At 46.3% G+C, this 71,566-nt stretch overlaps 2 protein-coding genes and 1 non-coding gene across 3 annotated transcripts; 2 read left to right on the top strand and 1 right to left on the bottom strand.

The window, feature by feature from the left end:
* Window positions 1-2,803: 2,803 nt before the first annotated feature.
* APCDD1L (APC down-regulated 1 like) lies at window positions 2,804-12,229 on the top strand. The gene is made up of 4 exons (XM_021677843.2): window positions 2,804-2,849; window positions 3,198-3,336; window positions 6,192-6,744; window positions 11,462-12,229. Exons 1-4 carry the CDS (start codon window positions 2,804-2,806, stop codon window positions 12,227-12,229), a joined length of 1,506 nt encoding a protein of 501 aa, XP_021533518.2.
* A 9,872-nt stretch (window positions 12,230-22,101) lies between these two features.
* VAPB (VAMP associated protein B and C) lies at window positions 22,102-56,068 on the bottom strand. The gene is made up of 6 exons (XM_021677844.2): window positions 56,002-56,068; window positions 53,792-53,944; window positions 37,612-37,715; window positions 34,148-34,228; window positions 32,027-32,203; window positions 22,102-29,275 (listed from the first exon to the last, which is right to left on the bottom strand). The coding sequence occupies exons 1-6, from the start codon at window positions 56,066-56,068 to the stop codon at window positions 29,117-29,119; spliced, it is 741 nt and encodes a 246-aa protein (XP_021533519.1). The 3' UTR covers window positions 22,102-29,116.
* A 10,789-nt stretch (window positions 56,069-66,857) lies between these two features.
* On the top strand, window positions 66,858-66,995 carry LOC123326156. The gene has a single exon (XR_006540920.1). It is a non-coding gene; the product is annotated as a U4 spliceosomal RNA (small nuclear RNA).
* The last annotated feature ends 4,571 nt before the right edge of the window (window positions 66,996-71,566 follow it).

Here is a 71,566-nt window from a genome sequence, read left to right as displayed (position 1 = left end):
TGTGGGCCTGTGTAGGCTGTTTCTGGCATTCTGACTCACGGTAACATGTAAAGGTTGGAGCAGATCATATTTTAAACCCCAGAAGCTTGGTCTGAGCAATTGGGCACTCTGGATGTAATTCTGCAGGTAATTTGAACGATGCTATCTAATTTCAAATGTCCCTGCTCTTATGAGTGCAAAAGCAGCATAATTTTTAATTAGTGGGTAAACAGTAAATAATGGATGGCGGTAAGTGGACACCGCTGTTAATTAAAAATCCATGGTTGATAAAAATCAATTTGGCCCATGCATTGAACTCAGTCTAACAGGTCCCTGTGAAAAGTTGTGCAATTGGCCCACAGCACCATCTGCTTTCAGATGTTCCTTTAGCTAAGACTTTTCAGGGGCGGGGCGGGGGAGGGGGGGCAGGAAGAGGGGAGAGAAAGAAAAAAATCAAAAAGCTACCTCAAAAGCTGCAACAGAACAACTTGCCCGGATTCATTTGTAACTGGTTGATTTAATTTTTGCAACCTTTACATCGAAGCTCTGCAAACGGCCAAGAGGCGATGGTAGGCTCTGCTCTGGTATTTCCACAAACAAGGTCTCCAGTTGTGTTTTGTGTTTGGTGTGGGTCTTGTTCTGAATACAGAGAGACTTCGCGTAGTCTCCTGACTTCATTAAATCATCGAAAAACAAGACAAACTAAAACACACTCAGCAGGAACATGCTGTCCGAGGATTCACAACCAAATGTAACATCTAGGCACCATCTCTTCTCCGTGCCTTCAGAGAGTACGGGGGGGGAAAGGCCTGTTTTCTTTTCAACAGAAAACATTTCCTCAAGAAACAGAGCTTCGTGGAGACAATGTCAATACAATTTTCAGGGCCCGTTTGCTATTTTGCTCTGAGACACAAGCTCGATTTTCAAGCGACACTGACTCCTTTGGTCCTTTGCTTCCCCCTGCTTCTCCAAATCAACATTCTCCAAATCAACACGTCCAGGTAGGTTTCCTTGACTCTGGTAATGTTCACATTAACCCCCAGAACTGAGTCCAGGGGACCCTGTGTCTCCTGACGAGCGTGCTTGCTGGAGCACGAGAAGGTTCCAGATGCTGACTCGGAGGCGTGCCCTGGCTCCGGATCCCTGATAGGGCCATGCTAGCCATTTGGCCCAATTTCAGTGCCCGCCCACACGCCATAACATCCTGCTTCTGGTCCTCCAGAAATGAGATGTGCCCAAGTTACTACAGAACTACCCATAAGCTTCTTTTTCCAGACTCCCCTTGCTGTGCACCACCCTGAAGGGTGGCACTGAGAGCCCTCGGGCGGCCCGAGTGGCCACGTGTCCGTGTGGGGCCAGGTCAGCCCCAGCTGGCTGGGAGGGGGTTTTCATTTCTCCTATTTGGCTGGTTAAAACCAGGTAGGACACACCAGGAATATAGCAAGGACCCATTTTCACATGCTTGCTCATTCATTCATTCCTTCATTCATTCAGCAAATTCATTCCCCCAAGTCTTGGAAACAGCACCTACCCCTTGCTGTGATGGAAGGAGGCCAACGGTGGAAACATGGGGCCAGTCTGACCACCTGGGCTTTGTCCTTTGTCACATCTGGGCAGCATGTGCCTGCCTGCGAGCAAAGCCCAGCTCACCCAGCCTGTCTCTCTGGCCCTGAGAGGAAGTTAATGCTCACGCCTGTCTCCAAGGGTTGTCGCAAAGATCATCAGGCAGCCACTAAAACCCGTGGGACACGGTTAACAGAAACCATGCCTGCCATCATGGCTGTAGTAGGCCGCACCTGCGCTTTTTCTGCGGGTCTCGGAGACCCCAAGAGTCTCCACATGAGACCCCAGGCCTCCAGGAAGTGAGGGATCTACCTGCCTCATTTTCCTGAGATGCTGCTGGGGCGCGGTGCATTTGGGGGCCACACGCCCCATTAGACAGCTGCCAAGGGACAGTGTGGGGACCTCAGGCTTCCCCAGGCCTTCTCCAGTGGCACCAGGAAGGTGTGGTGTGCGGTGGAGAAGGGGGCAGAGTGTGCCTTTCATTTGCTTCTCCACGCGGCCCACAAGCCTTCCTGGGCCCCTGCCCCCGCCCCTCAGGGCCTGTGTCCCCAGGCCAGCCCCCAAACACTTGGCCCACAGGTTCGGTGGGAGGAAGTGCCTTTGGAAAGCCTGCTGCGGGGGCCAGCCAGCGGGTCAAGGCCGGCCACCCCTGAACACAGCCCGTTGCTGTAATATTTGGACCTTGCTCGCCGCCAAGCTTCCCACACATCCCGCCATCTGGGTTATGTCAAGCCCAAGCCTCTGAGTGGAAATGACAGTTTCTGGGGAAATCGCTGCCCTTTAGCAGCTGAAGACCCTGGTGCTCTCGCCTTGGGATAGCAAGTAGAAGAGATTGAGCACAGTCCCAAGGCCAAGCCTGGCTTGTCTCCATAAGATGAGCACATGTGGGGGTCACTCAGGAGGGCCTGAGGCCCCTGCTGCTCACAGCCATCCTCTGCGAGCCTCCGATTCCCCCCCCCCCCCCCCACCGTCAGCTGTGTGCATCAGCCTCAGTACCCACCACACATTTCCTGGGCACCACTATGTGGCGGGTGATGGCCTGGGGCCCGTGGTGTGCAGACGGACAGCACGCGGGCCTGGTACCAAGGAGGGACCATTATGTGAGTGGCCTCCAGAAGCAGGTAGCAGTTCTGGCCTGGTCCATAGGGCAGAAGTCAAGGAGGACCTGGGCTCTTCGGTGCATGGTGGGGGGGGGGGGGGGGCGGGGAAGTCCCACTGCCCCCGCACCTCATTCTGAGTCTAGAGGGCTCCTTGTCGTGGAATGCAGTCCTTCAGCCACCACGTGAGGCAGTGCCTGGTCACGGCAGGTGAGTCTTTGGAAGGTCTGACCCTCTGGGAGTCTGGCGTGGCCCAGTAATTCTCGGAGGCTTTCTAGCTCAGGAGCCCGGGGCCGCTCCCTCCAGGAGGCTAGTATTCCATGGGGGTCATGTCTGAGATCCAGGAGATGAAGAGTCCAGATGCTGATCGAGGCACCCTGACTTGGGTGTGGCTAAGGTAGAGCTGGGCGCCCCAGGGAGGGGCCAAGGTGGAGGTAGAGGCAGACCCTGGCTGGCTCCCTGACCCTGCCGTGGCCCAGGATGGGCTGGGAGGGCAGGGCCGGCAGGCAGTTTCTGGAGTGCGTCAGGATCACTCACTCATGTCTGTCTGCTTTGCAGCCCGCACTGCAGAGGTGACTGGGACTGCCGGGGGTAGCCGCGTACACTGGGAACCCCACTGCCAACAGCCCCTGCCCAACAGAGCACCCATCGCTGCGCTGCTGCCCCCACGCCTCGACGGGCCCTGGGTCTCCACCAGGTAAGACCCTGATCACAGGCCCCCGGGCAGGGAGACTTCACCCTCTCCGAGCCTCAGCGTCCACACGGCACAATTCATCCAGTTGTCCAGGAGGCCCGCTACCTGCCCAACACGTGGCTTTGCCGGCCCCCCTCCACAGCCTGGCAGGCAGGACATGCCCCAGCCGCACGCGGCCATGGATGAAATCCGTGTGTGCAACATGCTGAGCACCCAGGATACAATAATTACTGAGTGCCCACTAGGCATGGGCGAACCACTGTGGGGACAGGAACCAGACATGCGAACACAGAAGTAAGTGTTGTAAATTGAGATGGTGCTAAGCTCTGCCATGAAGGACACAGAACCAAGGATGTGATAGTCAGTGACCGGGGTGGGGGCTTCTCAGAGGTGGTAACATTCAGTTGAGAGCTGAAAGAAGAGTCAGCCAGGGGAAGAGCTCCTCTGGAGAGGCTGGTGCAAAGGTCCTGAGGCAGGACGTGGCAGGCCAAAGAGGACCCAGGTGTCTTGCTTGTCCATCGAATTCTCTTCCTAACCAGACAGGCTTGCCTGACATTTCAGAGGTCCTGTTTGCTGCTCTGTGGTAATGGGCTTTGTGCTCTAACCCTCATCCATGGGGCATAAAATCTACAAGAGCTGTCTGAGTCCTCCCTCCTGGGTGAGGGAGAAGGGAGGCAGTGGCCTCCTCCACACCTAGTACATCCTTTCCTCCCCCGCCATCCCCTTGGGGCCAGTCCTGTTCTGGGGTCAGGGACTGGCCTCCCCACGTCCTCCGTGCACCTCCTGGGGTCAGGGAGAAACTCAACTGCCAAACATCTGTTAGCACTCTGGGTGGAGGGAGGGGACATGAGCTCTGTAAAGCCACTTTGGATGTGTTCCCAGGCTCTGCCCCCACCCTGACTGCACAGTCCAGGTAAGATCCAGGTGCCACTGGTATGGGTCACCCCAAGACAGAACTGGGCTGTGGGGAAGGTCAGAACTGGGTGCAGTCTGCTTCTGCCCTGAGACAACAGCATTCCGGGACAGTTCTTCTAGAAACTTCTAGAACTTTCTTCCTAGAAAGTTCCTCTTCATGCTCTCCAGACAGGATTTGCTGCTTCCTGGAAGCAATGCAGGGAACGATCCAGAGTCTGGGAACCACTGAGGTTGTCCACTGTGGCCTGCTGCATCCCATTAGCCAAATCTCTCTCCCCCAGCCCTGTCCAAGATGCAGGTGAGGACAGGACTTTAGCCCACCCTAAGGTGTATGAGTCACCCCTCTCCGTCTTCAACGACCTCCTGTACTGGCATTTCCTTACCATTTTTCTTTAAACCAGCTTGCTTTTGTTTACCTAAATATATTCATTTATTTTTCCAGCTTTATTGAGGTATAATTGGTATACAGTAAACTGCACACATTTACAGCGTACTATAATTATTTTTAAAGGAAGCGTAATATCACCCTGGATAGGGAGAGCAGAGCCACCTGCCATAAATAGGAGGTAACTGTAAAAAGAAAGTCAATGAAAACAAAACAACATAATTAAATTCTCACTAGATTCTTTGCCTGCCTCAGGTCCTGAGTCTGTTTTCTCTGGGAGAAAAGGGAGGTTGGCGTTAAAGACACGTTAGCTCCAACAGAGACTTTCTCCTTAACATAATCAGAAAGATTGAAAGAAAAGAAAAGGGAACTGTTTTCGTGCTGGGTAAGAACACGTTTCCTCTGCTCCATCAGCCTTGCTATGAAAACTACTGAGAAGGTAACAGAAACGGTGGTGCGTGTTCACAGCGGCGAGTGAAGTGGGCCCCACCTGCTCTGTTTCCCCCTGGAACTCACCCAACATCCACCCCGTCTGCACCCTCGATGCAGTCTCAGAGGCTCCCCTGCCCCCAATCCAGGCTGCGGCCGTGGGTCTAGGAGTCATTCAGGTTCCGTTTGTGCTCAACCCCAGGCTGTGCTTTCTCCACCACCAGCAGAAGCCATCCTGGGGGCCAGGTCCAGCCCACCACCTGTTTTTTTTTAAATAAAGTCTTATTGGCACACAACCATGCCCCACCCCACCGCATTTACTTATTGTCTCTGGCTGCTTTAGCTCTAGAGACCACCTGGCCCACCAAAATAAAAATACTTATTATCTGACCCTTTACAGAAAAAGTTTGGTGACCCCTGGCTTAGATCAACAAGCTGTCACAGGCACGAATGAAACTTGGTCAGGGAAGTCGACCTAGCGAAGGGGAGACTGGATGTAACTGCCCATCAACCATGATTCCCTCAGTGAGGCCTCGGGGAGGGTCCGCTGGGTGCCAGGCTCTGGGCCAGGTGCCAGGGATCCATGGGGGAGAGAACGGGGAGGCCATTGCCTCCTCGAGCTCATGGCATGGAGCTCCCCAAATGGTGCAAAGGAGCCTCTGTTTCCTAAGCACCTCCTGGACACTGTGCCTCGCGCTTCCGGGAAACCCTGACTGTGGGTCTGATGTCCCCGTGTCACAGAGGAAGGAGCTGGGCAGTATCCACAGCTGCTGAGGGACAGGAATGGGATCTGAACCCAGGTCCTCTGCTACACAGTCTGTGTATTTCCTGGGCCAATAGGTACTCACAGGTATGAGGACCTGCGCCACGAGGGAGGATGTTGGCTGAAGAAGCAATTAGGATTGCAGGAAGTAGAAGAAGGCTTTTGTGGAGGCCACGAAGCAAGTGGGTGGCCCTTGGCCTCAAGGGTGGGGCTGAAACCACTCAGGGAAACTGAGGCTGTAGGGGCCGAGGTCTAAAATAGAGGCTATGGGAGCAGGAGCCCAGGACAGAGGGAGAGGGGCTCACCGTGCAGGTTCTCCCTGCTCTGCCCAACCCCCATCTCTCTCTGTCTCTCTGTCTCTGACAGCTGTGAGGTGCGCCCAGGACCCGAGTTCCTCGCCCGCTCCTACACCTTCTACCCCAACCGCCTCTTCCGAGCCTATCAGTTCTACTACAGGGACCCCTTCTGCCGGGAGCCTGCCCACTCCCTGCTCATCAAGGGCAAGGTCCGCCTGCGCCGGGCCTCCTGGGTCACCCGAGGTGCCACTGAGGCCGACTACCACCTGCACAAGGTGGGCATCGTCTTTCACAGCCGCCACGCCCTGCTCGATGTCACCAGGAGCCTCAACCAGACCTGGGCAGGCCGGGACTGTGCCCAGCGGCTGCCCCCAGCCCGGGCCTGGTTGCCCGGGGCACTGTATGAGCTGCTGAGCGCCCGGGCCAGGCAGGACTGCACAGAAGCCCTGGGCTTCACCATGCATGAGCTCAGCCTGGTCCGCATGCAGCGCCACCTGCAGCTGCAGCCCCGGGCGGGGCCCCGGCTAGTGGAGGAGCTATACCTGGGGGACATCCACACCGACCAAGTGGAAAGGCGGCACTACCGGCCCACGGGCTACCAGCGCCCGCTGCAGAGTGCCCTGGTGAGTCTGGGGCCCTGGGAGGGCGAGCTCTGAGCCCCAGCCCAGTGGGCCCTCTATGGTCTGGTCCCTGCCTAGGACCCTCTCTGCATCCCCAGGCTGGCCTGCTTACCTCAGGACATTTGCACATGCAGTTCCCTCTGCTTGAGACATCTTTTCTCAGGTCTTTACAGGGCTGGCTTTTTCCAAAGGAACCACTGCTCAGCTTGTCTGTGTCTGGTCCTCCTGACATCCTTCTTGTGGGCCCCACAGGGTTCCTCCCTTCTGCCCCTGCTAGGCACCTGGGCATGGGCAGGTCTCTCTCAGTTCTCAGATCTCTCAGATTGTTCCCTCCAATCCCCACTCTGCACATTTTCCAGCACTCAGCTTCCCTGGGCTGCATGGTTCGTTTGTTAGTTGCTACCTTCTCCCCTAGAAGAAGACTCTCTGCAAGGGCAGGGACCCGTTCTCTCCTGGGTTCCCACTCACGGCCCAGGGTCTGGCAGAGTCGGGGCAAATAAATGTTAGTGAATGAACAAGGGAGAGGTCAGCCCTCCTCCAGGGCTCTGCTGGACGGCCACAGAGCCTGTGGAAGTTTCCCCCAAAAGCTCCATGTGGCCCTCTCTATTGTCTGGAGCCAGAGATGTTGAGTGTACCCCTTCACACGAATGCTGGGGAGAGCAGCACTCCTCAGACTCTGCTCTCAAGATGCCATCACCTGGGCATCTTCTGAGAATGCGGGGGCAGGTCCTGTGGGTCTGGGGTGGGACCTGGGACTCTGCATTTCCAACAGGCTCCCAGATGACCCATGGACTGCCCTCGGGGCAGGAGGCTGCCCTATAAAGGGAGATTTACTTCCTCCACCCCAACTCCAATGTGAATTTCACTTGAGGTGCTTAACCTCGATTTTAAATTAAGCGGTCACAAACACACCGCCCCCCACTCGGGGGAGATCTGGTAGCCCTTCCCTGCCTGATGAGCACACAGGCAGAAAGATCTGCGATTCATCTGTGTGATGTACTCTTGGCAAGTAGTGCAGCGCCTGGCCCACATGGCGGGGAGGCTCGGGACTTCTCCGGGGCGGCTGGTGAAGCCTCGGGACCACGCCCCACCCCCAGAAAAATGTCTGTAGGAGCATAAAATAAAACACATAGAATTTAAACAGAAACCAATTCAATTAAAACTGCTTACCCAAGTCTTAAAGCATTAATTTGTGACCCAGGAACACTAGGACTATGAAGCCTTTATTCTCCCTAATGGAGTGCAAACATGTTCCCAGTATCTGCAACACTGTTACTAGGAGACAGGCAACAAAGTCAGAGGTTCCAGAAGTTACAGAGGTTTGTTGCCTACACTGGCAATTACAAGAAAAGTTAACTTTTATCAGTTAGGGTTTATTGAAACTGAAGTCAAGGTAGGATGCCATGTGAAGAATGTCTCTACTAAGTACCCAAGGAATATTTTTCAAAAGTGAGAACGAACAGACTGGATGCATGAGTTCAGGAGCCCGTCAAGTGAGCCCTTAGGCGACCCTCACGTCATCAGCACGTACTGAGTGCCTACTGGGTACTCAGCATTCACTAAACCAGATGGGCAGCTTCTCACATCTGGGAGCAGCTGCTCGTTAGGACCCCAAAGAAGGGCACTAGGGATGAACCCCGCTGCCCTCTTCTCCTCTCCCACCCCCTCCTCCCAACCCAGGATCTGGGGAGCAGAGAAGAAGCACAAGAAGTTCTCATAATCAGAAAATCAGCCCGAGTTCTTTTCATGACCTCAAAATCATTCCCTTTTTGGCAGGCAATGTTCTAGGCTGGTCTGACGTTAATCCTACTTAGGAGAAGGCACCGGCAGCGGGGTGATTACCGGCGCCCACCACCTCATTAGGAGGGCAAACTCCTCTGAACACAGAAAGGACAGACCCCCGGGGCGCCGCGGATAACAATTTTCATGTCTCCCCAGGGCTCTGGGGCCGCAGACCCCTGCCCTCCTGCTGCCTGACCAGCCAGCGCGGCCAAAGCAACCTGCCCCGTGATCGAGAAGCAGAGCGGGAATGTGTGCATAGGTGAACAGTGCCAGATGCACAGACATTAAATTAAATATCTGCTCAGCAACTGCCCCCTCCCCGGGAAAAAAAAAAGAAAGAGACAGACAGAATTTCAAAGAAGAAAATGCTGCAGATAAACCCCCCAAGTAACGAATTAGTCGTTACCTTATGCTCTCTGGGGTCCAAGCCTTGCCCATGACCCAAACCAGATGGTAAACACGAACATTTTTAGAAGTTAATTTAAAACCAATTTGATCCCCAAATTCATTGCCTGGATGTAGAATCCTAATCAATCAGCCAACACTCGACCAAAATCATCTAAGCCTGGTGTCACCTCTGGGGGTTAATTAGAAACTGTTATGTGCTGTTTGAGAAATAACTTTATGTAACAGGTTTGAACCAGTAAGAGTTTGGCTCCTGCACAAGTGTGAATTCTGCTGGCTGGGGCCTTGTTTATTAACCCGTGCATCTCCAGACCTCTGCAGAATGATGCCAGAAAGGGTTTTCATCTTCCATCCCCTTCGAACACATTGGAGGAAGAGATGCCTGTTCTCTCTCATCTCTCACCTGAAAGGCTCACTAGCTCTCAATTTGTTTCTGTTACGCAGAAATGCACTTGCCCCGAATTACCAACCAGTATCTCAAATGTCCTGCCTGCAGAAGATCTCTCTTTTGCGGGGGGATGGGGGGGGTGGAGTCGGGGAGGACAGCCCTGGTGTTATTTTGATGTAATGCGTTCTGCTCTACCAATAGGCATCAGTACGACACCAGTCGGAATGTGCGTTAAAATGCCTAAATTAGACTCTTATCAGCCAGCCTTCCAATTACCGGCACTCCAGCTAACTACCCAGCCTGCTCATTTCTTCCCATCACACTTCTGCAGCCATTTACTAGCATTTCAAAGTGCCTTCGAGGCCTCTGTCCTCGCGTCAAAAATCCCCCCAAACCAAAAATAATATAATCTTCCATATTATGGAAATCAAGTCAAGTTTAGGTTCATCACAGACACAAATAACAAGAGCTGAAAATGTGGCAATCTGAAAAAGAAAAAAGCCAAACTGTTTCTTAATCATCCAATAGTTTCTTTCTAGACAAAAACTCCCGAAAGCCACTTGTTTGGCATAAAACTCACCCAACAGCAATCTGTGGGAATCTTTTGTTTTTTGCAGGAAAAAAAAAAAAAATGGAACTGATTTCCCAGCCAGGCTCTCCAAATACCCTTCTTTTCCCTTGTCCGTCCTGCCTGCGCCCCCGGCCTGAGGTTTCCTTCTGAAATGGCCCACATCAACCTTGCTTTGACAAGTGATTGTTCCCAGGACATTTACCTTTCAGAGTGATGCTCTGGACTAAATTCTGGGCAACAGCTCCCTTTCAAAACACAACACAAAACAAAACAAACACAAAAAAACACAAAAAAACAAAAAACCCACACCAAGATGTCTCTATCTGGTTCCTGTTTGGCCTCCGCTGAGCTTTTTCCCTCCAAAATGCAGACTGACTTCTCCCACACACTGTGGTTTGGTCCCTGTGCCCCGTTGATGTGTTTTACTGAGAGCCCAGCTCTGTGCCTCTGGAAAGCAGGGCCAACTGTAATAAGGCCAACGAGAGAGCAAAGCCAATGCACAGCCTGGGACAACTGAGGGCCGAGGCCGTAGCTGACCACTGGAGGGTGGCTGGTTTCCCCTCTTATAAATAACCCTACAATGAACATCTTTGTGCTACATCTCTTTCCCACCATCTCCTCAGCGCAGGCTCTAAGTGGTGGGGTTCCACAGGCAGGAGTATTTTAATGGGCCTCCGTCCCTGTCAACACATGCACTTTCCAAGGCAGTGGGGGAACGAGGCTCACCCTCCCTTGCAGAGGTTCTTGAAGCTACAAGAGCCTCTCTTCTCCACCCCAAGGTGGGGATGGCACCGCTGTGAGGACAGTGAAGCTTTCAGTATGGTAGGGATGGGGAAGAGGCTCCAGATGGCACGTTCTAGCCTGTCTCTACCACTTCCAGGCTGGAGACCGTGGCAGGCCGCCAGGCTCACTGAGGTCCAGCATCTTCTGCCAGGACATGTAACACTTGCCAGAGCAGGGCTGAGCACAACGCCCGGCGCTTAGGAGGCTCCTAAACGTGAGGGCTGGAGGGCGGGGGGAGTCCCAGTGGGCCAGCAGAAGGGCAATAAACTTGAATGGTCAAATCTCAGGACCAAGCAGGACGGGTGTAGGGAAGGCCCCTTCCAAACCCCAGGGCATTTCTCCTACATCCATCCAACCATTCACTCCATCAGTGTGTGGCTGCTGTGCCAGGCACCGTGCCAGGCCCTGGGGATGGATGGAGTAGCTACCGGGGCCTCCCGGCTTCAGGAGCCTACCATCCAGCGACGGGGAGGCGGGGAGAGAAGAGGACATAGGAAGTGGCAGGTCTATGATCTGGAGAGTTCTCGCTAAGGCCTCGCTGAGCTGAGACTCAGACTAGAAGGAGCCTGTCAGGCCACATGTGGGGGGATTTCCAGGTAGAGGGACAGCAGGTGCAGAGGCCCAGAAGAGGGAGGAGCTTACTGAGATCCGACAAGAGCAAAGTGGCCGTTGGGGCAGGAGGCAGGGAGTGACCCACGGGCGGGACCCCACATAGCCCCATTCCCGGCCGCACCCTGACTCCTCCTCCCCCTCGGACAATCGCTGTTCTGTTTCTGTTTGTCCTCTGCCAGCACCATGCCCACCCCTGCCCAGCGTGCAGCCTCATTGCTCGCTCCGACGAGCACCACCCGCCCGTGCTGCCCCCCCAGGTGGCCCTGCCCCTGCGCCTGGGTGGCCGGTGGGTCAGCCCCGGGTGCGAGGTGCGCCCCGCCGTGCTGTTCCTCACCAGGCTCTTCACCTTCTACGGGCACAACCGCTCCTGGGAAGGATATTACCACCACTTCTCAGACCCCGCCTGCCGCCAACCCACCTTCACGGTCTATGCAGCCGGCCGCTACACCAGGGGCACGCCCTCTAGCAAGGTCCTCGGCGGCACCGAACTGGTGTTTCAGGTCACGCAGGCCCGAGTGACTCCCATGGACCAGGTCACCACGGCCATGCTCAACTTCTCCGAACCCAGCAGCTGCGGGGGCCCGGGGGCCTGGTCCCTGGGAACCGAGCGGGACGTCACAGCCACCAATGGGTGCCTGCCACTGGGCATCAGGCTCCCCCACGTGGAGTACGAGCTTTTCAAGATGGAGCTAGACCCCCTCGGGCAAAGCCTGCTCTTCATTGGACAAAGGCCCACGGACGGGTCAAGTCCCGACACCCCGGAGAAGCGTCCCACATCCTACCAAGCACCCCTGGTGCTCTGTGGCGGAGCGGCTGAGGGAGTCTCTGGGCCCCCGCTGCACAAGCCTCCGCGGAAGCCCCTCAGTGGTGGGGGGCCATGTCCTCCAGCGGCCCCTCTCCCCGTGCTGCCCCTAGCTCTAGGGCTGGCCTTCCTCAAGCGGTTATGAAATTGGTCTCTGAGCTCTAGGCCGCCCCTCGGGGACCCTCCCCCGGGGGCCTCCCTCTGGGCACAGACTGGAGGTTTGTGAGGCATCTGCGAGAAGGGCCCCTTCTTCCCTCTGCTCTGCTGTGGATTGTTCCTCGGCCCTGCTGACATCCGCCAGCCTGGGTCCCGGGGGCTCAGTGCCCAAGTCTGACAGCACCCACCAGGCCTGCACCACGGCCAGCAGTCCAACCCGAGTGTTGACCGTGAACCTGGGCGCGGCAATGTCAAGGGCTGCACGGCTCTAAATGCTCGCTCCCGGTTTTCCTGGGCAGTGGCCCCTTCTCCCGCCCCGTCCTTGGCGTTTTGTGGCGCGGGAGCGAGGTTCTGCACGGGGATGCCGCCGCCGCCGCTCTGCCAAGCCTGTGGAGTGTTGTTTAAAGATTATTAATTTGCATTTAGCAATACAAACTCAAACCAGGGCCATGAATTAAAGATGCTGCTTGGGGCCTTCGGTACTTGGCAGCTTTCTGGAGGAGGTCTCGTCTCGTCTCTTCGGGGGCAGCTCAGCTTTCTTGAGTTTTCACTGCTGGCATTTGTCTGCACTTGCCGGTGCGTCTGCGAGTCAGGCCTCGAGCTGTCAACACCGCACGCGGACGAATCCGGCCCTCCCGGGCCAGGATGCGAAGGAAGCCGCTCCGCCAGAGCCCACAAGAGTGCCCCGCTCGCCCACACCCGGCTGGCTGCTGGGGGCAGGTCTGTGGAGGAGCACTGCATTTCCAGCCTTTGGAAAGTAATTAGTACTAATGATAGCAGTGACACTAAGATGCTCTGTAATTAGCCCTGTGCAGGCATCCTCTGTTTTCAAGATTCTCTGCACTTAACTGACAAGGAGGGAGAGAGACCTCCGAATGTGTCTTTGGGGCCATCCTAGGGAGAGGTCGGGGTCACCAGGCTACTCGGCAACATCTCGAGGGGGAGGTGGCCTGCTTGCCCGGATGCTAATGTGCCGATGTCCTCCCCTGCTCAGAGGGGGCGGTCATCTGGTGGGGACAGGCTGTGCCTCTGCAGGGACCCTGCCCGTGTTCCCGAGGCCTCGTCTGTACACTGCGAAATTGACTGGCATCCTGGTGGGCTCAAGGGTTTCCAGGACTCTGTGCCTATGATTCGTCCCGTCCTTCCTCCGCCTGATCCCTATCTCTGGCTCTTATCACTGATCTTGAACCATTGTCTGTAAGGCTAATGAGGCTTTCAGAGGGAAGCCCTTGTCCTCTGTTAGATTGTGTGGGGTTCCATCAGCCCGCCGAGATTGTTCTAAGTTATCTACCCATTGTTCTTAAAAAGAAAAAAGACCCACCAAGTTAATATTCTCTGTAGGTCTGAGAGCTATGAGTGTTCCTGGCATAGTTACCAAAGTACAAAAAATAATTAGATTATTTACGGTCTCAGACTGCATCGGGGTGGGGGGTGCGCTGCCTGGTGGGGATGAGGGTGGGTGGCGATAATGTGTCCATGGCTGAGCAAGACTTGTATCCGAAGCTCGAGGCAACCATGACACCATTTGTCATCAAATTTGAATCTTTTAATAAAATTAAACAGCCTGAAAAATGTTCTTGCTGGTTATTAAAGTCAACCAAGGGGATTACGGTTCTAAAGAAAGGAAGTGAAGTGTCTTCCAGGGAATGTGCGAAAGAGAATAAAACCAGTGGAGGTTAACCCCGGCTCTCTGCGATGCCCCTTCGGTTCAGGTGACTGCCCTGCCCTGTTACAAATTCTCTAGGAGCTTCCAATGCACTCAGAATAAAATCCCCACTCCTGGGTCAGTGACGTCTGCAATGTCCAGCAATGCCTCCCCACACCCGGCCGCACCGCCCTTCCTTCTGGCTCTTGATCGCAACAAACTGGTTCCTACCTCAGGACCTTTGCATGCGTCACTGCTGCTTCTATTCCCCGTGATCCTCAGATGCGTGGCCTTTTCAAGTCTCAGACCAGATGTTACCTGCTTAGGGAGGCCGACCATCAGCAACCCCAAAAGGCAGCCTCCCTTCCCCTTCTGTCCTTCTGTCTATCCCCACCCGTTCCGTCATGCAGTCTCTACCTTGTAGTGCTTACTGCTCACCGTCAGAGATGACCTCATTCGTTCATGTTTATTCTCTGCCTCCTCTACCATAACCGTAAGCTCCGTGGAACAGGGAAGGACTGAGTCAGTCTCCGCCATCTCATCCAGCGCTGCCTGCACGCACTCAGTAAATACAGTCGAGGAAACCTATGTTTACGATCCCAGCTAATCCTCACACCAAGACCTGTGACGAGGCCACAGGCACATACAGGCACAGCATCCCTTCCAGGGTGGCGGTGGGGGGGGGATACAACACGGGAGGTGAGGGGTGTGACTCTGCTCGTGAGGATGCTAACGGCTCAGAGAGGAGAACGGGCTTTGCCCAAGGTCACCAGCAGCTGGGCCCCAGACCCCGAGAGCTGAGCATCTGGCTTGCGGTGTCCTTCCGGGATTCCAGTGCCCTCCTAAGGGTGGGATTCCTTGACTGTGTTTGGGGAAAGCAAGTCAGAGCTCCTTCGTGGGGCCCAGCATGAGCCACTTCTAACTAAAGGCTCCCCTGACTGGACCGAGGTGCCCTCCCTCCCAGGGCCTCTTGGTTCTGGAGCAGTGGATGCTGACAGAAAGAACCATGGCTGGAGAAAGGACAACAAGCCCTTCTCTCCTGAGCTGAAATAAGAAGGCGTCATCTGGGGGCCTGGGGGGCCAAGGGGGCTGGGTGAGAAGCTCACAGACACCAGCCTTCTGGCCCCTTTCTCTGCTCCTTGTAGAACCCTCCACATAAAACCCAAGATAGCTTTAATCAACAGAGGGGAAAGTAAAACCCATAGTTCTAGTTCAAAACAAAACAAAACAAAATTAATGTTCTCCATTCTATGTTCAGTCACGTTTAAAAGGGAAGGAAAAAAAACCCCGTGCAGTTTATAATTTCATAGTGCAAGCTCCCAGGAGAGTAAATGAGGCTTTTTTTTTTTTTTTAATAAAAAGTTTAAATTGTATACAGCTCTCAGAGGCCCATTAACTAACAGATGCTGGTTATCAAAAGAAGCTATTTCTTTGCTTTTTCTAAGCGAATGTGTTTAATCTCCCAGCGGTGCTACCGGCCTGAGAAAGAGCAGCTCACAGTGACGCGGGCTCTGCCGCACTCAGGCCGGTCTCATGGGGCCTCGGTGACTCAGGCGTGAGGGAGACTGGAGGGGACAGGGCAGGAACAGCAGCTCCTGACGCAGAGGAGGGGGGGAAGCGCATCAGGGCCATCAGTGGGGCCCTGGGAGGGGTGGGGGGGCCGTTTCTGCTCCCTGGGGGTGAGCTTGGCCCTAAGTGTCTAGAAGCCGGTCCTCCTCACACACCCCCCCCTAGAGGGGTGGGGCGCCCGGGGCCCGCCCGGCCCCCCCCCCCCCCCGCCCGCATCAGGGTCTTCTCTTCGCCCCTCCCTCTGCCTGGAATGCTCCAGCACCTTAGCTTTCACCAATCACAATTAAGGACCCTGTGCTTCATTTCCCTATTGTCGGCCTCTCTCCTCCAGGAGTCCCCTGACGGCTCACTCTTGTTTGTCTTGTCCCCTACCATGCCCCCAGCGTGTGGAAAGCGCCTGACACATAGTAGGAGCTCAGTAAACACTGGTTGAATGAGTAAACCCACTGAGTACTGATTTGGAGGCTCCAAACTCAAGCAGCCAGAGGACAGCCACATACTCTAAATCCGGCTTGGAATTTTGATGTTGCCTTATTATTATTATTATTATTATTATTATTATTATTATTATTTTAATAAAATGGGCAGAGCAGAGCCCAGAACTGTGAACTTGAGGAAATCTGTTTTCTCCTACCCAGGATCTTCCTAGGAAGGGCATTGGGGGCCAGCTCTGTCCCAGAACAAGGGGCCACACAGCCTGACTTGGGCAGGATCCCCTGAGAGACCCCCTCAGGTTTCACATGTACAGAGGTCACGGAGATGGGGAGACCCTCAGCATCATCCAGGCACCTAAACTCTCCATCCTTAGCTGTGGAGCCCCCGGCTTCAGTTTCCTCCCCAGGAAAATGAGCTGAAACACCTGGAAAGACCATGCCTGCCTGGTAAGAGATTCAAGAAGCAGCAATGTCGTGTTCAAAGAGGAATGGCTTTAAACAAAAATCTCAGTGAGGATGGTCTTCTCCCAGTGATGTATTTATTTCCTAAGGGTTATTAATAACCTACTACTCTTGCTCCTACATTTGGTACTTTTTTAATCCCTCAGGAGAAAAATAATTAGCAAAAAACCTTATTTTTCTTGGTCATCACTGCTGTTAAAATCAACGGTCAGTTTATTAAGAACTACATGTAGGTACTGAGTACCCGACATGGGCCAGGTGGGACACCGGCTTTCACATCTACTTCCTTCTGAAGCCCCCTGTAAATTATGGGAAAGGAACGAAGAGGCACAAGTTCACATGGATACACAGGAAAGGAGAAGAGTCAAGTAGAGATGGCAGCAAACCTCTGGAGTCTGGAGGGCTGATGGGTAACATGTTGAGAGCAGGTGACAGAGAGTGGAGAGAAAGGTGCTGCCTGGCCGGTTTAGGGGTAGGGGTCAGAAGCAAGTCCACTCATGCCCCCAAAGGCTTAGGAAGCAGTGGTCTAAGGAACCCTAGGGGCGGGAGAGCACTGGGGCTGAAAACAGGACTATGTGAAAGTCTTCAAAGAAGTTTTACCCCCAGATCCTCTTCCTAACCCCTGTATGAAACTGGAAATGCAATCGGGATGGTTGGACTTGCAGACCATCCAGGGCAAGGTGCCATGCTTAAAAATACAGGTAGCAAAGAAAACTCTACCCATTAAACGGTTGGATTGCACAGCCTCCTTCTCCTTGAGAGATAGTGGTCAGGCTTCTGCTACCACGCAGGAGACAGGAAGACTCCAGAGAAATGAACCCACATTAAACCAACTACAGATACGGACAGCGGGAAGTTCCCCCAAGGAGGTGTCTGTGAGGTCCCCACCCGTTAGCTTGCATAGAGACCCACCATTCAGCAAATCCCACCTACACAGATGCCGCTCTTTAGTGTTTCACTCCTAAAAACATTAAAGGATGGTCAAGGATCACCAGGCATTTAAGGAAAGCCTCCAAAATGATAGAGACAAAAACCTAGCCCAAAGTGACTAGTAAGAGCCCCATGTTGGGTGTGGAGATTACTTAAAAATAAATAAATAAGCTAAAAGTGACTAGTAAGAAGCAGATAATACACGGGACAGAACAACAAAAAGAACTATACCACCCTTGGTGAAAACAATGCTAATGTTTTAAAGACCATCAACATTTTTCAGTCCCTCTTATTTATAGAACGAGAACCAAAAAAAAAAAAAAAAAAAGGACTAGAATATCCTCAGTGAAAAGAATATATACATCTAGCAAGAGCAGTTTGTTACAAACAATAGTATTTAGAAAGGAAAGAATTCTTGAAAATTATAAATATGATGGCAGACAAATCAAGAGAAAGTTGGAAGTTAAAGCTGAATTTCTCCAAAAATTAAAAAAAAAAAAAAAAAGGATTAGGAGTTAATGGTATCAGACTTCTTAAGGGCAACACTGGAAGCTGGCAATCAGCAAACATTCTAAAATCCTCAACATGATTTCCAACCTTGATTTTTATACCCAGTACTACTATCAACTGAGTGGGAGGGCAGAATGGAACATGTTCAGATATGTAAAGTTCTCAGAAAAGTTAACGCCCATACACTCCTTTCACAGAAACCAGCTTGAGGGTGTACTCCACCGAAGTGAGGAGGTAAAACAAGAAAGAGGAAGCTAGAGAAACAGAAAACAGGAGATCCAGCCAGAAGAGGACAAAGGGAGATCCCCAGATGATGGTGAAGGAAGGGCCTCCCTGGGATGAGAGCTGGGGAGCAGGTCTGGAGACCAATCAGTCCAGAGAGTAGCAAAAGAACAGAGAGCTCCAGGAGGGACCTTCCCAAGAAAATACATAAGAATCACAGGGTACCGAATGTGTGAATGCTCTTTCACTTCTGTCAGAGTCCAGGGCTGAATTAATGAAAGCTATATAAGAAACTAAGCAGGGGAGAGGGCAAGGGTTATGTATAAAAGGGAACTATAATCATGGAACAGACAATACCTTCCTGCAAACGATATTTAAGTCTTCAACAAGCAAAAGGATACTGACATAGCCAAAATTTGTGACATAACACTATGAGAGGGAGGGAAAGGAGACTGTGCTTCAGACAGGGGTGGAGAGAGAAAGGTGACTGGAGCCAAACCCTTACCTTCCTTAGAAGGAAATCAATAGATAAGATCTAGAAGTGAGGGCGCCTGGGTGGCTCAGTTGGTTAAGCGACGGCCTTCGGCTCAGGTCATGATCCTGGAGTCCTGGGATCGAGTCCCGCATCGGGCTCCCTGCTCGGCAGGGAGTCTGCTTCTCCCTCTGACCCTCCTCCCTCTCATGCTCTCTGTCTCTCATTCTCTCTGTCTCAAATAAATAAAATCTTTAAAAAAAAAAAAAAAGATCTAGAAGTGAAAACTCAAGAAAAAGTAATATAGCCACATGACTGAGAAATAGACATGTTACTACCAGACGGCAGAAAGCGCTAACATGGCTGCCTCTAGGAAGTGGAGGTACAGGGCCAGGAGGGTCTGCTGGTTTTCATTATGAGCCTGTTAGAACTACTTTGCATTTTATCCAATGCACATGAAATGCTTTGGTAAAAGGTAAAATTAAAAATGCTGCAAAACACACGACACATGAAAAGATGCTCAACATCACTCATCACCAGGAAAATGCAAATCAAAATCACAAAGAGATACCACCTCACTCACGACTACCAGAATGGCTAAAATCACCAACACACAAGAAACAACAGGTGTTGGTGAGGATGTGGAGAAAGGGGAACCCTCGTGCACTGTTGGTGGGAATGCAAACTGGTGCAGCTAGTGTGGAAAACAGTATGGAGGTGCCTCAAAAAGTTAAAAATAGAATTACCATATGACCCAGCAATTGCACTACTAGGTATTTACCCAAAGAATACAAAAACATTAACCCAAAGGGACACATGCATCCTGATGTTTATAGCAGCATTATTTACAATAGCCAAGTTATGAATACAGCCCAAGTATCCATCGACAGATGAATGGACAAAGAAGATGTAGTGTGTGTGTGTGTGTGTGTGTGTGTGTGTGTGTATAGGAATATTACTCAGCCACAAAAAAAAAAAGAATGAAATCTTGCCATTTGCAACGACATGAATGGATCTACAGGATATAATACTAAGCAAAATAAGTCAGTCAGAGAAAAACAAATACCATATATTTCACTCTTCTGTGGAATTCAAGAAACAAAACAAACGAGCAAAGGGGGGGAAAGAGAGAGGAAAACCAAGAGACAGACTCTGGACTACAGAGAACACACTGCTGGTCACCAGAGGGGAGAGGGGCGGGGGGATGGGGAAACGGGGGATGGGGATGAAGGAGCGAACTCGTCGTGATGAGCACTGGGTGATGGATGGGAGTGCCGAATCTCTGTATTATACACCTGGAACTAACGTAACACTGTATGTTAGCTATCTGGAATTTAAATAAAAACTTAAAAAAAGGAAAAAAAAAACCACTGCAAAACCAAATCCAACAACAAAACCTAGAACTTCCCTTCAAATTGCTTTCAATCCAGTAAGGACAGACTATGGCAAAAGAGGTGTCAAACGCTTTGGGGGACAGGGGTGGTGGAGCAGGGAGGGTGCCCTCGCACTGGATCCCAGGGTGGGGGAGGAGGGAGCAGCTGAGTTTGTACAAATTAGACTCATCCTCCATGTCTGAGACTGAGCGAAACATGGGAGAAAGTGCCTGAAGCGCCAGCCATGACCCGCCAGCCCGTCTTCACACAGCCACCAGAGGGATACCTTTTGATGGTTTTACCATTACGAACAGAAAATACTTTCTGTGCTTTCGAGTCCCATTTAGGACCAGCAATCTGACTGCAAGGCGGGGGTTGAAATATAACAATGGATCTTGCTTGGCTTGACTTTAAAAAGCCTCCTGCCTTCCGTACACATTTTCCTAACATCTTTTAAGTAGCATAAAGTTACATTTTTCAAAAAGGCCGTAACACTAATTTTGTGTTTCTCCAAATTTTTACTTTTTTTTTTTCTTTGAAGTGATTTTAGTGGTCAAGCATTGCTAAGAAAACAGAAAGCGAAGTTCTACTTGGACAAGGTAAAGCCTCCACCTTAAGTGCAGCTTCTGAGGGGCGGGGCAGGTCTCCCCCATCACAGGACCCTGGCAACTTCCCAGGCGGCATCTGTCTTCTTGAGTAATGAGATGATGAGAATGCCAGAACGGCTCCTTCGACTGTTGAGTACAGAACACCTCTACTTCACAGCTTTAAGGATGACCACCATTTCTAGTCCCTCTTCCAGAACGCTCCATGGTCTGCAACACTGAATTGGGCCTTACCTGTGCCCCCTGCAATAAGGACCCGAGAAGCAAGAGGACAGGCTCACTTAGACCGACGCCATCGGGACGTCGCTGGCAGAGGTCAGGAACGAGAGCTTGATCAGCTGGCAGTACAGCGTTATTTATTGCCGCCGCCCAATCCGTTTCTATACCCTCTGTGGCAAGTGGTTTTCCCAGGAGTAAAATACCGTACGTTCCTATTTCCACATTCATAAATGTACCCCTTTTAGAACTGCATTTCTGCTGTTCTACCACTGGCCCTTCCCACGGTTAAGACTCCCCTTCCTCTGAACTTCCATCATTCTAGATCTTCACGTGTGCGTTCAAACGACCTTTACACGTACAAGCTGCTCAACCTCATGCAAAGAAATGTGGACTGAAACCAAGAAACTGTGCGCCCTTTCCAGATGAGCAGAGAAATGCAAAGATCAGCCATGGCAACGTGCTAGCCTGGGCAGGGGGCGGGGGAGGTGGGGGACAGGAGCTCGCATGTCCTCCACGGAAGCCGGTGGGGAAGTCACGGGGCAAAACTTAAAATGCAGGCACCCTTTGACTCAGCCATTTCTCCCCGAGGAACTGTGCCCTATTATTCCCGCTCGTGTGCAGGGGTGTTGCTGTAGCTGTTTGTAGCTGCCAAGACCAGAAACGGGTGAAGTGCACCTCCGTGGAGGGCTGGTTAAGTCAATTACGGGCACATCACAAAGGAAAACGACAGAGCCATTAAGAAAATGTGTGTGGACATGAAATGATCTCTGACATATTACAAAGTCAAAAAACACGACAGCGGGCTGTGTGTGCCATCTGCGTGTAAGGAAACGCGGGGCTGTGCGCGCTCGAACACACGTGCAGAGAGGGTCTCTGGAAAGAGGCAAACAGGAAATGGGGCATTCAGGAGTCTCTGGAGAAGGGCGAGGGTCTGGGCCTGGGGCAGGGGGGAGTCTTTTGGACTGGTGTCAAGTCTTAATGTTTGCTTGTGTCACTTTTTCAAAAGAAGTTAAAATGTTGTCATTAACGTTTTGAAAAGATGACACTGTAAGTGGGAGAACTGTCCAGCACAGCTTAAAGACAGGCCGGCGCACCTTGCAGACCTGGAAGCAAGCTCCACCAGCCAGGACTCTGTCAGTGACAAATCGTCCCCACCCCCACCCCTCAGGAAAGTACAGGAATGCGTGCCTGGCCCCCACACTGGGCAAAAGTTTCCTCATCAGTAAAGTGAGAAAGCTGACCTAAGTCATTCCGTCATTCCGTCAGAGAAGATATCTATGATTTTTCATTTTCAACCGATTTTATGTTCCTGAGAATCAGGGGCAGAGCAAAGCAATGGGCACTGCTGTGTTCCCTAAAGCATATCCAAATGCTCTTAAGCCATCCGTTCAAAAAATTTTACACTGAAGCATCCTTTAAATATATTCAGAGCACAGAATTTATTGAACAGAATACGGAGACAGCTAGTACAAAAGTTTATGCCTTGGCAGGGCGGGCTTCATCAGGCCGACACGGCGGAACATGTTGAGAACACGCTCTGAATGGCTCTTTCGATCTGGACACTGCAGAGATACATCTCCTTCCCTCCGGGAAATGTAAAGTCAGCCATAAAACCATGAATTTATTACATATCAGATAACCAGAATGGATGATGGTAAAGAGTCCTTTCCTGCACCAACTTTTTAAATGAATTCTGTCAAAACAGGAAATACAACTTAAAATACAGAAAAGAAAAATTATTAAAACGATAGCATTCTAAGACATCTCTTAAAAGACTCAATCCCCAAAATGTTAATGTACATTGAAGTCAGAATAAAAACACACACCACAAACTGCAGAGATTTTTTTTTTCCCCAAGACAGGGAGAAAGCTTAAAGCAGAGGGGGACAGCGCGCACCATTGAAATGACTTCTTTACTCACAAAGGAGAGAGGACGTTAAGGAAACATTTAAATAGATCATTCTGAGTTTCTTATAGGAAGTTCCAAATGGCAGCAGTTTATAAATTCTTAAAAAGGAAACGCTAGCAGCAGAAATGAGAACCAAATGTACTTTGCAGTCTGCTCTCTACATATAAGCTTGAATCACTTTACTGAGGCTGCTTACGAATGAAACGCACAAAAACAAATCACTCCTGTTGATTAATTCCTCAGCATCTCCTGCAGTATCTAACATATTACAGAAGGTAAACTGATAAATGTTTGCTAAATGCGTGAACGCTGGAGGCAAGCAGTTCTTGTACACATGGTCTCAGGATTACAGACAATAAATTCTGACCTCTGAATCCAACTAGAAGAGTCAAGGGAAAAACCTCGTTTTAAATGAATGCCGCAGTGGAGGGTCACAGCTGAATGTAGTTGGCTTCTAAAGTACAAAAGAAAGATGGGAATGCAGGCGTCAGGTTCCTACAAAGAACCAGACCTTTTCGTATCACATGAAAAACCACTGAGTTGACGTGAGAAACATGCATGCTAGTCTATCATTGTTTTAAGTCACAAAAAGCTATGCATTCTTGTTAGCACTAAGCCTTAATGAAACTGTGTTGAGCTATCAAATTTGTCTACCCTAGTTGGCATGTACTGAAGAGAATCAAAAAGTAAATGGGACCCTGTTCTGCTGGGGTCGGCCGCGGCGCTGGGCAGGAGTGGGGCCGCTCTCCCAGCGTCCATCAGGATGCAGTGAGCGCACAGCAGTCCTGCACCCACGTCCATTAGCCGAATGATTAAATATACATCAACCCTGTGGTATAATAAAGTAATTCTAATAGGGCATTGTCACAGGATCAATGTTTCCTGGTTTAAAAATAAACATTAGCATTTATCTAGCGGCAGAAAACTATTATCCCATGGTACTGTTTTATTCAACTGACATCTTTTAATCAAAGCAATCCATATTGTGGCAACATTCCAAGGTATCATGATTGCAAATATCTACGGCAAGTTAGGTAATAGCTATGCTTTTGTTGCTAGCTTTTTCCTCCTCTTCTACGGAGTCGATGCAGACATTTTCTAATGAATTAATTCCATTAGGAAAAAAATCTGAAGTAATTATATTACTCGAGACAACCTCTCATCTACCTCCACGGGTTTCACTTGTAACTATTATACACAACCGTTCGTGTGTGTTCATGTCTTCTAAATTTCCCCAAATACCCCCGTAATGAAAATAAAACAAAACCTTATTTTTCAGTGGCATAGATGACGTCGCTAACACCCCATGGAGGGAGGTCTGGATTCCCCCGCAGGGGGTCGGTGGGGCGTGGGGTGGGGAGGCTCGTGCACCCCAACTGACATTCTTTGGGGTCGACCCTGTGGACTAAGTGTGTGGCAGATGGGACTCGAGCGTAGGAGCGAGAGGGCTGGGAGTCTCGCTGGAGGCCCGTTTTCACAGCCTCCCAAGCCCGCCTCTGGGCTGCCGCCCCTTACCAGGGTCTGCTGGGACTTGCTCCCTTCCATGATCTCCGCGAGAAGTGCAGCGCTAATTCGGGGAGAGGTCTGAGCCTAGCAGCTTGGCTGTTCTTAAACCACGGCAGGCCACTTCAGTGATACCAATTTTAATGATCTGCCCTCGCTTCACATTTAATTTATAAGTTACGTAAAGCCCCACAGAAAGCATCCCTGTCACTGCCTTGCTGAGACAGACTGGGCATTTTCTTTCCACAGCCCCCAAAATTCATTCCCCACAAGCATCAGGCAGAGATCTTCAGGTAACCAGAAAATGGAAAACGCAGTTTCTTCGCTGTCTGAAGTGTATTTGGTTTCAAAAAGAAAAATAAAAAGCATCTCAATGAGCGTCTGGATTCTGCCCACTTCATCTTTAGAATAACTGCATGAGGTATGAAGGCAAACACATAAAAGGGGAACAAGCGGTCCAAGTGGCTGAGACTGCGAGTTCACTCACCAGAGCCTTCACACTGCTGAGTGGGAATGCGGTCCAGACCCTGTCTTAGCCATCCCAGCCTCATCACTGGCTTCTCAGAGACCGACTTCGTTCCGAATGAGAGGCTCTAAGAAGTTGCTCAGTGTTACCTCTTGGAGACTTCATTTCCTCATGTGCGAAACAGAGCCCTCACCCCCCCATCCCACCCCCACTGGGTCACAGCTATTTGAGCGAACGTTCTGGAAGTGCTCTGCACAAGGCAGAGGGAACACCGGAACAACAGCAACTTTCCCTAAAAGGCTGCTGTCAAAGCAGCTCTGTCTGAGGAAGGTTAAAAAAGAAAACAAGACTTCCACAAACCCAACCACGTCAGGGAAACCCCAAGGGGCCCCACTCGACGTGCGGCACGTGTGGTCCCCGAGCTGCCTTCAAGCATGGGTAATCACAGGCCTTAGCAGATCTGTGTGCAGGACTGACTCCTCGGGGGACTTTCTAAGAACAGGTCCCTTTCTGCTGATCTTTGAAAGCATTCACACCCAGCAACAGCAAACATGCCCACGCTTAACTGAGAGAGGACTCCTCGGAGTGGTCACTTTGGAGAACTCCGGAGTTGGACCTAGTTCTGCTCCTCCTCTAGCCAGACGGACTCCATGGACCGGGGCAGGGGAGGCTGCCCTGGACCCCGGGGCCCCGTGAGACGCCCTCAGTGAGCTGCCATCGCCAGCAGGGGGCGCAGCGGCCTCTTCACCTGAGGAAGGCTGGCAGTCCAGTGCTCAAGGTGACCAGGACACCCAAGTCCCATCTCTCTCATTTTTTTCTTTCAAACTAAGAATTTCACAAACCATAACAAGAAACTTGTAAATGGTCCAGTTTAGAGAAGAGACTGAAAATGACAAACGGTATTGTATTTTGGCATGGATTTCTGAGTTTGCAAAAATAAAGATCTGTGTGTGCAAAAAATATAGGCACCATTTGAAAAATGTTAAGCTACTTACATATGGTACATGGTCTACACACACACACACACACACACACACACAGTTTGTTTTCAAATTAATTTGAAAGGCTATTTAGCTCTGAGCTATCACTGCATTCAGTTATATCTGACCCAACACAGCCTGCAAGTCCACACTGATATCTCTGGATAGCAGTTCTGTTCCTGGGATTTGTTTGAAAGCGTTTAGGTTTTCACGGATCACTGGAGGTTCCTCATTTTTCCCCCTTCTGTGTTATGTAGGTATAAGCCGTCTCTCTAGGCATAAACTGTCCACTGGTAAAAATCAATTTTGATTTTATCAGTATTTATTACTGCTGGTGCCAGCAATTTAGAAGACTAGAGCGGGAAAACATGCAAACTAGGAGAAGGAAAAAAAACTAAAGCCGGGTCCTCATACCTACAAACAATACAGCCTGCTGTCTTTAAGAAGTACTTTGTATTGTGCGGAGGGAGCTTAAATTATCAATTTAAAAATTCAATCAATAAAAATTTACAGGACTCTGTTATTGCTTACATCTCTTATGTATTGGTGGGCTCGGTGGCAGATTTCTAAAACAAAGGCACTGCTCTGGGAGGTGCTGTAAAGCAGTGCCCGGGGCAGCAGGCGGGAGGGAGGGTGGCCTGGCCGCTGCCGGCTTAGGGCTCGGGCCGGCCTGCGCCCTTGCCAGTCAGCCCTGCTCGGGCCAGGCCAGTTTATTCTGATTACTTGACTCTTTTCCTCTTGCTTGGGACAGGCCAGGCCACAGGAAGGGACCACACATCTACCTCTCTGCCTGACCCTCATGCTTCCTCATCCGTCATTCCAAGAAAGACACTCAAAAGGTGCGTACTTCTCCGGTTTGAGATCTTGAGTGTTTGTGGCTCTTCAAATGGTCCCTGACCCTTAGCAGTGCTTGTGCGCACACACTCTGCCTCTCCTAGCACACTCTTTACTGCTGGATGATTTACATAATATCCAATCTCCCCACCATCACCTTCCCTCTCTCCCTGGGAAGCTCCCTTCTTCTGCTCAGTCAAAAAGCCCCATAAACTAACATGCGTTCACCGAATCTTAACCTCGAAAGGAGAAAGAGAGCTTACAGGATGATTAGTTAGAAAGAAGACAACTCTGGATTTTAAATTCTGATTTTCAGCTACAAACAAAAGGCCCGCATCTCCTGAGAAGCTGAATGCCGTCTCCTGCATATACACAAAACAGGAAGTCACTGCCAAGTCTGAGAACAGAACAGATATCCGAGGCACTCTTTTTAAGAACTCAGCCACCCCAGTGCAAGCGCGGGCAAGCTCCAGCCTCATACGCCAAATCCCGCCAGCTGTTTCTGTGAATCAAGTTTTATGGGAACATACAGCCACACCCCTTGAGAAAAAGTCTGCAGAGCTCCACTCCACAGAAATGGGACTGTGCCGCACTCCAGGAACAGTCTGAGACCCTTCTGAGTGAGCCCGGTCCTTTCGAGGCCATGAGGGGCTGGAGGCTGTCAAGAATGGTTCGCTGCAGCTACCACATTTGGACAGACTGTAGCCCACTTACAGAAAATTAATGGCAGAAGGCACAGTCTTTTCACCCCATTCCATAAGTCCCTGGATCCACGTGGACAAGATAATACTGGAGACTCACTTCTACTCGGGCAGCCCTCCCCGTGCTCGCACTCAACACCATCTGAGCACCAGGTGTGTGGCTGCGAACTAGGTCTGCTCCATGTTCCCTGAAAGCACTCGGGATACAGTAACTTCTCATGAAGACAGAAGCTACTTACTTAGACCGCAGATGCCCAGCTCCCAGTCTCTAGGTCCCTGACCAGATCCTCAGGGCCAGAACCAAGGCCCTTCCGCCCCAGCCAAGCTCAGGAGGAACGTGACTCAAACGGATGACTTCTAAGAACTGTCTTCCTTTTGATGAATCTGTCTTTTCAAACCCACCCACTCCCTGGCGCCATGCTCAGCATGCTTATCTCTCATCTTTTCTGCACGGCTCCTTGACCCAGAGGAGAGATTTCTTTCTACTGAGGGGCAAAGCAATGGAAGAGCAAGGGTGACCAGCTGCTTAAGATTTTCAGCAGTTTTATTTTTATACTCTCAGTTGAAGCCAACAACAAATACACACACACACACACACACACACACGAGATATATAGATAGATATATATATTCAAATCATTAAACATATGTATTTCTCATTGATAGGGCTCATTTTAGAACTAACCTTCCAATAACAAAATAATAATGAGGATCATAATAATTTCCCCCCTATAGCAAGTGTGACAAAATGACAAAAGAACTCTTAATTCTGGGGCTTTATTTTAATTTTTTTTTCTTTTTAAGATGCTACATAGTCAAACAGAACTGGATTGGTCTTTTATGGCATAAAATTAATTTACAGTCAAACTCTCAATCGCTACTTGACGATTATCTGAAGAGCCTCCCCACCCCCCGGCCCCACCCCGCTGGCTCCGTCTGCGGCCCCAGTCCGAGCGAGGGCCACGCAGGAAAGGTCAGGACCAGGCTAGGGGCACGTGTGCTGGAAGTATGCGTGGTGGCAGAGGGGCACTGAAGGAACAAAACGGAAGATCAGCTAGTCTTCGCCATTCAAAAGGGTAACAGAGTTGACTGTTGCTACTAAGAACTTCCCTCTCTGACGGTTGTTACTTATTTACACAGAGAAACACCTCCTGGCAGCAACTGTCCAACATTCAAACAAACCACACCTCCATGTGTACGTAGAGCCCAGAACCTCTGGAGAGACAGGAGCCCTTGGCTCTCCAGCAGCAGTGCCAGCCTCACCCCCTGGCATTAGGCCACAGCATTAATTATAATCTTGTGGCAATAAGGAAACATGAGATGAGATACATTAAATAAGTTAAATATGCATTAAACATCTCTGAGTAACAATTCAATCTCACTACATGAACGGACAGTAATTTAGCTTGGTCCCTTTAAGAGAACAAAGCATTGACTTTCATTTCCAAAGTGTTGGGTCAGCCGCTGAGCACCGCCTTCCGCCCCCCACGGGCAGACCCGACACCGCCACAGCACAACGCCGCTGGCTTCCGACCTCGTTCATCGGTCCCAAGGAACCAACGGCCAGGCCCAGGGCAGACCATGGAGCAGCAGGCCGGGGGTGAGCAGGAGGGGGAGTGCTACGTGGAGGGGATGGCCCTCCCCGCCACACTGGGCTCCGCTCCCCAAGGGCCAGCACCAACAGGCAGGAAGAGGGTCTTGTTCTGAGAGGTAATCAACCCAGCCACATGTACCAAGGCTACAAATGTCTAAAGTGACACAACATGCCATTACGATTTAATCACGGTTTCCCTTGTCATTAATAAAGACCATTCTTTTCCCCCCAATCATTTACTATACATTTTTCACTTTCTAAAAGATTGTTACGTTATAATTGTGTGTGTGTGTGTGTGCACACGTGTGCACGCGCAGGGAAGGGGTAAAGGCAAGACCTGTGAGATGTCATCACACATTAACTTCTTTTTACACATGGTTATGATAAATTCAAACCCCATGGTATGGCGGGCCCATCAATCCAGCGTGCCGCCCTTTGCCTGCCGCCCCTACAAGGCGATCTTCCCTACGATCACGCCAACGATGAAGAACAAAACCACCAGCGCGAGCAGCCGGGCGCTGAGGCCCTCGTCCTTCCCGGCCGCAGCTACCACAGGAACAGGGTTGTTGCTCTGTGCTGTCTTCCTCATCCGAAGCCCATCTTCTTCCTACGGGAGCAAGCGCACATTTCAAAGACAACCCAAGGCACCAGAAGGAGAAGTCAACTGTCCAGCTTTATCAGTGTGGGCTTGTAAGCAGACTTGAATCACATAGTGTGGGCCAGGCTCCTCATTTTTCAAAGGGAGAAACTGAATCCCACGGAGAAGGTACCGGCTTGAGGCCACTGAGAAAACACTGCCAGAAGCCCCTCTTTGCCTTCACCCACGCACACGATGCTGCTAGCCACCTTTCATACCACACATCTAAGCAGGCGGGCCTCGGTTCCCCATCACTTACAGAAAAAAAGCCCCTGAGAGTGTCAGCCAGGCCCTTTGCACCCTGGGACCATCCACCTCTCTGGCCATGCCTCCGGGCCGCTCTCCTACATCAGACTCCAACCCGCTCTGTCTTCCTTTCCTCTACTGAGCAGGCTTCCCTAACCAAGGCACAGGTTTTGAAATGATAGACACTTCCCAAAGCGCAAACATAAAAATCACAAGAAACTACGAAGTGGGGGGCCCTGAAGCTTTCAAATGCAGAGCTCTGTATTGATGAGTTACATGTAGACTGCTAGATAGAAAACATGATATGTGGCATATTAAAATGTCACTGAATCTGACAGAGGCATCTCTGATATTTTCTACTTAATGCATGGAATAGAAACTTTTTCCTCCTTTACTGATCCCAAGGCCAAGTCCACACTCCTCAACAGGGCATGCAGCAAGGCCTCTCTACTTGGGCTCAGGTGCATCTCTGGCTAATTGCCCCATCTCCTCATCCCCAAACTAGCCAGTCCTGGAGACAACAGGCAGCTAGTCCATCGAGCTGAGTCTCCGCGGCATTTGTGGTCATCTCTGTGGGGCCACTCATCACTCGGGTCGTCAGTATTTGCGTCCCCAGCTACCCTGGTCAGCAGGGAGCTCTTCCATGGCTGGGATAGCTCATGCTTGCACCCACAGTGCCGGGTACATGGGAGAGCCTCAGAAAATGTGTTGGCCAAAGGAAAGAATGAAACAACACAAAACAAGAAATCAGTGTTTGGCAGGATAAAGAATCTTCTAACGTCAAGATTGGTCTGATAATATTTTAAAGATATTCTGCTCATGGGGCATGGCCAATATCACTGCACAGTGATAAATGACTGGTGTTATTCGATTAACTTCAAAAAAAAAAATGGGCACAGCAAAATACAGCATTTATTTTATTGGGTTTATATAGAAGCTATTTCTACCTATTTATCACTTTAAATGGCACAGGACTCTGTTTCTGAAGAGAAATACGCTCAAGGAGAAGCTTTAGGCATATCTTAGATTTTTAGCCAAAAAGTAAAATGCCAGCTTCATAATTTACTCCATACTAAAAGAAGGTACTGAAGGAGGCAAATCAAGATTACTGCAAAGAAAGAAGATGATGCCATTCTCCAGACAGTCAGTTCTCCTGTATCTATGGCACTGTCAGAATAAAAGAAGTCATCCACTGAACGGTATGTATTTACTGTGGGTGTCTGGTGCTGTGGTGGTTAAAGAGCGGATGCCAAGGGCGGGTGAGTGGCATGATCGAGAAGGGACTAGTCCGGTCTCAGATTTAAGCTGCAACAGAAGCTCCTATGACCAGGTGTTCAGAAACACTCTCATCAAGACCTTGTCTGAAACAGACAGACTTTTAAAGCTGGAAGGGGCCTTGGATATGTTTTGCGGGTGGAGGCCCAGGAGATGCTGTGACCACGACAGACTCCGAGCTAGTCAAGTGTGAGCCAGCACTAGCACAACTCAGGCCGCCAAGGCCGAACGAGGTGCGCCCCACCTCCCTTTACCACCCAGCGCAGCCCGGCCTTCTAACGCCAAGGCCAACCACCTCGTCAACACCCACAAGCTGGAGACCCAGGCTTCTCCTTCTACAATCTCCACCTGTCTACTATGACAACTTTCCATCTCCAATCTCATCACCGTGTGAACAGTCTGAGGAGACCCTACTGCCCAGACCCACCTAGAATCTTCAAAAATGACAATTATGCCTATATTAAAAGAGTACCTATTTACCCTCCTAAAGAAAGATTCTCACCCACTGGGGATGGAGCAGGGTTATAACCACTGCTGTTCTGTGTTTAGTCTCAGAGTCTGTCTTCGGTTGACACTAACGGGAGGGCGAGAGAGGCTTGGTTTCCTTACAAGAGGACGAGAGTCTGCAGGCTGAGGCAGGAGAATGGAATGGATGTGGACTCTGAGGCACAAAGCCTGGGTTCAATTCTCACTGGAAGTGTGACCTCAGGCAAGTCACTTAACCTCTCTGTTTCTCAGTCTCCTCCATCTGTAAACTGGGGATGGTAACAATCCCTACTTCATAGAAGGTTTAGAAGATTAAAGAAATTATAACATGTCAAGTACAAGGGAACAAGAATTTAAATAGCTGAGAAACTTCTGCTCAGGGACACTGGATAATTAGGGGGTAGGAGAGAATGTGTCAGAGTTCTTTTGCGAACCTGATGAAAGCCATAGAAATTTCTCCCTAGGGAAAGGATGTGTAAATACAAAACAATTCTACAAATGCAGGGATGTGTCAACTTCCCCACCCAAGATCACAGTGGAAAAGCCCCTGTTTTCTGTAGACTATCAGGAAATAAAACACCACTGGGGCGCCAGGCTGGCTCAGTCGGTAGAGCATGTGACTCTTAATCTTGGGGTTGTGAGTTCGAGCCCCACGTTGGGCATGGAGGTTACCTAAATAAAATCTTAAAGGAAAAAAAAAGAAGATGCCATTACCTTGAATTGCTTGTTCTCCTCCCGGAGCCTCTGCACTTCTCCCTGCAGCCTCTTACACTCTTCCATCACCTTCTTAACTTCAGTGTCATCCAAAGAAGAACTCAGAGCTTTAGACACCATTGGTGTTTCTGTCTTTGATGCAGTTGTGGGTATAATTTTATTTATTTCTACATCATGCTGTTCAGAAATAAATGAAAGCCCAAGTGTCACCAACTATGTAATAAAGGACTTTTTTATGCAAAGTAAAGTAGTTCTCAGCAAACACCACACGTGGTAGCGTTTCATCCACACTGTAAAATGTCACATTTATTTTAAAAATGGATCACTTTATCTAGTATCTTAATAATCTAAAGCAACTGGGCCCCAGAAATTATGGATAAGGACAAATAATGAAGTTCGGCTGAGACTAATACTTCAAAGGAAGAGAAAAAGGGCTGTGCATACTGCACTATCAAATTCCTGCCATGCAAAAATTAGCATATCGTAATCGTGCAAGCTCAGGAGTTATTAGCCATAAATTACTGCCACCAGGAAGACCTCAACATCCCCAGGACGGGCCCGGACGGGGGAGGTGGGAAGTCAGGGAGGACGTTACACAGAGAGCGATTTATTTCACGAACTCAGGACTTCGAAGCTGGGTTGAAGGTGAAACTAGCTCAGTGTCTGCAATATTTCAATCGAGGGAAGCTGCACATCCCCCACTTCCCTGCCGAGACAGTTATGACGGTCTCTGGAGAGTGACTGGGGAGGAGCCGGTGCCAGGGAGGGCATGGAGGTGGTCAGGTGTGCTGGGGATCACTGCCCTAGGGGTTCTGTGCAGCACACCGAAAACGACTGACTCTCCCTTCTGCACTCTCGAGCTTAACCCTTCATTTTCCAGGTGAGAAGAGGGGAGCCCTGCAAAGGGCAAGGCCCCCATCTACAAAGCTCGTACAGCACAGGGCCAGGAGCAGAACAGGAGGTCTCACAAGTTCCCAAACCGACCTTCCCGGGACAAAATGTGCAATGGGAAGAGACAAACATCAACAACAACAAAAAACCTATTACCCACTCCAAGAAATAGGGTAATGATGGCGGTCAGTCGCTGAGCAGGAAGAAACTACTAAGAAGCAGTGGCACAGATCAACAGCATTCCTGCAGATCGCTATGGACAATGTTCACGGAATGTGGGCGTTTCGATTTCCCAACTCCATCTATTAACAGCCAGGGTAGTAGAATATTCTGCAAGGTGTTTTTTAATACAATTTAAGTTCTTCTAAGTTGAAGGAAGGTCCAAATCAGCATTTCAGATAGAGTCTGCTCTCCCAACTGGTCACGAGCAAGGGCCATGAGAGGTCTGTCCCTTGGTTTCATGGAGAAAAGCAAGCTGACAGCTTGGAGGCAGCTAGTCCTTTCCCTCACCCCCTCAGGCAGCACAGGGGGCAACTCCCAACAGGAGGCAATTCCGCCCCCACCAGCGCACACAGGGCAATGTCTGGAGACATTTTTCGTTGTCACACGAGAGGGGTGATGGCTGGTATCTAGTGAGGAGAGGCCAGGGATGCTGCTAAACATCCTACACGGCCCAAAACAGCCCCCATGGCAGAGAATGATCCAGCCCTGATGTTAATAGTGCTGAGGCTGAGAAACCCTAATCTAAAAGCAGGTCTGACTAAAGAGGCAGGAGGGTTAAGGGGGTGGTGAGGTGGTGTTAGGGGAAAGTGCAGACAGGGAGACCTAAGACAGCAGTCTGTGAAACAACAGAACCCGAGAGCTTACCACCTGTCCATCAAGCACCATGATAAACGGCAAATTATTCCCTGTTGTAGACTTACCCACTCTTCACAGCAACCTATAACTTTGCCAAGTCAAAGAAGCTCTTTAGGATTTATGACATTTCAATAGCCAACAGGTTGCACTTTTCAAGAAAAAAAATTGTTTCAATTAGTTGTCTTTCTGCAAGTCTCTCAAAGGCTGATTTCATGAAGGCCCACTTATTTGTTGACTTCAGCTTATTTTTTTCATCAGACTTCAGAAGAAGGAAAATACTTTGCCAACTTAAATCTTGGTTTTGCAGGAGATGGTATGCAAATGAGAATCAGCTTGCAACATTCAATTATTGTTAACTATAAACATACTTACTGGTTTATCATTTTCTGCTGGCAATTCAAACACACATCTAAGTTTTGAATCCATAAGGTCTTCCGGTTTTGCCTCCTTCCACTAAAACAATTTAAATTTAATAATCAGGATATTATAAAGCTGCTGGAAGAATAATTTTCTTCCTATAACTGACAATTTCAAAAAAATATTCTTAATGAGAAAGCCCTGATGTATATCAAATAAAGAACTTACGTCTGCTAAGATTTCAATATTTTTAACATGACAAGATTAAATACACTAGCTTTCCTGAATATTTATTACACTTCACAAATCCCAGTCCTGCGGCCTGATTCCTCCAAGTCAACCAATGCTGCTCCTGTTGCTAGTCTGTGGGAAGCACATGGAACAGAGACAACCACCGCTGAAGGAAGAGGAATTTTCTAAATTATGTCTGAGCGGTCAGAGGTAACTTTGGCTCTCCTTAGGAAAATAAAATTTACTTTGCAGGGTACATCCTTCTTAAAGTAAGCGTATACTACCTGGGAGTGGTTTTAGAACCACGCTGCCAACTACCAATGGGGCACATTTATGAGCAAGCCATTGTCTGGGCCAACCCCCACTCCCTCCAGCCCGCTGGTGGGGACGACTTCCTGGCTAAATCCATGCTCTGGGATTGTACTCCTGGCTTAATCCTCCTCCTTTGGGCAGTGGAGGGCAGGAATCCCAGGGTATGCTGAGAACTGCAGACCAGCGTAGCAAGAAGGTTACAATACGGAAAAAAGAACAAACTCTCCACCCTCGCCCCAGGACCATGCAGGAGGCAGCTAGCGCAACACAAGTACCAAGAGCCAAAAATAGGAAACCATCTATATGTCGAACAATAGGAACTGCCAAATAAATCATGGCAGATCCATTCAGTGGAACAGCATGCCATTCAAATGATACTGAAGACTACACAGAGAAAATTCACAGAATCATAGTGAAGAAGCTACAGGCAATAGTCTAGTCTGTTCCTCTGTACACACACACACACACACACACACACAGAGCGTACGTGTGCCTGTGTCAAAAGAGCATCAACCAAGGATCATCACTGGACACTAAAACCACCAGGTGAGACTGCTGATGAGCAGGATATTCACATGATCTCCAAGCATCCAGGATTACTCAAGAGTATCACAGATTACCTATTAACCACAAGGGGCAATTGTGCCTTGACACTGGGAAGTTGGCAGTCACCATCGTAACCAAGTAATCCAACTGAGCATCACCAATAGAGGGACGACCCAGTATTAAATGCCTGCTGATATGATGCATACAATGACATTACTTATGGAATATTCTTGCCAAAAAACATTTAACCTTAATTTAATCATGAGGAAATAACTGGACAATCCCAGAACTGGCCTGGACTCAAAAAATTCAAAGTCACGAAAAACAAAAAAGGTTGAGGGTATTGGACTCTACTAGAGTAACAACAACTAACGGCCATTTTGGAGCAATTGGAAAATGCTGCATATAGGTTTCTCTGTTAGATAACATGATTGGATTAATGTCAACTTTCTCAGCTATGAGGACAGTGCTGTGACTATGTGAGACACTGTCCTTGTTCTGAAGCGTGTAGGAGTGGAGTGTCATGAAGTCTGCGTCTTACAGTCAAGTGGTTCGGCAAAAAAAAAGAAAGTTTATAACAGAAATGAAGCCAATGTGGCAAAGTGTTAAATGGTGAATCTAGGTAAAGGTTATAGGAGTAGTCACTGTACAATTTTTTTCCGCTTTCTGTGTATCAAAATACAAAAAATATAGTTTAAAATAAAGAAATAGCACAAAGCTCTCCATAACAGTGGTTAGATCTAGGGTAAATAAATTACGGGTCACTTTTAGTTTTATTTTTGCTTATTTGTGTATTTCCAAAATTTCCTACAATGTACATTCATATAAAAAAATTTAAGTGTTATAAAAATTACCATAAAAAGGAGTGAAATTCATGTTTATTGTATGTAGAGGGCCCGGACCACAAGAGCCCTCAGATACAACAGCTCCGGACACTGTGCCAGGTGCTCGACACACACAGCACACTGAATCCCACAACAATGTGTGACCTAGGTTTTTATCCCCCTTTTACAGGTGACCCAATCCTACAGAGAGTTAATGAAAACTGCCCAAGGCCACAACGTTAGTACAAGGCAGAGCTCAGCCCCACGCCCGAGACGCCCAAGCCCATGTCACTCTTGTCACTAAGCCATGCAGCAAAAGCCAAGCGAACACATTCTTAGATATTCCAAATTTTGTATTTGCCATACATTTCCTTGCTCACACAAATTAACATGAAGTATATATCATATTCTGGGAAATAAAAGAAAAAGTAGTAAATGCCTCAATAATCATTCTTATGAAAGGGGAAGGCTGCCTATTATCACTCATCTCTCTCCAACCTCAAAATACCCAGCTTACCCTCATCTCCTGCCCCAAACTTGAACATCCACAAAGATGGTCATTTATGCTTTTCCAAGACTAACAGAAAAGGCTGAGTGGTGACACTGGAACGTGAAGGGAAGCTGTGCATAGAAAGCCCTTCACATAAAACTTTTGAAAGAGAAAAACCATAGTGCTTCATGAGCCACGGCTGACTCCCGTCTGCAGGTGCTCCTTGGGGGACCCGTCTCCCAGCTTGGGCTGGCAAGCTGGAAAGTGATGTAGGTGTTGAGGGAGCCCCAACTTCTTTTTCCCATCTGTGAGCTCAAGGACTGGCCAGTCTGTCCTAGCTGGGGCTGTGCACGGTAAGGTTTATCTGTACATTGTGATTCCCGCAGACAACAGAATGCCCGCTGATTTATTCAAATGCAGAAAAAGCTTACTTTAAGGAGAATTTCCATTATAATCTTTTCCCAGAAAACCCAGTAATATAGTATCACTTATTCATTTTATAAAAACAAAGTTACCTTATTTTTACCAAAATGAGAGACAGAGTTAAACATGTATTTAAGTGGGGGGGGGGGGAATGAGGGAAATTAGGGAGGGGAAAAAAAATCATGCTTACCAGAACCAAGCAGAAAAACAAACCCTCAAGCGTTGGAGGACATTTAAGTATTCCACTCTCTCACACCCCTCTGGGTTCTTGGGGCAGGGGGGGTGTGTGCAAGGAGACATGGTAAGAGACATTCCCTAGACTAAGAAGGACCCTTTTCTATGGGGGATAGAAGGGGGGTTTAAAGGAAGGGAATCCTCAAACCATTCAAGACACAATCCATCAGAACAAGGAACTGCTGAAGCAAACTGAGATATAAAAGTCAGAAAAGAATAGTATTCTGGAAAGTTACATAAAATGTTAAAATCAAAGTTTAAGAAAAACCATAAAGGTAGTCAAAGTACAAACCTCCTTGAAAACACCATTCCCCTTTAAAGACAATTTTGACACATTTTGAAATGCATGCACCCAAAATTCTGTACCTAATCATTTTTTTTTAATTACTAAAAAAAAGTAAGAAGCATTCAGTACTTACTACTGCTTCCATATCAGAAGTGTCAGTCGGAGCAAACATAGACTGAACCATAAACTTGTGTTTACTTTTCTCATTGGGGTCATAATCGAAAGGCTGTAACATCACTGAGAAAGAAAATATTTCATTAGGAGGGTCAGAGCTTGGTTACCAGCAGCCATTTGTTATGTTAAAACTCGTATCTCGGTTGTACAGCAGTTTACCAGGATTCTCATCTGAGCCTTACACCGCCCCAGTGAGGCCAGCAGGGCAAGGTGCCAGCATCTTCTCCGCTTTTCAGGTCTCAAGCCTGAGATCCTGAGAAGTTGGGGGACTTGCCTAAAGTCAAACAGCAGACAGTGGCAGAGCTGGGACCTGGGCTTAGGATTCAGGTCTTCTGATTCCTAGCCCCCCCCCCCCGATCTTTCATGACCGCCCACCTGACACAGAGGTCCGCTACAGGTCCTACAGACAGGTAAACCAGGCGCAAATACCATATGCCTTACTGCTCAAGACAACAGAGCGAAATGATCTCTTCAGAAAGTAAACTAGAATAATCCAAGACATGTGACGGTTTCATTTTAGCTTTTCTTTGTCCATTTCCCATACCAAGGTATTCAAGTATTGCTTCAAATACAATTCTGCCAATGCAATGTTAGGAAATTTTCACAACCAGCACGCTCACAGCAATGGGAAAAACACCACCAGTGTACAAACCACCTCTCCTCCCCAAGAACCTAGAGGAATATCACATAAAGCCTCCCTTCCTCCCCAAGAACCTAAAGGAATCTCACATAGAGGCTCTCTCGGACAAGTCACGCCCACCACACTGAGTAGGTGCATTCCCGTTCCTACCGGCTTCCTTAGTACCCACCACCCTTGTTAAACGGCGGCTGCTTTAAAATACGCGATGTGCGGGGCGCCTGGGTGGCTCAGTCGTTGAGCGTCTGCCTTCGGCTCAGGTCATGATCCTGGGGTCCTGGGATCGAGCCCCACATCGGGCTCCCCGCTCGGCGGGAAGCCTGCTTCTCCCTCTCCCACTCCCCCTGCTTGTGTTCCCTCTCTCGCTGTGTCTCTCTCTTCAAATAAATAAATAAAATCTTAAAAAAAAAAAAATACGTGATGTGCTGCAAGGCTCTGGCTAAACCACACATCTGGTTAAGTTCCCTGACACACACCTTTCTCACATACAGGAAAAGCCTCCTATAGTCCTGATCATGAGAAGCACTAACACGGGGTGCCTGAGTGGCTCAGTTGGTTAAGCAACTGCCTTCGGCTCAGGTCATGATCCCGGAGTCCCTGGATCGAGTCCCGCATCGGGCTCCCTGCTCGGCAGGGAGTCTGCTTCTCCCTCTGACCCTCCCCCCTCTCATGTGCTCTCTCTCATTCTCTCTCTCTCAAATAAATAAATAAAATCCTAAAAAAAAAATCATATTAAAGAAGCGCTAACACGGATTCGGCACCTCCCATGAGCCAGAAACCTGGCTCTGTATGTTAGGTCTATTATTACCTCATTTAAACTTTAAGAGGTAGGTACTGCTACGGAGGTTATTTTAATGCCTGTTTTCAGGTGAGCAAACTGGAGCACAGAAAGGTTAACTAAGTTGCCCAACGTCACACCACGAAGGGGAGGGATGCTCAACTGCAGGTGGCCCACCACAAAGGACTGACTCCCTGTCCTCTACCAGTTAGAGTGCTGTTCTTCTCCACCAGCACCTTTCCTGCAGGGCACTCAATCAGGGTTCTCTGGCCTCTGAGCCCCATCTTGCGGCTTCCTCCAAAGCTTCGCCATCAACTACCCCCTGCAGCAGATAAAGGGCACATGTCCTAAACTGCAGTTTGTCCTAAACCCTAGTTCACATATGAATAATCTGGGGCTAAACAAAAGTGAAGTGACTTGCTCAAAGTCAAGTGTCAGGAAGCAGCAAAACTTCAACAAAGAGCCAAGTACAGCCCAGCACCCTTCGGCCACACTGACCACTCCAATAGGAGACAGATTCACACTCTGAATTCACACTCCCCATCACATCGTATAAAAGCAAACATGATAGAGAACAGAAATGCAAATATCCCTGCCACCCATCTTGGGGATGCAGAGTTCCCTTGACCTTCGGGACAGAGAAAGTCTACTGAAATCTAACACCACACAGATTTCAATGTTTCGGTATACACAGTCACCCACGCAGTTCTGCTGCCCACACCAGCCATCTGACACGCTCTCTGAGCTACAGGGGACATTACTGGGAGACTTCTTCAGGACAAAATCAATAAATCTACAAAACTTTCTTAAATTCGGGGCTTATATGGGGCACCTGGGTAGCTCAGTCGGTTGAGCGTCCAACTCTTGATTTAGCTCAGGTCATGATCTCAGGGTTGTCAGATCGAGCCCCACGTCGGGCTCCATGCTCATGGCGGAGTCTGCTTTGCTCTCCCTCTGCCCCTCCCCCCACCACACGCGAGCTCTCTCTCTAAAATAAATAAATAAATCTTTAAAAAGAAAAAATTGGGGGCTTATCCACACATGACATCAAGTCTGGATACCAATAGTGATATTCTGAGTACCCAAAATCCAAAGTGTGACCGTCAGCAGAGAGAACAAAAGGTCATTTAAAACTCAAGGCCACTCTAATTGGAATTTTACTCTTACAGGTGCAGAGACACGGTTCCCTCCCAAAAAAGCAGCTCTTGCTGGTGGCTTTGGACCTGGAACGCAACTATTGCCCCTTCTGGCACCAAGTTGGCAAGAGCTCTTCTGTGGACAGACCTGGGGCATCGTTACACACATGGGCTTGACACTTAACCCTGGGAACAAATGAGCAGACCAGCAGGTCAGCCCCACAGACTCTTCTTCTGAAAGCTAAGCTCCCGTCATGCTTTGTCTACCTCCAGGAATGCAACACGGAAAATGCACATAATAAATGAGGGGGCCACTGCCTTTGCTTGTACTATGATCTTTCTTGGACAGAGACTGCCAACCTTTTTTGAAGTTAGGCCACAGTGTTCAAACTACTGTCTGATTAGTGTTCATTTTTTTTTTTTTTAAGATTTTATTTATTTGAGAGGGTGAGAGAGCAAGCATGAGCGGGTGGGAGGGGAGCGGAGAAGGAGAAGCAGACTCCCATGGAGCAGGGAGCCGGACATGGGGCCCAATCCCAGGACCCTGGGATCAGACCTGAGCCGAAGGCAGACGCCCAACCAACTGGGCCAGCCAGGTACCCCTGGATTAATGTTCATTTTTAAAAAATTAATGTAGGGCGCCTGGGTGGCTCAGTTGGTTAAGCGACTGCCTTCGGCTCAGGTCATGATCCTGGAGTCCCTGGATCGAGTCCCGCATCGGGCTCCCTGCTCGGCGGGGAGCCTGCTTCTCCCTCTCCCACTCCCCCTGCTTGTGTTCCCTCTCTCGCTGTGTCTTTCTCTGTCAAATAAATAAATAAAATCTTTAAAAAAAAAAAATTAATGTAATTAGGTTTTGAGAATCTCAGATTTCACTTGGCTGTGACAAAATCATGCCCTGGTATTTTTTTAGTATGGGAAAGAAGAAAACTTTGTCCTAGACCACACTCAGATCTCCAGCAGCACATAAGCTCTAGGTTAAAAACTGCCTCATCCTTGAGATTTTATTTTTCCAGCCATGAAAGGCCCCCTATAGTCCTCCACCATGGAGAGCTATGAGGCTGAATCAGAATTATCTGTAAAGAGTCCCCAGTGCTCAGGAGATGGCAGTAATCAGAAGACACTGCTAATTTTCAGAGTTGGCTCTTTAGCACAAACTACATTGGGTCACACAGACAACCGACAGGTCCAGAGAACCTAAGATCCCTCCACCCACAAACAGCCTCAGAAAGGTCTGCTGTTCCCCTTGCATCCTTCCCCTCCCCACTTCCTTGAAGCAGCGCAAGTGAGAAAAAAAGAGTCAAGAGGCCTTCCTGTGGATTCCAGGCATGCGCTAAGGCAAAACTGACCCTTTCCATCTCTCCACCCTAGCCGAGTCTCCCAGTCCCCAGCACCTTCCCAACGCCCCAGGAAGGAAAGGAAAAGGACCTCAGCGGTGCTACTATGTCCTAGGCACCACAGAAGGCACGCTCTCATTGCATTATCCCGTCCAGTCCTCGCAACAGTCCACCAGAGAAGGCCGGTCTCACCGGTCTCATTCAGACCCCATGGCCAACAGATTAAAAGATGGAGCCAGAACTCCACACTGGCTTTGCTTCCAGAGTCAGATTCCACACCCAGGTTCTCAAAGCACTATCTGTGGAGCCCACAGGTACCCCAGGAGGTGATCCATAAAGTCGACAGCGTGGGCACGGTAACACCAAGACACCTGTCCTTCCGCCGGTGCCGAGCTCTGCAGTGATGGCTGGTGCAAAGCCAAGAGTAAAACTAGCAACACCTCAGCACAGGCCAGCAGCGGCTCCCACATGGCAGGGTCTCCGTGTCAGGCATCGCCACACACTTGCAGCTTTTTTTAAAAGGCCGTTTTCACTTAATAATATCCTGGAGGAAGCAATAAAAAGGATTCATTTTACTAAACTTCAACCCTTGACAACACATCTTAACACTCTGTATGAGGAAATGCACATACACGTGAAGTGCTCTGCTGTCTTGGGAAAACGGCTGTATCATGTTTAGATTGTGAGCTGAACTAGAAGCCTTCTCATGGAACACCAGTTCCTAGAAAGAACAATCGACAGGAAAATGATGGTTATGCAGGCCCGGGTATATGGCAGATACCTGCTCAAAAATGAATCAACTGTGCCTGTCACCTCAAGGAAAACAACTTACAGTAGTTGTTGCCAATGATAAAATCCAAGCTTTCTACCAAAAGGAGACTCTTGGAAAACATCTAGCTGACATCAAGAGCCCAGTTTCCCAAATACTTGAAGACTTTTCTGATGAGATCAGTGATTTTTTTGATATTGCGTCATGAAATATGTCAACACTTGGAAGATCTGCATAACTCAGCTAACATACAGTATTGCAAAACCCATTCAAAGTGCAAAAGAGACCAATGCATTTTAGTGAAACAAAGTTCAAATAGTATACTGTCATGGTTTCAAGATTCCACATTGTACTAAACTTTAAGAAAAGTGCCACTTGTCAAGTTTTGGTGTAGTATCAAAGTATAATGTCCACAATTATCTGAAAAGGATACTGAAAACACTCTTCCTTTCCCCCACCACATATGTGTGGCAAAAATGGCTTCCCTTCATATACATTCATCAAAACAACACATTGTAACAGACTAAATAAATGCAAAAGCACAAAAAGAGAATCAAGCCTATCTTCTATCAAGCCAGACAATAAAGAGATTTGCAAAACATGTCAAATAATGCCAGTCTTCTCACTGAATTTTTGAAGTTATTTTTCATTAAAAATGTCACTGTTAGGGGCGCCTGGGTGGCTCAGTCGTTGAGCGTCTGCCTTTGGCTCAGGTCATGATCCCAGGGTCCTGGGATCGAGCCCCACATCGGGCTCTCTACTCGGCGGGAAGCCTGCTTCTCCTGCCCCCTTTCCCCCTGCTTGTGTTCCCTCTCTCGCCGTGTCTCTCTCTGTCAAATAAATAAATAAAATCTTAAAAAAAAAAAAAAGTCACTGTTAGCATGTAATTGACTTATTAATGTTATTAAGTGAATTAATACTCTTTAAATTTCTCACTTTAACTTACAGCATGATAAATATTAATATAACCTCCAAATGAAAAGGCTCTTTGGGTCTACAATTTCAAGGAGTGTAAAGGGGTCTTGAGACCAAAAGGCTGAGAGCCCTGTTATTCTAAACAAGGTGCCTCACATGCCCCTCTAGGAGGAAAACGACCCGGTTAAACAATTCGAGTGAAGGCATTGGTGGCTTTGTGCAGTGCCTCTTGAGAGAAAGTGCAGTTTAAAAGAGAAAGCGACTGGAGTGCCCGGCTGGCTCTGTCGGTGGACGGAGCGTGCAACTCTTGATCTCCAGGTTCTAAGTTTGAGCCCCATGTTGGGTATAGAGATTACTTAAAAATACAATCTTTAAATAGGTAAACAAATAAAAGAGAAAGCAACTTCATACAAACCAAGCCATGAGTTCCAGCATGCATCCAGGCCTTGGGTAGGAACAGAAGCACGCACGCAGGAACGCACGCGTATCCACCACTTTAGAAAGGGGTCTGGGGTTCCCTGTGCTCCTCTAACCAAACCACCTAGCAGCTGCCTGCTCCACCTCTGCAGACGGGCGCTGACACCCACAGGCACCGCTGGATGTCACAGGGGTCATGAGCACAACTCCAGGCCTAGAGAGCTTCCTACCTACCAAGCTGCCACCGTGTAGATCAGGAAGAACAGCTAAAAGTTATCACTTACATTTAGACTTTTGAGTTCAACAAGAATGTAAAAACACAAAGAAGTGGGTATCGGCAGCAATCAAATCACCTTACAAGAACACTAGAGACAGCCAGAAGCAGGGACTTGTGAAATATAAACAACCATGAAGCTGGCAAGTTGAAAATGTGAAACTGGGAGTGAAAATCATGGCCTGCTGGTGAACTTCCAGGAAGCTCAGGGTATTAGGTGGCCTCGGCCCTTCCCCCACAGCAGCCACTCTCCCTCCACTTGCAGCAGCAAGTGGAGAAGGTGTCTGCCACCCATCAGCTCCCCTTTCCTTGGGGGCTCCCAACCGGCAAGCAAGAATGAAGAAGTCAAGTGGCCACCCAGACCCTGAGAGCCTTCAGAAACCCTCGCTGTGCCTCAGTATCCACATCCTGCTTAACACTGCCCCCAACTCACGTCAAAAAGTTTGTATTTCTCAGCTGCTATCATCTCATGTCCAATTCAGTTTGCTAAACCCTAGTAGCTGGAGCTTTATGAGAACATGACAGAAGAAGTGTTGTTAATCGTTTGTTCTGTCAGCTCCATACATGCAAACTGTGACAGAGATGATGTACTTTTTTCCGTGACAGGCTATAAAAGAGCTTCCCATTAACTTAATTTATTTCACTTGAATACCAGAGACCCTGATGATAAAACCCTCTTAAACGAACCATCTATCCTACTTTTAAAATGTATCTGCTGATACTACATTAAGAAGAAGCTGGTTACCAGGAGACCGCTCACCATTCACCAACATTAATGCTTTGTGATACAATGTCTGCTGTGTCACAGACTGCAGAAGTGGGGTCCTGTCAGGAAAGGGCCTCCAGGGGTCATAAAACAGTGGGTCAGTAAGATCAGACTTCCTTCAAAAGAGAAGAAATGGGGTGCCTGGGTGGCTCAGTTGTTTGAGCGACTGCCTTCAGCTCAGGTCATGATCCTGGAGTCCCGGGATAGAGTCCCGCATCGGGCTCCCTCTTCGGCGGGGAGTCTGCTTCTCCCTCTGACTCTCCCCCTCTCATGCTCTCTATCACTATCTCTCTCAATAAATAAATAAAAATCTTTAAAAGAGAAGAAATGCAGAATATGTGTTACTAAACACACACACACACCCCTCAGAGAAATGATGACCTCACTAAATGCAGCACAACAGCCTCCGAGAACCCACTAAAGTTACACATCACTTTCATCTGCATCATAATGTGAACAGAGCAAATGAATGAAAGTCTCACAAGCAGCATGGCACATGCTTCATTATTTTTTTTAATCTCAGAATCTCCCCTTCGAGATGTCTCTCTCCTCGTTTTACATGGCCACAATCACAGCTCAGGCCCCCACTGACATCTAGATTTCTCCAACTAGGAGCTCTTCTCCCTTCCTCCCAGTGTCTCTCCCATCAAATCACCCTGCACAGCTCCTATAACCCGTCAATTTAATCTTCCCGACACACCCTATTCACTATTACCATATTCCTCAGACCAAAACCCTCCTACAAAAAAAACCCTATTTCCCAAGTAAAAGACAATCAGCGCAACTCTTCCCAGTCTCCTCAGCTTTCCCGGTACAGACCCATAACAGGTACACACATCTGTTGGCCACACTCCCACTCACAGGGTGTTCTGTCATTACCAAAGTCTCTTCTTATCATGTCGGTCCTACCTGGCACGTCTCTTTTGGTCTTCCTGCCCTACTCACATCTCAATACACCAACCTTCCAGAACTTAACCCACCAATCTGACTTGGTAACAGGGGAGTCTCAGGGTTCAGCATGCATCAGAATCACCTGGAGTTCTTGTTAAAACACAGGTGGTGGGACCCCACCCACCTCCAGAGTTTCTGATTCAAACACATCTGGGGTGGGGCTGAGAACATATATTTCTTTCTTTTTTTAAAGATTTTATTTATTTGAGAGAGAGAGAATGAGAGACAGAGAGCATGAGAGGGAGGAGGGTCAGAGGGAGACGCAGACTCCCTGCCAAGCAGGGAGCCCGATGCGGGACTCGATCCTGGGACTCCAGGATCATGACCTGAGCCGAAGGCAGTCGCTCAACCAACTGAGCCACCCAGGCACCTGAGAACATGTATTTCTAACAGGATACTGATTCTACCAGCCCAGGAACCACACCTGCAGAACGTGTATTCAGTATTTCACCTAACACTGTGGCCCCTACCAGAATGCTCTCTCACACCCTCATTCTTCTTCGGGGACCTTATTCTACTAGTGGACACTGTTGACACTGAGATGCCTAAGCTCCTTGCCACATGTTTGCCCTTCTACCCCATTTGACTGAAACCAGGACTTCATGTTTTGATAGCTCACATTCTGGATACTAGTTTTTCATTGGTTGACAGGTGTGTACCTTCTTCCCTTCCAACATTCAAAGCACTCCTGAATCATGCTCCCTCTAAAAATCGCCTTGGGGCAACACAAAGAGAGGAAGCCTTCTTTCACTCGCAACCATCTGGCTTACCTTCTGTCCTACCTCCCAGAGCTACTCTCTCCTACCCGTGGGTTCAGACAGCAGTTTCCAATCTTCGCATCACAACTGTCCCCTCTTTCTCCTTTTTGATCGCCTGTGTGCCGCCAAAAGGCTATTCTCTACCAAACTGCATTGATGGTGTAGTAATGTAGTTCCTGCTCTACTTTTTTAAGCTAATCAGAAACAAGCCAGAGCCTGATCAGCTTAAAAGACCAGTATTACCACAATGAGGTGAAATAATTCTAGCCAAAAGCAAAGCAACTCAGAATTGTAGACTGTGTACCCTTATCATGAGTAAATTTATTACTTCCTTTAGGATTCTCAAAATGTTGAAAACATAACTGCTTTCCGGGACTCTGCCTATTCAGGGTCCTATGGATGGAATGACAAATCAAGCAGGCAAATAATTTTATCTACTTATAAGTAAGTTAACATTGAATTATCTTTGTGTTCTCTATAGAATTTCCCAATTCAGTACAGCCCATCGTAGATAACAAACTGCTCATTGTCTGGTTGACTTATTTGTGCAGAGACTAGTACAAATGTACCTCAGTGTCAATGGAAGATGAGATGTGCCAGATGCACAGCACTGACCAAAGAACAGGCCTCATTCACTCTTTTTTATAAACATTTTTAAAAACATACATCTTTTTAAAAAAACTCCAACATACTTTCCTGTTTCCTGTAATACTTTATAATGGAATACAATATAGCCTTTTTCTGATTAACTCTTGGGATTATGAACACCCATTATATTCTAGCTTAGAAAGACCTACAAGCCATGGCTCTTGGGACTGATCAACTAGAATACGGAGAACTGTCTGCCCTGAGGCTTAAGTCATCCCAGTCCCCTGCTGTTATTTCTGAACCCTCTCCCCTACTCACCCTTTGTGATATTCCTGTCCAGTCCTTCACTGTGGCTACCTCCCAAAGCCCTTTCACTTCATTCTGGCCTGTAATGGGCCGGACGCCAGGACAAGGTTAACAGTCTAAAGTAAGAGAAGGGGCACCTGGCTGACTCACTCGGTGGAGTGTGTGACTCTTGATCTCAGGTTGTAAGTTCAAGCCCCATTTTGGGTATAGAGATTACTTAAAAATAAAATGTTTAAAAAATTTTTTAAAAATAGGGCACCTGGTTAAGCGTATGCTTTCAGCTCATTTCATGATCCCTGGGTCCTGGGATCAAGTTGAGCCCTGGACTCCCTGCTCAGCGGGTAGCCTCTTCCCCTCTGCCCCTCCCCCCACATGTGATCACGTGCTTTTTCTCAAAAATAAAATCTTTAAAAAAAACTTAAAAATTTAAAAAATAAAGCAAGAGTAAACAAGAGAGTCAAGATGAAGAGCTCAAGTGTTTAAATATGCAAGAAACTGGGGCGCCTGGGTGGCTCAGTCGGTTAAGGGTCTGCCTACAGCTTAGGTCATTATCTCAGGGTCCTGGGATTGAGCCCCATGTCAGATTCTCTGCTCAGTTGGGAGTCTGCTTCTCCCTCTCACTCTCCCTCTGTGCCCTTTTTCTCTCTCTCTGTCAAATAAATAAATGAAATCTTTAAAAATAAATAAATAAATATGCAAGAAACTATAATGAGTGAAAAGAACATAACTCTTGGCTGCTCCAAAGTTGAGCTTAATTTCTGCTCCTCAGTGACTCCGCAGAAAGCTGAAGTTACTGTCCACTAAGTGAGGTGTTCAGTGTACCTGATAAGTCATCTTGATCATGATCTTTGAAAATGTAAAGAACAGGAGCACCTGGGTGTCTCAGTTGGTTAAGCATCTGCCTTTGGCTTGGGTCATGATCCCAGAGTCCTGGGATCGAAGCCCAGGTGGGGCTTCCTGCTCAGTGGGGGAGTCTGCTTCTCCCTCTCCCTCTGCTGCTCCCCCTGCTTCTGCTCTCTCGCTTGCGAGCTCTCACTCTCAAGTAAATAAAATCTTAAAAAAAAAAAAAAAAAGATTTATTTATTTGAGAGAGAGAGAAGCAGACTCCCCACTGAGCAGGAAGCCAGACCCAGGGCTCTATCACAGGACCCTGAGATCATGACCCAAGAGGAAGGCAGCCACTTAACCGACTGAGCCACACAGGTGCCCCAAATAAATGAAATCTTTATAAAAAAGGAAAAAGAAAAGAAAATGTAAAGAAATTAAATAAACTGTGTCATACTCCTACAAAGTAAAACATGGGATTCTTCTTAAGAAACTTGAATATCACAGTAAAATTTTAAAAAATCTTTAAAAAGCATAATTAGGCTGAATTTTTATTAATTTCCTTTTGTAAAAAACCAGAATCTCTCATCTATCTGGTGAAAAAGATTAAAGACATCTTTTAGGTATGATGAATGTGAGTCGCTCTTATCTGAGAAGAATAAACTTGGTTCATGAAAATCATTTATAAAAAGGTTTTGCTTATCAGAGGCTTCCAAAGCAAATGATCAAACAAAGAAGAATGTTGCTGTTAAGATGCCCAAACCCCCCAAATTTAGCTTCTGCTATCAGCACTTGACAGATGAATGCCTGGCTTCTTTCTCTAAGGGCAGTGCACTTATACGCTGGTGCTAATCACCTAAAAGCTATAGCCCAAGGTTGACTGGTCCAGGGCAGGCAAGCAGCTCCATTAAACTGAGTCAGCAAAATCTTAAAAGGATTAATTATCAATTGCAATACTACCCAATTACATTAATTGACCAATGTTTCCATCCAAGAAGAGCTGCTGATATGAATTCTCTGTCCTCAGGATTTTACTGGAAGAACTATGCTTTAACATGTGATTGAAAGGAGTGCTGGAAAGGATTGTGTGTCAGAAGTGAACACTGCTCCTTAATTCTTTGAATTTTAATATAAAATACTGATTCAGACACTAGTAGATTTGTGTTTGTTTGTCTTTAATCCATTTTCAATTCCCAGGGTTCACTTAGTAAAGTGTATCTGTACCCAAATATTGGTATCTTTAATGACTCTTTCCAATGCCCCCCCCCACATACAGATATTTTGCATTTCTAATTTGCTTGGTACAAAGGCAACCAATGTGCATAATTGAACTGCAAATGGAAGCATGCTTGCTACTTTAGTGAAATTAGAATTCAGTGAAGGTTATAAAAATATTAAACTTAATATCATATTACAGGAAGCATAAGTATTTTTGATGGGCCCATAATTTTACCACTTCACCTGCTGTATCCGCTGGCAAACATGGTTTGGAATATTAATGGAAAACTCCCTCATTATTAAACTGCAGTATTAAAAAAAAAAATCCACAACCACTAACAGCTTACCACAAAGACATTTTCAGAAATTATCTACCTTAAAAATATTTTCCCACCAGACAGTTCAGAAAATCGATTTAATTTTGTAAAGCTAGAACAAATGGGGAGACCCCCCACTGCTTCAAACAATTCATTAATTCAAAAAGTTCTATTTTCCTTGCATTTAAAATCTCAGGGGGGGAAAAATCCAATCTCCGCTTCTCCAATCTCCATTTAAGTGTAGCTATTTTGCTGAGGTCCAGATTTGAATAATTCAAAACCATCTCTAGTAGATGGTGTGTATCAAGGAGCAAGGGCCAAAACCATGGCATTCTGGGCCAATTAATGCAAACAGAAAGCACTCTGCACCCCCTCACCTACTACACTGCCTCATCCAACAGACACAAACCACAGAAGGGGCTACTGGAAGAATGGGATGAGATGAAATGAGCACCTACATAAAGGACAAAGAAAAGGATTCCCATTCTAGACCCAGGTGACCAGACCTCAAACCATCCCTTTGGGAAATCCACACATTTTCACCTACAGACACAAAAAGTCTAGGTTATGCCTGTTTCCAACCATTACTTTACCACCTAAGTTTTTAAAACAGAGCTGTTATTTTTTAAGGACTCAATAAGTAATTTGCCACCTTCTGGAGAAAGTAACATGATAGGTCAGAGTCTGGACTTTTGACACACAATTTAAGCTCCCTTGAATATATCAAGCCTACCTAAAAGCTAAGAAGAGTTTCACAGGGTGTGTCAGAAAGGTACCTAACAGCTACAAAGTCTCCCCTCGTGCCCCCATACAACCCTGATCTGTGTGCCTTCAGAACCTCAGTCCCTCTGGCCAGCTATGTGGGTGGATCTCCTCCTCCTCCTTCTCTTTCTTTCCCTCCCTGCCCCCCTCTCTCAAAGCATGATTTATAACCTCCCCTAATAGCTAGCACATCCCAAGGGTTTTCAGAAATGGGAGAGAAATAATGTACTAGGCATGTCATTTGCGGGTATGCCGACATTCTGTGTGGTAGACAGGGCAATCCTGGTAGTATTTTAAGTTGATTTGATGGCCACCTTTTTATAGATTATATTTGAAAATTCACTAGTGGTTTTTCACCAGAAAACAAATGCATATCATAGAAAGAAAAAATACACACTTATTAAAATTAGAAAAAGTCAAATAATAAAATGGAATTAATTTATTTCTAAAAAGGCAATTCAAGTATGTACAATCCACGTTCAACAAAAACAGTTTTTATCAAAGCTAGTGGGGAAGATAACACAATCCCACTCTTGTGCCATGTGTTCAGTTAACACAGCACTGGAAAGTACTCTGTGAGGCAGATACTATTCCTTCCATTTTATAAATGAGAAAACTAGAACCTAGAGACATTAATAGATTGGACTATTAATGTAAGATCGGCCAACAGGTTAAACAGCACAACTAAGCTTTCTGCTCAGGTTCCCAGACCTCAAATCTAGTGATCTCGGAGGAGAGTGGGTTAACACCAAACGTGGCCATGTGTGCACCTGGCCTGTGGACAATCTGCACTGCCTTCTGCTGGTATCCTTCATGTCCTGAGGGTATCTTCTCTCCCAAAGGAACCTAGAAACTCTACGTACTCACCAAGATGTCATCATATAGCTGCATTTTAAGAGGACCTTAAAAAGCTCAGTGCTTTTTACCTTGAGATACGAATGTCTAATACATTATACACTGGTCCCTCAGCACAGAAAACGGCAGCAGATGGGTGCCAGCAACCTCTGCCAACTGAAGATGCTGTCCCAGAAATGCAGCGACACCTGGCTTCACCCAGGTGCACCTCAAGCAGTGCGAAAAATACACACCAAATAATAACAAGGGAGCCCTTCTCATGTGCAAACATAATCTTGTTTCATCTAGGAGTCAGGCCTGTAGACACACGGGCACTTTATTATTCAATTACTTTCCCCCAAGTACATTACATTTTGAGAACCATGGTACTTTATGTAAAATTTTATATTCATTTGTAAGTGGGGCCACCCCCTAACACTGTTGAGGCAGCTTCATATCACAGAAGAGCCACCGAGTCAGGAGCAAAGCTGGTTTCAAGTACCAGCTCTGCCACTAGTCACCCATGTGGCCCTAGATAATCACACCCATTCTCTGTACCTTCCGTTCTTATCTGCAAAAGAAAGGCCACAACCACAAAATCTTCAGTCTTCCTTAAGCAGGGAATTATAAATCAAAACAAATGCCCAGGGTTATTACCTTAAAAAACATTCCAAAAAAATTTTTTTTAATTAAAAAAAATAAAAATAGGGGCACTTGAGTGGCTCCGTCAGTTAAGCATCTGAGTCTTGGTTTCAGCTCAGGTCATGATCTCAGGGTCATGAGATCGAGCCCCACATCAGGCTCCATGCTCAACACGGAGTCTGCTTCAGATTCTCTCTCCCCCCCTCCCCTCCCAGTTCCCGTGCTCTAAGAAATGAATAAATAAAATCTTTTTAAAAACAAAAAACAAAAAACAAAACAACCATTCCTATGATTGGGGGAGGGATGAGCCTTTCTGAAAGAGATATACACACATTTATATTTCATACTGGAAAGAACACCTACACTGTACAACTGCCCGTTGAGACCATTTTATTCCGAAACTATGTTGCTGCCCCCTTATTTACCCTGAAAATTTGTAATTCTCATCTACTGACAACCTTGCTCAAATTTGATATGGGCAAAGAAATCAAGAGGAAAACCAAAGTCAATAAAAGGGAATAAAGATTTCAGCAGAAAAACTGAAACCATATGGATCCAAGGGGTACAGAAATGCCAACAGCTCAGACCCTTTCCCTTCCCCAACACGCTGCACTTTAGTCTGGGCTTCGGAGCCAGACACAGTGATCCACATCTTGGCTGTGTCACTTGCTAGGTTCGTGAGCCTACAGCCACCGGTCTCCTTCTTAGTACAAGGCAGGTAATGATGCATTCCTCACAGGCCAAATAACAGAAATTATATGAGATAATGTGTGTGCTGGCCCAGCACAAAGGAGACCCTCAATAAAATCTGGCTCTCACCCTTCTGACTTCCTGAATAACAACCCAATTCAAGTGTCCAGATCAGGTCTTGCAGCCTCAGAGAGAAGCACACAGGGGGATAGCTGGTGTGGGAGCACCATAATGAGAGAAACCAATGGATGTGGGGAATAAGAGTTTACAGAAATGATCAGATAATGAAACACCTTATATCTTTCCAAAGAGGTGAATCATTTTCTTTTAGGTGTCAAATGAATAGCCAAATGCATCACAATCAAAATCTGTCATGGAAAAAGCCAGTCAAGTACCCATCTCAATGAGTAGTAGCTTCTAATGATGCAGAACCCTCTGTGACACAAAGTCTCCTGATTTTTACAGGATAAACACACACTCCCCCACAAGCTCCTCCACAAATACAAAAGGCATCTTGGATCCAGAAGTTCTAATGAGCTGAAAGTTTATTCCATTTCTAAAAGACATTTAAACTCAAACCCATCACTTACATCTCCTTAATTCTAAAATCCAATTCTCAATCTGGGCACTCTACCAGCGTCTTTTCAAAAGCTGGACTTTGGAAAATATATGCATTCTCAGACCGTAAGGGAAAAACCCATCAGACACGCACAAAACTTTCGCCCTTGGATATAGTCCAGTCTCCTCAGTCCTCACCTCCCTGAGCTTTTCACGATCAGTAAAGTGCAGTTACCAATCATTGGGAATGACACAAGCCTAATGTCAGAAACCATTTAGCTTAAATAAGAAAATAACTCCATTTAGCATTCTCCCACAAAGTAAAATTAAGTTTGTTTAGCCCTTTTTTATTTATTGCCAAAGGGCAGATTTAATTTCAAGGGAGTGAAAACCAAACTCATTCTGAAGTAAAGTCTAAAGTTACCACTTTACTTTTGCTGTAACTATTAAGGCACAGAAGGCTGTAAGCATTAAACCAAAGAGGCTTTAATTATGGAAAACCAATAGGTGAGTGGGACCCACTAAGCTTTTCAATCAGAGGGTGGCGGGTTCAGGGAGAAGTCTATTGTCTTATTTTGCTATACCAAATGCAAACTTTAAGAAATCCTACTGGCTTTAGGGGGACTTTTTAGCCCCCCCGTTGGCCTCCAGTCTCCGGACTTACCAGATACATTAATCGAGGCCCCTGCATCGATGATCCCACTGTTGGGCCTCACGCAGTATCTACGTGGTGCTGTGGTCTTCACTTTAAAACACACATTTCGGTCTGTTGGGTTGCCAAGCTTTAGGTTGGTGGTGACGACATCGGTGAAGGGACCTGTGGAATGAGGCAGAGACTGATTGGAGACCTTGTGAGGAAAGTTTAGAAGACTGACTGATTTATGTTCTGGGGTCGGGAGGGATATGGTATATAGTTAAGGGAAGATTCAAGATCCAAAACTAGCTCACTATCACGGATGGGAGAAAGGAACGGACGTTAACACACTAACAGCAGCATCTGAAATTCACCACGTTCTCATCACACTACCAGGCAGTCTAGGTAAGCGTTCTAACATCCAGGCTCTCCTTGAAACCTCACAACTTTATGGTTATTGTCGTTTTACCGATAAGAAAACAGAGGCTCGGGCAACCCTCTCAGGTCCTCCCTCTGCTGGAGCTTTAGACTATCGCTCAATAAACTTTGCTTTGCTGCCCACAAAAAAAAAGAAGACGACGACGACAACGGAGGCTCAGGAATATGCGTTTCTTGTCTAAGTGTTCATGCTAGTTAGTGGTAGGTAGTTAGGATCTGAACCAGGCAGCCTGAATCCAATCCAAGACCAGTTCTTAACCTATGTTAAATACTGATTTCCACAATAAGATGACCTCTAACAGAATCTGAAGGATTAAACTTGGGTCCCACAATTACCAAGGGCAGAGTGTGCCAAGGGTAGCAGGTGTAAAAAAGACTTTAAGGTGTTAATGGTCTATAAACACAGAACCCCCCCCCCCAATACAGCGTTAACTACAGCAAGGTCGGAGTCCTGCTAGGCAGCCCACACCTGGAACATCATGTTCAGTTTTATAACTACGCAGGCTACTGAGAAGATGAAAACAAAGCTCAGGGCCCGGAGGGTATTTTTTATTATTATTATTTATTCATTTTCTACTTTGTTAGATTTTTTAATTAAAAAAGTAAAACATGCTTCTTAAAACAAGACAAACAATAAGAGATGTATAAAGAGGAAGTTAATAAGCTTTCCCTTGTCCCCTGAGGTGACTACTACGGGAGATCTTCTCACATCATCTGTGCTTATACAAACAGCACGTACACACATGTACCGGGAGGGGGACAACAAGAGGGATCATACTAGTCACGTTACTCTGAAACTTGCTTTTTTTCCATTTACTGCTCTACCGTGGATACCTGACCACTAGGTTTATTAAGGAGTCAGTGGGAGGGTTGACTACAAGACCTCCTAAGTCCTTTTCAACCTCTTTTCAAATTGACATTTTTCACCATGTAAATCAATGGTATCTTTGAGTTTCCTCCACACAAGCTCTTTACTCCTATCTCTACATTTACAAAGGAGTAGGAGGCGGGGTGGGAAGGTCTGTGTGCTCCTATGTTCACAAACCAAGAAATAAATAATGGGTTTCCCTAAGGAAACCCAAAAAAGACATTCAAATCTGTGCCTTGAAAAATTTTCAATGAGACTCTAAGCTCCTTAAGATAAGGATGATACCTTACCAGTTTCTGTATCTCCAGAATACAGAATACATTCTGTACCTCCAAGCATCTAGTAAAGGTCTCAGAGTGTGTGTATCTAGATGGACGATAGACAACAGACAGACAGACAGACAGACAGGCAGGCAAAGATATTCGCCAAGGAGGAAACTACCAGGTGGATAAGCACTAGCAAAATTAAAATCTCAGGCTACTTTCTCTCCTTCAGAAGCACTCAGGGTATAAAAAATCAATTTGATATGGGCTTAACTTAAATATAAATTAAGAAATCAATAATGATGGAAAGGAAGAAAGGAAAAGGGACTCAGTTCCAAAATCAAATAAACTATAGCCAGTTCTGCCATAAAGCTTAGTTTGAAATCGTGAATTTGTTCCACTGTGATTGATGTGCATATTAGGGGGACAATCTGAGCATAAAACAAATTTCACATTTGCTTATGCATGATTTTGTCTACAAGAAATGCTAGATGAACACAGAAAAGTGCATCCAGCTGAACCAAGCTGCCTAGAAATACACAAAATACACCCCCTACACACACCACCACCACCCCTATCAGCTACCTCAGCTCACCTGTGGGTTGGCAGCCACAACCACCCACACCCACAGTCACCATCTGCCCTCCTTCCTCCACTGGACAGTGACTCACAAACTACAACTATCCCGATGCCACCTCCACAGGCAAACTTCACATCTTCTTCAAGGTGAAGTGCCATGTTTACTGAAATACAATACCGTATTTCCTACCCATTTAATGTGTGTAAAACCATGATTAGGCTCCTGTCTGTGTGTGTGTATATGACCAACAAAGGTTTTGAACATTGTGGACTTAACCTCATTTCCCTCTTGTAAGTCCTACAGCGTTTATCCTGCTATTTTATGTGGTATGGCGATTTTTAGGAATGCATACGTTGCATTATAGCAGAATCACCTGTACTACTGGGTCATTGACGGTTTTAAGTTACTTACGCTAGAATTTATTCTCATTCCATGGGCAATGGCACCTTCAAGAATGACATGCCTAAAGAGAATGTTTCCATTGGATTATCTTTCTAAAAAGCCCTGCCTTTGGCCCTCTGGGATCAGGCATTTTGTAGGTGCAGTTGTGGCCAGACATGGGTAAAAGCATCTTCGGCAGTGCATCTCACCTACTGACGCCCATCACAAACAACCCTCTCACTACACTCAAAGTCATCTCCTTACTGAGAGCCAAAAGCTTACCCAAGAGGGCAGGTACTCTGTGGCCTAAGAAGACTTTCAGCTACAATGAGGAAGAGCCCCATGCCGACAACTCTCTGTCCTTGTATCAAGTTTTGGGCATCAAGGGAGAAACAGTATCCCTGGTGCTGAAACGTGTTTAGGGGATTATGGAGGCAGCAGCTCTCTGCGCCTCTACCCTTTTCCACTCTCCACAAAGCACACAATCTGACTTATCCCCCCAAAAGACTCTCTGCTTGCTTAAGAGTGGAGATCACTTCAGCAGTGGTAAAACGAAAAAAGAACAGCTAAACACAACTCTGATTTTCTGGAGTCAAAGACAGCAATTAAACACGCACACACACACTCATGCATGAACAAATGACATACACACCACGCATGTCCACATTCCTGGCCTTTACAGAAGAACTGCCAATCACAAGAACTCACATAAGCATAGCTCCAGCTCAAATAGCTCACAATGCTGGGGCAAAGGAGAAGAAAACAGACAAGCTGTGTGTCTACACAAAGAGACACTTGAAAAGGAATGAGCTTTCAAATATAAACCCCGGGGGCGGGCTGGGAGGGAGGGTACCGACAATCTGATGGTGATTTATGAAACTATCAGGCCTTAACGTTTTCCAGATATAAACTTAAAGTTGTTAGTTTCAACAAAATTCTGTCTCAAGAACATGGAAGCATCTTCAGATGAGAATGCCAAGCATTCGTAATGGCCCACAATTACATCCAAAAAAATTACAGATTTTCCTATGGTGGTCTGAAGTATACTGAGCAGAAAATAGGGTTGTTGGCAAGATTTCACTGTGATGAAATTAAGAATATTTACTTGTTTCCAACTCAGTTTGTAGTGTCTCTTCCTCCTTGCCCTACCTCAAGAAGTTGGGGGTAGGGGCGCACCAAAATTTAAGTATTTGTTTATCCCTTACACTGACCTTTTCTTCTGGGTATTCCACAAAAATAAACCAAATTTAACTGTAAACACTAAGTGGTTTTTGGAAATTCCCCCCAGTTAATTTATTACACAGTAATATAAATAATGTTTCACATTATAAATCACATAAAAGGTAGTCTAATTTATTAAAAGACAAACAATATTTGTAGTATTAAGTAGGATAAATAAATAATCCAGATTTCTCCTTCAACACTCAATCCTGGGCCTTTAAGTGTTTGGGATTTCTTGCACTTACATAGGTTTTTATTTGTAAAAATTTAGAGGGAACTATACTGAAAATACATGCAAGTGAACAACATTGTTAAAACAGCAAAGTCTCATGAGTAAAAATCTAGACATTTTGTAAAAACAGGCCAGCCCTCTTCTCCCCACCCTGGGCAGTGTACTCTAAGAATTTTATTGAAAATAAATTATCCTCGATTTGAGTAATTATAGGAAATAAACCATGTTAGTGACCTCCTTTTTCCCTGTATTAATGAATTAGAATATACAAAAACCTCAATAAAAATGATGTAAGGGCTTATGAGCATCATTCAGATTTTTACTAGTCACTTTCATTTCATAAAACTGCCATTTCCATTAAAGCATTATGTAAAAAATGGGATTTTACTATACCAACATGCATATTTATCACCAATGAATTTAAACATGCTTATTAAGTAAAGAGTCAATTTTACAAATGAAATCTCCTTCAAAAGTTAGACTTTTTTCCTCCAAGAAATGAAAAAATGATTTGGTACCTCTAGAACCACAGCACATACTTTTAATCATTTTTCTTTCCAATTTTCTATTCTTTATTTCAGATAATGTTTATATAAAACTAGGAACTAAGGATCTAAAATGCGAAATGAAGGCCAAAAAAATGAAGCAATATGAACTTGGAAGAAATTAGGAATAATCTTTAACATTTTAATTTTTCTTCTTAACAATTTGAGTAATATTCTTTTTTTTTTTGAGTAATATTCTTTATGCCCTATATTATGCATACTCATCTGTGAAAATTATTGAGTTTGTAGATGCTCATGAATAGCAATGACTAACTTGGGTATTGACTTCCTTGACATACTCTAAATGGAATTTAGATAAAGCTAAGCACCCTATAAACTATTTTCTCCACCAAGGAGTGACTTACTGTCATTCTGAAGTGTGTATTTTCAAACAGTAAGATCTGGAACTCACCTGTCTTAGAAAGCAAAGAATACAGAGACTACAAAGCCAGCAGAAGTATGCATTGCACTAAATGTGAAAGGAGGAATGGTTAATTTTTTAGTCTTACAAACATGGAGCCTTGGAATTATAAAGTGCTGGTTTAAAGGCCAAGGAAAGAAGGTCACAATCCAGCAAACTTCTCAACAGTAAGAGGTCAGGTTCCAAGTACTGAAAATGTCATCAAAAATGGCTGGATAAACTTATCATGAAGGAAACACAAGAGTGCTTTGTAGAAAAAAGTATTCCATTAAATCTTTAAACATTTTACCAATCCATGTACAGTGCAAGTACTGTACCTCTTTTCTGTAATCATTCATTTGTTCATTCAGAGACCCAGAGAGAAAAAGACCAACAACAGTCTTCCTTTCAGGAAATGCAAATACCATTTTTACAAAAGAGTAAGTTAAGCGCTCAAGTCCCAGTGACTGTAAAAGGTAAGAGGGAAAACTGCCAAGTGAACTCAAAACTCCATCTTGGCCTTGTTTATCTGTGTGACCTCAAGCACATCTTATCACCCCATCTGTAAACAACAGGACAGAATTTTTTTAAGGGGTAAATATATCATTTCATTTTTACTCAGCAATTCAATTTAACCAGAATGAATATAAATACACACACACACCACAAGAAACTATAAGACTCCTAGAAGATAACACAGAAGAAAATCTAGATGGCCTTGGGTTTGGTGGTGACTTTTCAGAGACAACACCAAAGGTACCAACCATCCATGAAAGAAATAATTGACAAACTGGACTTCATTAAAATGAAAAACATCTGCTTTGCAATGGGCACTGTCAGGAGAATGAGAAGACAAGCAGGCCACAGACTGGGAGGAAATATTTGCAGAAGACCTATCTGATAAAGGACTGTCATCCAAATATACAAAGAACTCTTAAAACTCAGTAAGAAAATGAACACCACAAAAAATGGGCAGAAGATCTGAACAGATACCTCACCAAAGAAGATACATAGATGGAAAATAAGATAAACAAATGGAAAAATACACAAATGAAAAGATGTTCAACATATGTCATTAGGAAACTGCAAATTAGGGGCGCCTGGGTGGCTCAGTTGTTAAGTGTCTGCCTTCCACTCAGGTCGTGATCCTAGGGTCCTGGGATCGAGCCCGGCTTTGGGCTCCCTGCTCAGCAGGAAGCCTGCTTCTCCCTCTCCCACTCCCCCTGCTTGTGTTCCCTCTCCCGCTGTGTCTCTCTCTATCAAATAAATAAAATCTAAAAAAAAAAAAAAAAAAAAGGAAACTGCAAATTAAAACAATGAAACAGTGAGATACCAACACACACCAAAAGGGCCAAAATTTACAGCACTGACATCATCAAATACTGGCCAGGATGGGGGGCAGCAGGAGCCCTCACTCCTTCCTGGTGGGAATACAAAAGGGCACAGCCACTTTGGAACAGTTTGGCCGTTTCTTAAAAAAAAAAAAAAACTACACATACTCCTGCCATATAATCCAGCAATCGAAAGCCTTGGTATTCACTAAGAGGAGTCAAAAACTCATGTGCACACAAAAACCTGCACATCAGTGTTCATAGCAGCTTTATTCATAATCATCAAAACTTGGAAGCAACGAAGATGTCCTTCAGTAAGTAAATGGATAAACTGTTGTCCATCCAGACAATGGAATATTATTCTGTGCTAAAATGAGCTATCATGCCATAATTCAGACATGAAGGAATCTTAAATGCATAACACTAAGTGAAAGAAGCCAATCTGAAAAGGCTATATCCCGTATCATTTCAATTATATAACATTCTAGAATAGGCAACACTATGGAAACTAAAAAAGTCAGTGGTTGCCAGGAATTGGGACGAGAAAAAGGACTGAATAGGTGGAGTACAGGGGATTGTCAGGGCAGTGAAACTATTCTGTATGATACCACAATGGTGGATGCATGTCATTATATGTATTTGTCAAAACCCACAGGATGTACAACACCAAGGCTGGACCCTAATGTAGACTACGGACTTTGGGTGATAATGATGTATCTACGTAGGTTTACCAGTTTTAACAGATGTACCCCTCTGGCACTGGATGTTGATAGTGGGGGAAGGCCGTGCACATGTGGAACCAGGGGTATATGGGAACTCTGTACCTTCTGCTCAGTTTTGCTGTGAACCTGAAACTACTTTAAAAAAGAGAGCTTTTGTTTTTTTTCAAAAAAGGAGGAGAAAAAAGTATTTGGACTTTGTATTAATTAAGTTTTGGAAGCACCCCAACATTTCTGATACTAAATATTAATTTTGAAATATTTATATATTTTATATGTGTACACATAAATGAAGTACACACACACACACACACACACGTATACATGAAGAAAGATGCTTTGCAAAGAAATTGCTTTTCTTCCTTTTTCTGGAGTTAATGAAATTCTTTTTTTTTTTTTTTTTTTTAAGATTTTATTTATTTGACAGAGAGAGACGCAGCGAGAGAGGGAACACAAGCAGGGGGAGTGGGAGAGGGAGAAGCAGGCTTCCTGTGGAGCAGGGAGCCCGATGCGGGACTCGATCCCAGGACCCTGGGATCATGACCTGAGCCGAAGGCAGACGCTTAACGACTGAGCCACCCAGGCGCCTCTGGAGTTCATGAAATTCTGGTGTTAGCAATACACATCCTTCCTTTGTAGTATGTTCCTAATGTAGCTACAATACTTTGAAACTCAAGCTATATGTGTTACCAAATAACTTATATACCAAATTGACATATAATCTATCAGGTCTCAGCTTTCCAGATATAAACTTAAAGTTATTGGCTCCACAACAGCTTTTTTCACTCTGCATAAAAAGAGCTGTATTACTTTATATTTTTGCAAACACAATTTAGGTACAGTATCTCTCCTTTCTTCAACACTTCCAAAAAACAACTTACCATATTTCACTTCAGCTCTGAAAAGATTACCTTCTGGGAAGGTAATAATCTGTCTCCAGCACCCTAGGACTGATGATGGATTTTGTTAAGACAATAAAATCATGCTTGAGGTTTCAATACAATAGACTCCGAGCACAGGAAAAGTATATAGGAATGGGGAGAAATGGACACTATGAAGTAAAGTCTGCTGAATATCTTACAGATGTCTTTAAAATTTATCCTTTGGCAGTCTATTTCCATTAGAGTATCCTACTGCCTCCTGCTTTCCCTAACCATCTGCAATGCACCAATCGTCACATTTTTTTTCCTTGTTTATGTAAGTCTTCCCCTTCCAAAATCGAAACTCCATGAAAGAGAGACATTTCTGTCCCTCTTGTTCACTACTGATCACCATCATCTAGCATATTTCCAGACACAAAGCAAAATACTCAGTACATTTTCTGAGTGAATGAATGAATGAATGAATGGCCACACCATGATCCTAACTATTTTAAGCAATAGTTTTACTCTTCATGCATGCCTCCCCTGTGTGCACAACGAGGCTCTGGGTGAATGAAGGCCCAAGACTGCTGCTGCCCCCCCTCCCCAGCACTATCACCCTTTCTACCTTCAGCGCAGGACTTCTGTCACCTGACAGCTCAAACGTTGCTCTCCTGACTGCTTCCCACCTAGAGTAAAGTTGCGTGGAAGAGGAAGCTGTGCCCGTCCTGTTCATCACTGGAGGCCCTGAGTCAACCCAAGCAGTAAACGGGCTCAATAAGTGTGTACAGAGTGAATGAATGCCAGACTTCCTTAAAGGCAACTCAATTCTGATCCTGGCACGGTTCCTATAAACAGATGCCTACTCCATAACTGGGATCTGAAGTCATGATAAATTCATGCTGTCCATATACAGGATGAACGTATTAAAAATGTTCACTTGAGTCAATAATACTTTCATCATTATTATTCTATGATAATTTTGTTTAAAGTCGCCCCCCTCTAAAAAAATGAAAAAAAGATACAGTAACAGATACTCAAAGAGGGTGAGCTCTTAAATAACTATGAATTCAAGAGTAAGGACACTGGGAGAAGTTTTTTTTTTTAATCTATTTTCTTGATTGAATTGTTAGCTCACATATTAAATCAATGCTTTAGAAAAAAAATAAAGCTTTGCAACCAATGTGTTTTTAATGGCAGACATTGGATTCCAATATTTCAACAGAAAGCCTAATTGTGTAGCTCTTATTTTGAAATAACCACACATAAAGAACCCTGCATAGACACATCCCTTTCCTGAAGAAACCTTAGAATGCAAAGTGTTCTCAATTAATAAAGTAACCTCTAAATTAATAAAGTGAACAGAATATCCTCAGGAGACAGACACGTCCTACCCATTATTAGAGCGGGAGAAATCAACACCAAGAAGACTCACTGATGACGCCACCACAGGCACACCAGCAGCCAGCCTGATTGAAACAGACTCCACCAAACTTTTCAGGCTGCTGGTTCAACTCACTAGTCTCCTAGCTGCCTTGGAGCAGAAAGAAATAAAAGTCAGTTGGCCACCAACTCCATGGGTGGGAAAGCTAGACCACAAGGCACTCTACTGTAGTGTAAGAGTTCAATAGATAAAAGCACCGTGAAAGGCCTAAGGTCAAACTCAGGAAGGCTACCGAAAAAGACACACAGCTGGAAACAACAGCTTAGGAAACTGAAAGCTCTTTGTAGCTTATGTTGACAGATAAGCAATTATTATTCAGACTATACAAAGAACTCTTGTTAGTAAATATGCTCCATTCTTACAAAGGAATACTATACAACAACTGAAAGGAATTAACCAGACCTGTATTTCGACAGGAGATGGGTCTCAAAAGCATGCTAAGGGACACTTGGCCATAATAGTACATGAAGTCATATAACTGCAGAAGCAGTTCACACTAAACTCCTCTGGAGAGTAAAGAAAAGAGAGGAGCAAAAATGGGCAGACATGTCTTCAAATTCTTCGCCAAGTGTACTTATTAAAGAAAGACTTAAAACAAGTATAACAAATTAACATTTAGTTATTCTGTATTTGGATATTTATTACATTATCTGTATTTTTCTGTATTTAAGTGTTTTTCCAGATAAAGAAAGCTACCTGCAGTTTATGTCAGATCCAGGCAATGTTTGAGATCATTTTCTTCTTACCCAGAATGCCTTGTATATATAAAAAATACTGGAATCCTGAATTATGGAGTTGTTGAAAACCAATATACCTACATCAACAGGCATTCTTGTGTAATTTATAAAAACCAAGGTTATCATATAAAAACATGTTTAAAGTAGCAGTGGTCTCACTAATTTAAGACAAAAACCCAAACCTAAAATTTTTTACAAAGTCTATTGTTAGAAGACTAGAAGCCTTTACCCCTTCAGAGAGAAATACTGTGACTACTTTTCTTTAATGCAACACTTTTTTTTCTAAATAGAAAAATAGCTAAAAGTATTATATAAAGGCTGAAACTGCATAATCCTATCTACACGCAGCACTAAGACAGACTACAGTAGACAGCTGAAGATTAAAGTAATAGTACACCTGACTAGTATGAATTTTATATATCAGTTCTAAAAGTATCTTAGACCATTTAATAAACTGAATTTTTTCTAGGCACAATCTTTATCCCATTGTAACAAATATCTAGTAATTTTTCTCTCTTTAGAAGACCAAAATAATCACAAGATTACAGTGATCATGAAAATAAAAAGCGATATTCCACTCCAAATAAAATTCCACCTAAACAGGAGAGTGGCAAAACATGACTCATTTTTTTCACACAAAGCAAGAAGAGTCAAGACAGACATTATGCCCAAGTGAGGGATATGAGTGGTAAGACAGCAAGCGGGTCCCAATTCCTCATGGTTGTAGCTGTGGTTTTAACTTGACTAAGTTATAAATTAACAGCTCAAGTCAAGTGCATAAGGTCAGTATCAGTAGAAGTAAAAACTCCCCCAAAATGTTCAATCTTTAGTGAAGATGATGGCATGGGGAAAGCTTCCACACCAAAATCAACACATCCCAATGCACAGCAGACACACAGAGTGAAGCAAAACACATTTAGCATTCTGCACCTCTATGGTTCACCTTACATTTTCAATTTGTGAACAATGAGGAATAGCAGAATGTGGTTTATCAGTCAGTATGTAATCTGCTCTAGTGTCCTTTTCAACAGAGAACCTAAGTGGCTATACCAATGAAAAGAGATTATCAACCAGGTCAGCAGCTTCTTTAACAAATTCAACCAGGGACCAGGGAAAAAGGCTCTGAGACTTGGATGAAAAATATCTTCTATTTCCCCCTTTTCCTGCCTTTAGAAATCATACTCCTTCTTCAAAGTTTTGCTCAAATGCCTTCTCTTTTGGAAAGGCTTCCTAATCTCTCAATTGAAAAATAGGATTCCCTCTAATACCATATTCTAATTAGCTAATGGTAACCAAATTTATATCCATGCCTGGTCCTCTCCCTTGATCACGGCTTGCAAGTGTATTAAGCATCTGAAGCTGCAACAACACTCTTAAATCCCACTCCCCTCCCCCAAACCCACTGCTTCCCATCTCAGGAAAAGGAACCACCACTCATTAACATGCTTGGGCCAAAAGCAATTACCCTAGATTCCTCTCTTCCTTCCCCACTCCACATTTAACCCGTCAGCCAGTTCTACCTTCAGAACAGATCTGGAATCGGAGCACTTCTCACCACATTCTCTCCACCGCCACCACCCGGGTGCTAGCCACGGTCTCTCGTGTACTCTGGGCCTGGATTCATGCAGTAGCCTTACGGCTTGCACACATACCATCTCACAATCTCACACCTCTCAGAGCCTACTCTCCCTACTTCACACCGTGGTCTTTTAAAAATGGACTCCTGCTCAGAATCCTCCATGGCTTCTCATCCCACAACAAAATCCCAAGTCTGTCCTGTGGCTGGCCTACCAGGAAGGCTCCTCCTGTCTCTGAGTCCATCTCCTGAGCCACTCCATCACTCCTCTGCAGGCACAATGATCTTGCTGCTGCTCCGTGAATACACCAAACTCAGTGCCACCTTGGGGCCTTGCACTTGCCCTTCCCTGTCTGGAATGGTCTTCCCCCAAATGTGTGTATGGCTTGCACACTCATTTGATACAGGTCTCAGTTCAAATATCACCTTCTCAGGGACATGGCCTTCTCCAATCACCCTTTTTAATACAGAACCCCTTTAATATAATGCCAAACCCCTTTAACCTCTACACAACAACCCCCGCTTCCACTGCCCCATTATCTGGCACCATGTTATATGTATTTCCTGGTTTTTTATTTAGTGCCCATCTTTCCCACCAGAAGATGAGCTAAGGCAAAGGTTTTGTCAGTTTTTTCACCTTGGTCTCTCAAGTATCCAGAACAGTACTTAGCACACTGTAGGCATTCAGTAAGTACCTGATGAATGAACTGTCCAGGTGCTGTGCTAAAGCCCTCCAGCTACAGAGACAGCTCTGCTCCTCCTGCCAGAACCCTGGGAAGACAGTAAGCATGCTTGGGGAACCATTCCAGGACCCATCCAGAATTAAGAAATAAGAATCTGGGAATTGAGGCTCTAGGATGATATATTTTGGGAAGAAAAAGAAGAGAGAGAGAGAGAAATTATCAAATGATAGTGATATTAGTTAACGTTTAATTGTGCCAGGTCTGGGACACCTGGCTGGCTCAGACAGTAGAGCATATGACTCTTGATCTCAGGGGCATGAGTTTGAGCCTCACGTTGTGGGTAGAGACTACACAAAAATGAAAAATAAAATCTTAAAAAAAAAAAAAATTGTGCCAGGTCTATTCTAAGCACTTCACATGTGTTAACTCATTTAAACCTAACATGCCCCATAGTGAAGACTATGAGGCACATAGAAGTTAGATACTTTATCCAAGGTCATGTGACTTTTAGGGAGCAGGTCCAGAGTTCACCTCTGAACTGGTGGGCTGTACACTACCTCTCATTGCACTGAATGCTGCACTAAAGCTAAGGGTGGGGGGCTGAACCCTGAGGGAAGTCCTGGAGTCTGAAAAGATGAAGGAACCCACCTTTTGAGCTGCAGGAAAGCCCTGGTGAGAGCCCTGTGGTGTGATCAAAGTGGGGCCTTCACAGGGGACGTCACAGGGGTACAGAAGGGATACAAGGGAAGTGAATGAAGCTGAGAAATGCATGGAAGCATGAGGATATGAAAGGAATAATATTAAAAATAATTCTAGGAAGCTTTGCGCAGTGGTAGTATCGTAGCCAATGAGGTTTATCCGAGGCGCGATTATTGCTAATTGAAAAATAATTCTAGGAAGACAGGTGTGAGGGAAGAAACCGGGTCTCTTTTCTGACATGGGTTCTGAAAGCATCCATTGCCTCTACAGCATTTACAGCATGTAGTATAAACCAGAAATAAGACATGTGTTTGCACGTGTCTGAGTGTGTGTGTGTGTGAGGGTTTCTTACTCTAAACAGCTTATAAATAGTCATTTAAAATGGAAAATGAAAGCTGACACTGTTTAAAAAGAGAAAAAGTGCGGCCCAATTTTGAAAGACTTTGATCCTGGCCTAGGAATTCTAAACAATAACCTGTAAGATCTAGGAAGCCAATGAATGCTTTAAAATAAAGAAATAGCATGATCAGATTTCAATTTCAGAAAAACAGCTCTGAAAACTGTACACAGAAGAGCTTTAAGGGTGGGGGAAGAAGGGAGAATCAGAAACAGAGTTGGGACATGGGGCAATAATCCTGAAGGGACAGGGCCTATCCTCAGGATATGGCAGTGGGGATAAAAGAAACACAGTGGTGCAGAGGGTGCTGAGGTGGAGAAGAAGGGGGAGGGGGATAAAAGATGAGTCTGGGACTTCCAGATAACCCAGCACGGTGCAAGGACCATCCCAAGATATGAAAGAAACACTCGATGGGAACAAGTGGATGAATCCTGAATGCAGTATGGAAAATGTTGAGTCTGAGGTGCTTTCATGATAACCAGACAGGCAGGGAGGGATGCCTAGTAGGCATAGCCCAGGGATCAAAAGACCTGCTTGGAGATACAGATTTGGAAATTTTCTGTGCAGGAGTGACAGCTGAAAGCACTGTTAATGAGAAAACATAAAGAGAATGGCACTTAAGTGGAGAAGACAGAGGAAAGAGCCTGGGAAATGTCAACACCCAGTAAAAGAAATGATAAAGAGGTGGGCAGTTCACCAGAAAAGTCAAAAGTAAGTGTCACAGACAGAAACCTGGTGAACTACAAATGGTTTCAGTGGAGTGGTAAGGCCTGAGAATTGAAAGGAAAGTGAAGACGTAAACCAGTAATTGAGATTCATTGTTTCCAGGGCGCCTGGGTGGCTCAGTTGGTTAAGCGACTGCCTTCAGCTCAGGTCATGATCCTGGAGTCCCGGGATCGAGTCCCACATCGGGCTCCCTGCTCGGCAGGGAGTCTGCTTCTCCCTCTCCCACTCCCCGTTTGTGTTCCCTCTCTCGTTGTGTCTTTCTCTGTCAAATAAATAAATAAAATCTTTAAAAAAAAAAAAAAAAAAAAAGAGATTCATTGTTTCCAGAAATTTAGTTGTGATGGAAGACTGGGCATTCACTTAAGTGGGGGAAGGTCTGGGGGAATGCGATTTCTTTTCAGGAAGGGGAAACTGCAGCATGTTTGTAGGCACAGGGCAGGAGTTAAGTAGAAGAGAAATCTGAGACACCAGAATAGGCTGACTAATGGAACAAGATACCATATGTGACGGGAAAGGAATGGGTAAAGAATACGGGGTGAGAAGCCAGTTCTGGCTCTGAAATAGGAGGTGAGGATGGGTGAGAAGAGAAGTCTGCAGGAGAGAGAAAAGTGCCCACACAGGGTAGAAACTCCTTACATATTTCTGAGTGGAAGGCACTGTGCCCACATGGATCAGCTACTCCCACTGGCTTTACTGGTGGGTCTCACCATTCCTCACCATACAAAGTCCCCTCCTCTCTCTTCCGTTTCTCTCCATCCTCAGTCTTCTTATGCCCAGACACCATGATGCCCTGAGACCCTGCCATGTGCCACGCACAACACAAGGCTCTGGTATCTGGGGAGGAAAGACACGTCCAAAAAGGGCAAAGATCTTCTTGATTAATGAGGAAGGGAGTCAAGAAACCAAACACACCTTACTAAGTGTGGGGGTATGGACCCAGACACATGTGAGTGGAGAGTGACAGGAGAGTGACCCCAAGAACGGAAGCTGTGTTGAGCCTTGAAGGGAAGTGGGAGGGGCAGCAGATGTGATGAGGAACATACTCATTCTGCAAAGCCTAGACCAGGAAGGAGGAAAGGCTGGAACACAGATGAAGGAAAGACAGGGGATCAAGGGGAACAGGCCCAAATGATTTTCCAGGGGCGCCTGGGTGGCTCAGCCATTGAGCATCTGCCTTCGGCTCGGGTCGTGGTCCCAGGGTCCTGGGATTGAGCCAGCATCAGGCTCCCTGCTCAGTGGGGAGCCTGCTTTTCCCTCTCCACACCCCCTGCTTGTGTTCCATCTCTCTATCAAATAAATAAATAAAATCTTTAAAAAAAAAAGATTTTCCAGGTCTTGTTAAAAAATTTAAACTTCAGGGATGCCTGGCTTGCTCAGTCAGTGGAGCACGCAACTCTTGATCTCAAGATTGTAGGTCCGAGCCCCACATTGGGTGTAGAGATTACCTAAAAATAAAACCTTACAAAAAAAATTTAGGGGGGCCTGGGTGGCTCAGTCGGTTGAGTGTCTGGTTGGTTTCAGCTCAGATCATGATCTCAGGGTCGTGGGATCAAGCCCCACATTGTGCTCTGTGCTCGGCGCAGGGTCTGCTTCTCTCCCTCTCCTTCTGCCCCTCCCCCCAACTCGTTCTCTCCCTCTCTCTAAAATAAATAAATAAATCTTCTAAAAAATTTAAAATCATGCTTTTGACAATGGAGAGACATTTAATGATTTTAAGCAAGCAAGAGATGAGCTCAGATCTGCATATTTGAAACTGTCATTGGTATAGAGAGAAGGGAGAAGACTCAGACAGGAAGGCCAATCAAGAGGCTATTACAGTCATCCAGGGGGAAATGAGGCAGCCACAGAGGGGACAAGGAAGAAGGGGCAGATTTGAGTCATGGGCTCTCTGAGTCACTGAACTGGTCAACTGTGTGGATATGGGCACCACTCACACATAGAGATGGCTGCAGGAAGAGGAGATGTGAAGAGAAAAAGCAAAGGGAGTGAGGAGGGCAGTTTGGAGCCTGCTGCATTTGAGGTCCCTGCAGTCCTGTGTATGGGCTTGGGGCAAGCCTGGGGTAATCCATGAGTGCCAGTAGAAGAGCCCCCCAGCAGGGAAAAGTGAAGACAGAGGGAGGGAGGGAGGGAGGGAGGGTACCTGAGAAAGAAAAGCGAGAAGAGGCAGAGAAGGAAACCCTGTAGCCCTCCGCACTACCAACAGGACTCCAAGAGGAGTGGGAGAAAGGGGCCCGCGGGGCGGAAGAAGCCACCAAGGCTGAGGGAGGGGAAGGAAGAGCGTCAGAGGCAGGACAGCACCAGTAAGGGCCACAGGGAGCACATGGGAGACGGGGACACTGCGCACGTGGGAGCACGCAGCGATAAGGGTAAGGAGGGTCCTGGGCACCAGCAGCAGGAGCGAGGGGCCGTAAGAAGAGGTATTAAGACTGCTATCTGCAGAAGCCTGTCGGGACCAAAGGGGACGTGAGGGGAGCCGTGAGAGAGGGCAAGCATAACTGAGAAAGCAGTCAAAGGCGGAAGAGAGCACACTCGGAGGCTTACTGGTGACCACTGACTGGCCGAGCACTACACTCAGGGCCTCCGTGCGAGCGGGATATGTAGAGAAAAAAGGAAATGATCTTGCTTTGAAGGAGAAAGGCAACAAAGGCATTCATTTAAAAAAGTAGCGATAAAATAAAAAGACCCAAATGAACGTTGGAAGTTTTCTTGGGACTTCTTCAGATGACCTCCCATGTTTCTTCCACCTCTGCTGTTCCGAGTGAGATTAGAGGTCAGCTAGACACCCACGGTAACTGTGATCCTTCTGTCCCCAAATCACAGGAGGAAGTTTTGAATGAGTACACCTGCAGATTCTCTAAGGAGTGATTCATGGCTTTCCTTCATCCAATTAGTAAAGCAGTGTCTGACTTTAAAAAGGTCAAAAAGCACGGATTTAGATTTTCAGAGCAGTCCATCAGGATACATTTATATGCCAACAAATCAATTCAACCAGCAGAATGAGAATTCAAATAAGGCTCCACAAGGACAAACCTCTGGTTTTTCCAGCAAACCTCTCTTTTTATTCTTATGTATGCTTCTATTTCAAACGGTCATACCAAACACTAAAAAAATGACCATGTACAGGGTTGTATCCCTTCTTTGGAGTTAGCAGAAGAAAAGGATAAGAAAAGAATACATTCATTACTAAGTGAAAGAAATCAGTCTGAAAAGGCTACAGCCTGCATGATTCCAACTCTATGGCGTTCTGAAGAAGAAAAAACTATGGAGACAGTAAAAAGATCAGTAGTTGCCAGGGGTTGTTGAGGAGAGAGGGGTGACTGGGTGGAAAACAGGATTTTTAGGGCAGTGAAAATATTCTGTATGATATTATGATGGTGAATATTTGTCATTGTACATGTGTCCAAACCCACAGAATGGACGACACTGAGAGCGAACCCTAATGTACAGAGTGGACTGTAGGTGGTGATGATGGGTCAGTGTAGGGTCATCAGTTGTAACAAATGTGCCACTCCGGTGGGGGACGCTGACAACTGGGGAGGCTATGCACATGGTAACAAAGGGTATATACAAAATCTCTGTACCTTTCTGTTAATTTTACTGTGAATCTAAAACTGCTCCCAAAAAGGGGGGAGGGTGGTCCTTAAAAAGTACCTACTGGGTTTTTTTTCACTACTGGGAAAAACTAAAGAAACAGAACCTAAAGGA

This window comes from Neomonachus schauinslandi, chromosome 10 (genome assembly GCF_002201575.2).
Source record: "Neomonachus schauinslandi chromosome 10, ASM220157v2, whole genome shotgun sequence".
NCBI classification, from domain to species: Eukaryota; Metazoa; Chordata; class Mammalia; order Carnivora; family Phocidae; genus Neomonachus; species Neomonachus schauinslandi.
The sequence above is the reverse complement of the archived record's forward strand: the minus strand, read 5'-3'. Positions and strand labels throughout refer to the sequence as shown.

Bases quoted from the DNA above. Each gene is read 5' to 3' on its own strand.
- APCDD1L (XM_021677843.2), top strand. From the start codon at position 2,804: ATGCAGTCCTTCAGCCACCACGTGAGGCAGTGCCTGGTCACGGCAG. The intron at 3,337-6,191 runs GTAAGACCCTGA...TGTCTCTGACAG, and splicing joins GGGCCCTGGGTCTCCACCAG to CTGTGAGGTGCGCCCAGGAC. The intron at 6,745-11,461 runs GTGAGTCTGGGG...GTCCTCTGCCAG, and splicing joins GCCCGCTGCAGAGTGCCCTG to CACCATGCCCACCCCTGCCC.
- VAPB (XM_021677844.2), bottom strand. From the start codon at position 56,068: ATGGCACTTCACCTTGAAGAAGATGTGAAGTTTGCCTGTGGAGGTGGC. The intron at 32,204-34,147 runs GTAAGTATGTTT...ATTTCTGAACAG, and splicing joins CAGCAGAAAATGATAAACCA to CATGATGTAGAAATAAATAA. The intron at 29,276-32,026 runs GTAATGGCATCT...TTGCTCCCGTAG, and splicing joins AGGAGAACAAGCAATTCAAG to GAAGAAGATGGGCTTCGGAT.